At 42.2% G+C, this 72089-nt stretch overlaps 5 long non-coding RNA genes across 5 annotated transcripts; 1 reads left to right on the forward strand and 4 right to left on the reverse strand.

Annotated features, from left to right (window-relative positions):
* Positions 1-6967: 6967 nt before the first annotated feature.
* On the reverse strand, positions 6968-10449 carry LOC115191479 (uncharacterized). The gene is made up of 4 exons (XR_003877685.1): positions 10435-10449; positions 7945-8052; positions 7450-7570; positions 6968-7339 (listed from the first exon to the last, which is right to left on the reverse strand). It is a non-coding gene; the product is annotated as an uncharacterized LOC115191479 (long non-coding RNA).
* Positions 10450-18648: 8199 nt separating this feature from the next.
* On the reverse strand, positions 18649-22048 carry LOC115191481 (uncharacterized). The gene is made up of 4 exons (XR_003877687.1): positions 22034-22048; positions 19548-19655; positions 19053-19173; positions 18649-18942 (listed from the first exon to the last, which is right to left on the reverse strand). It is a non-coding gene; the product is annotated as an uncharacterized LOC115191481 (long non-coding RNA).
* Positions 22049-30167: 8119 nt separating this feature from the next.
* Positions 30168-33649, reverse strand: LOC115191480 (uncharacterized). Its single transcript, XR_003877686.1, has 4 exons — positions 33635-33649; positions 31145-31252; positions 30650-30770; positions 30168-30539 (listed from the first exon to the last, which is right to left on the reverse strand). It is a non-coding gene; the product is annotated as an uncharacterized LOC115191480 (long non-coding RNA).
* Positions 33650-41767: 8118 nt separating this feature from the next.
* LOC115191482 (uncharacterized) lies at positions 41768-45249 on the reverse strand. Its single transcript, XR_003877688.1, has 4 exons — positions 45235-45249; positions 42745-42852; positions 42250-42370; positions 41768-42139 (listed from the first exon to the last, which is right to left on the reverse strand). It is a non-coding gene; the product is annotated as an uncharacterized LOC115191482 (long non-coding RNA).
* Positions 45250-62061: 16812 nt separating this feature from the next.
* Positions 62062-64364, forward strand: LOC115191476 (uncharacterized). The gene is made up of 4 exons (XR_003877681.1): positions 62062-62138; positions 62421-63420; positions 63784-63925; positions 64036-64364. It is a non-coding gene; the product is annotated as an uncharacterized LOC115191476 (long non-coding RNA).
* The last annotated feature ends 7725 nt before the right edge of the window (positions 64365-72089 follow it).

Consider the following 72089-nt stretch of genomic DNA (forward strand, 5'->3'; position numbering starts at 1 on the left):
GTACATCTAGTCTATGAGACCAGGCTGTCTACACACAGTACATCTAGTCTATGAGACCAGGCTGTCTACACACAGTGACACAGTACATCTAGTCTATGAGACCAGGCTGTCTACACACAGTGACACAGTGCATCTAGTCTATGAGACCAGGCTGTCTATACACAGTGACACAGTGCATCTAAATCAAATCAAATGTATTTATAAAGCCCTTCTTACATCAGCTGATGTCACAAAGTGCTGTACAGAAACCCAGCCTAAAACCCCAAACAGCAAGCAATGCAGGGGTAGAAGCACGGTGGCTAGGAAAAACTCCCTAGAAAGGCCAGAACCTAGGAGGAAACCTAGAGAGGAACCAGGCTATGGGGGGTGGCCAGTCCTCTTCTGGCTGTGCCGGTTGGAGATTATAACAGAACATGGCCAAGATGTTCAAATGTTCATAGATGACCAGCAACAGGTCAGTACCTCAGGAGTAAATGTCAGTTGGATTTTCATAGGCGATCATTCAGAGTATCTCTACCGCTCCTGCGGTCTCTAGAGAGTTGAAAACAGCAGGTCAGGGACATCTAGCACATTCGGTGAACAGGTCAGGGTTCCATAGCCGCAGGCAGAACAGTTGAAACTGAAGCAGCAGCACGACCAGGTGGACTGCGGACAGCAAGGAGTCATCAGTCCAGGTAGTCCTGAGGCATGGTCCTAGGGCTCAGGTCCTCTGAGAGAGAGAAAGAAAGAGAGAAAGAGAGAAAGAAAGAGAGAAAAAGAGAGAAAGTGAGAATTAGACAATTAGAGAGAGCATACATAAATTCAAACAGGGCACCGGATAAGACAGGAGAAATACTCCAGATATAACAGACTGACCCAAGCCCCCCGACATATAAACTACTGCATAAATACTGGAGGCTGAGACAGGATGGGTCGGGAGACACTGTGGCCCCGGACAGGGCCCCCGGACAGGGCCAAACAGGCAAGATATAATCACACCCACTTTGTCAAAGCACAGCCCCCACACCCCTAGAGGGATATCTTCAACCACCAACTTACCATCCTGAGACAAGGTCGAGTATAGCCCACAAAGATCTCCGCCACGGTACAACCCAAGAGGGGTTGCCAACCCGGACAGGAAGATCACGTCAGTGACTCAAACCACTCAAGTGACGCAACCCTCCTAGGGACGGCATGGAAGAGCACCAGTAAGCCAGTGACTCAGCCCCTGTAATAGGGTTAGAGGCAGAGAATCCCAGTGGAGAGAGGGAAACCGGCCAGGCAGAGACAGCAAGGGTGGTTCGTTGCTCAAGTGCCTTTCCGTTCACCTTCACACTCCTGGGCCAGACTACAATCAATCATAGGACCTACTGAAGAGATGAGTCTTCAATAAAGACTTAAAGGTCGAGACTGAGTCTGCGTCTCTCACACGGACAGGCAGACCATTCCATAAAAATGGAGCTCTACAGGAGAAAGACCTGCCTCCAGCTGTTTGCTAAGAAATTCTAGGGACAGTAAGGAGGCCTGCGTCTTGTGACCGTAGCGTACATTTAGGTATGTAGGTGTTACGTTCCCCAGGTTCTTTGTATGTGTGTGTTTTGATTTGATTTGATTTGTTTCAGGATGGCTTCCTGAGATTCTAAGGAGCTGATTGGTCGGCCCGATTGGAGCTTTGACCCCGCCCTCTCGTCAGGACATACAGCTGTCTGCAATTACCGACTCCTTAGGCAGCTTTAAAAGCAAGTGTTCCTTTGTTAGGAGAGAGCTTCTTGGTATGTCCTGTGTTTCGTTGTTGGTCTGTATGAATTTTTGTATAGTATTTTGTAGCCGGTCCTGCTGACGTTTGTTACTGTAATCAAAAACAGTGAAATTGTTCACTTTAGGTTTGTATTATTCTGTTTAATTTGTTCCCAGGGGGGAAGGGAAAGGCACCTTGGGATTGCTTAGGCAAGAGGCCTGCGGGCATACATATACCCGTAGTATTTACAATGTGTATGCATACTAGGTAAGACCTGGGCAGACCATCCCCTGTATTTTGGTTAGTGCGCCAGGTGGTGCTAGTTACGTAAGTAGTGGTACGGTAGGAGAAGGGGCTCTTTATTTTTTACTTTCTTTGCTTTGGTTCTGTCCAGCCCCTTTTCCCCAAATTACCGTGTGAAGGAAATAAATCCCCTGTAAACGGTACTAATCTCTGCCTCTGTCATCCCGAACTGCACCTACAATCCGATACCACTTTCCCTCCACGGGGAGTTGAGTTGTAGCAGGGTGTAGCGTTCCTTCTTCCAAGAAGCGTGCGTAACAGTACGGCAGGACCAAATCGGAAAGATAGATAGGAGCAAGTCCATCTAATGCTTTGTAGGTTAGCAATCAAACCTTGAAATCAGCCCTTGCCTTAACAGGAAGCCAGTGTAGAGGCGCTAGCACAAGAGTAATATGATCACAGTTTTTGGTTCTAGTCAAGATTCTAGCAGCCGTGTTTAGCACTAACTGAAGTTAATTTAGTGCTTTATCCGTGTAGCCGGAAAGTAGAGCATTGCAATAGTCTAACCTAGAAGTGACAATAGCATGGATAAATCTTTCTGTTTCATTTTTGGACAGAAAGTTTCTGATTTTTGCAATGTTACGTAGATGGGGGAAAAAAGCTGTCCTTGAAACAGTCTTGATATGTTCGTCAAGAGAGATCAAAGTCCAGAGTAACGCCGAGGTCCTTCAGTTTTTTATTTGAGTCGACTGTACAACCATCAAGATTAATTGTCAGATTCAACAGAAGATCTCTTTGTTTCTTGGGACCTAGAACAAGCATCTGTTTTGTCCGAGTTTGAAAGTAGAACATTTGCCGCCATCCACTTCCTTATGTCGGAAACACAGGCTTCGAGGGAGGGCAATTTCGGGGCTTCACCATGTTTCATCGAAATGTACAGCTGAGTGCCTCCCGGGTAGTGTAGTGGTCTAAGGCACTGCATCGCAGTGCTAGCTGTGCCACCAGAGACTCTGGGTTCGAGCTGGCTGTGACCGGGATGCCCATGGGGCGGCTCACAATTGGCCCAGCGTCGTCCGGGTTAGGGAGGGTTTGGCCGGCAGGGATATCCTTGTCTCATTGCGCATTAGCGACTCCTGTGGCGGGCTGGGCGCAGTGCACGCTGAGCAGGTTGCTTGGTGTACGGTGTTTCCTCTGACACATTGGTGTGGCTGTTTTCTGAGTTGGATGTGCGTTGTGTCAAGAAGCAGTGCAGCTTGGTTGGGTTGTGTTTCGGAGGACGCATGGCTCTTGACCTTCGCCTCTCCTGAGTCCGTACGGGAGTTGCAGCGATGAGACAAGACAGTAACTACTAACAATTGGATCCCGAGAAAAAGGGGGTAATTATTTATTTATTTTTTAAATAAAGAAATGTACAGCTGGGTGTCATCGCATAGCAGTGAAAGTTAACATTGTTTCTGAATGACATCACCAAGAGGTAAAATATATAGTGAAAACAATAGTGGTCCTAAAACGGAGCATTGAGGAACACCGAAATTTACAGTTGATTTGTCAGAGGACAAAACATCCACAGAGACAAACTGATATATTTCCGACAGATAAGATCGAAACCAGGCCAGAACTTGTCCGTGTAGACCAATTTGGGTTTCCAATCTCTCCAAAAGAATGTGGTGATCGATGGTAGCAAAAGCAGCACTAAGGTCTCGGAGCATGAGGACAGATGCAGAGCCTCGGTCTGACGCCATTAAAAGGTCATTTACCACCTTCACAAGTGCAGTCTCAGTGCTATGATGGGGTCTAAACCAGACTGAAGCGTTTCGTATACATTATTTGTCTTCAGTACATCTAGTCTATGAGACCAGGCTGTCTATACACAAGGACACATTGCAGAAGAGATACATTTGTTTTGCCGCCAACCTGTCACTCAAACATTGAAACTTTTCTGCTATTTTTATACAGGGACATAAAACCTATGTTTGAATTGAGCGGGCTAATTGTGTTTTTTTGTTCGCTTACTTGCGTTGTTTGTAACTTATTATTTTACTTATTTCGTACATGATGTTGCCGCTACCGTCTCTCATGACCAAAAATAACTTCTAGACATCAGGACTGCGATTTCTCACCACGGACTAGCAGAATCCTCTTTTTCCTTTCACGACTTTCACGACTGCAATATCTTATGCTTCACAGAATCGTGGCTGAACGACGACAACATCAACATACAGCTGGCTGGTTACACGCTGTACTGGCAGTATACAATAGCGGTGTCTGGTAAGACAAAGGGAGGCGGCCTATGTATTTTTGTAAACAACAGCTGGTGCATGATATCTAAGGAAGCTATTGCTTGCCTGAGGTAGAGTTTCTCATGATAAGCTGTAGACCAAACTATCTACCTAGAGAGTTTTCATCTGTATTCTTTCAAGTTGTTTACATACCACCACAGTCAGAGGCTGGCACTAACACAACATTGAATGAGCTCTATTCCTCCATAAGCAAACAAGAAAATGCTCACCCAGAGGCGGTGCTCCTAGTAGCCGGGGACATGTACAAACTCTCCCTCACCCTCCATTTGGCAAATCTGACCATTATTCTATCCTCCTGATTCCTGCTTACAAGCAAAAATTAAAGCAGGAAACACCAGTGACTAGATCAATAAAATATGCTTTCAGATGAAGCAGATTCTAAGCTACAGGACAGTTTTGCTAGCACTGACTGGAATATGTTCCGGGATTCACACCATGTGCTATCTAACTATCTAGCTTGCTAGTTAGTTAAACCTTGTGCTTTCTAGTGAGCAAGCACATAGTGTCGCCCTGCCTCCCTAATGCTGTTTCCCGTGGAAAAAACGTGCCCAACAGGCGGGGGCAAAGGGCACTGTCTACCAATCGCCCCCACCTCCCGCTAGCACAGCAGAGTGGGAGGCTGGAACGACACTGTATGTTAGCTAACTAGCTAGCTAGCTTGCTAGTTAGGGACACCGTGTGCTAGCTAGCATAGAGTGTCCTTCTCTCCAGCCTGCTAAATACCTGCACTCCCCGTCGTTATTAATAGACCAATAAGAAAGAGGTTCACAAGTGAACACCAGATCCCAAATGAGTGCACTTCACAAATTTTATCTGTTCACATTGACATTTTATCAAGTGTTTTTATTTGTGGTGGAGCATAAAATTGGGGTAAGTTTATTTTCTAACTCATTTTGACAATTTTCTATGAAAGTTAACTGAAAAGGTAAAGTTTCTGTTATAATATATAATCTAATTCTAATAGTCTGTTTATCAAAACATCATGAACATCCTCTGTTGTCTGTCTAGAAACGGTGCTGTTAAAGATACTGCTTGTGTTTGTTATCATATGTGACTCACCACCTGGATTCGGTCTTATGTAGCAAAATTTAAAATTGTGTTTTTTATATTGCATAAAAGCAGAGACTCAGAGCTACAAAATGGTATATCATGCACTGCATTTGAGTAACAATGGGAAAGTAATTCTGCTATGAAAGTAGATCAACTTGTAAACTCGCTTTTGAGAAAATGGTCTTTGAATGTTTTGGTATCTAGTGAAGAGCTCTTCTTTGTCTACACCCATTCAGAATCGTTCACACCCTCTTACGCTTTAGCCCTACCCATCTCGTTTCATTCTCGGAGCGCACAATTGATGCTCTGGCCGATGATTTATTTATCTATGGATAACATCTGCTGGCAACAATTTCGTTATGCTTTTTTGCAGACGTTTACTGGCCCCGACCATATTTAACGGTTGTGGTACACATGTCACGTAACGTTAGCTAATGAGCCAGCCAGCTAACGTTAGCTAGTAACCTCTTACATCTAGACGTTCCGCTAGCGGAACACCTGCTCCAATATCCAATGATAGGCGTGGCGCGAATTACAAATTCCTCAAAATACAAAAACTTCCATTTTTCAAACATATGACTATTTTACAGCATTTTAAAGACAAGACTCTCCTTTATCTAACCACACTGTCCGATTTCAAAAAGGCTTTACAGCGAAAGCAAAACATTAGATTATGTCAGCAGAGTACCCAGCCAGAAATAATCAGACACCCATTTTTCAAGCTAGCATATAATGTCACAAAAAACAAAACCACAGCTAAATGCAGCACTAACCTTTGATGATCTTCATCAGATGACAACCCTAGGACATTATGTTATACAATACATGCATGTTTTGTTCAATCAAGTTCATATTTATATCAAAAACCAGCTTTTTACATTAGCATGTGACGTTCAGAACTAGCATACCCCCGCAAACCTCCGGTGAATTTACTAAATTACTCACGATAAACGTTGTAAATGACATCGCCGAAGTCGAGGATTGGTAGGATGGTCAGTTTTACGAGGGTATGTTTGGCAGTATGAGTGAAGGATGCTTTGTTGCGAAATAGGAAGCCAATTCTAGATTTCACTTTGGATTGGAGATGATTGATGTGAGTCTGGAAGGAGAGTTTACAGTCTAACCAGACACCTCGGTAATTGTAGTTGTCCACAAATTCTAAGTTAGAACCGTCCAGAGAAGTTATGCTGGACGGGCGGGCAGGTGCAGTCAGCGATCGGTTGAAGAGCATGCATTTAGTTTTACTTGTGTTTAGGAGCAGTTGGAGACCACGGAAGGAGAGTTGAATGGCATTAAAGCTCGTCTGGAGGGTTGTTAACACAGTGTCCAAAGAAGGGCCAGAAGTATACAGAATGGTGTCGTCTGCGTAGAGGTGGATAATATAATTTGCAGTATGCCTGTCGGGTCCTTCACTCCAGGTGCCACTGACAAGGGGCCAATGTGTCACTAGAGGAAGGACTGATAAAAAACTAATGACTGTCTCATGTTGAATGTCCAAGTAAGTATCATGCATTTACTGCTCAAGTTATTCCATATACTTTGACTAGTCTAGTCATTCCATAAATGTTTTTGTGTATTGTACCTTGACAAATCAAATTCTTCCATGTATTAAAACAACAGTTTGGTGTGTTATTAATTGATCAATCAAGTCGTTCTGTACATTTCACCTGTTTTATTGACAATATTAACCTGACATCATTCCATAAAAAACGTTCTCTGTCAGATCCATCATCCCTTCTGTTTAGCCAGATAATACTTCCTGCTGACCAGCCAATCACATCAAAGTGCTGTTTGCTGCCTGGTGTGCTCTCTGGGGAGGCCATCCCTATGATCAAAAGACGTTGAAAATACATATGAACAACAACAAAAAATGTCAATTTTGCTCACTGGGATCCTTCCAAATCTCCTTTAGTTAATCTTGAGCGAAGCCTGGGCATCGAAGGATACCGCTGTGGAGCCCTGGTTGGTGGTGATCACGGGTCAATGCTGTTTCACATTGACGTTGCCACAGGATCCTGGATGGTACTTCCTGAATGAGAAGAATCAGAGGGGGTTGATTAGGTTGAAAATGTCATTACATGTTATCAGCTGTAACATTGTCTCAACAGTGATGAATACCAAGTGCTGTACAGGACTTACAACACATTGAGATAGTACTGAAGCTTTGTGATGGGAAGATGTGGCTGTTACTGCAGTGGTGTGGAGGCTGCATTTTGGGGCCTGGTGGACTGACAGAGTTGGTGGGATGAGACGGGGGAGTCTGGAGGTCAAAACATGATGAACAAACAAAACAAGAAAACATCAGAAATACTGATTTAATACCAACTGTTAAATTCTAAAATATATGTCAGGAAACTTTAGACACAGTTTGTAATGATAAAAAAAAAGATTTACAACAGGTAAAACTGGGATCAGCTGGATTAGACTGAAGAACAGTATGGTTGACACCAATGTAATTTGTTAAGCAGTTGTATTCCTTGTTGGCAGTGGAAGTTGGAACACACATCACCTCAATCATAACACCTACAGAACATTCTGCTACTTGTAAATCAAGTTCCTCTAGATCTAGGATATGTGTTCAGCGTAACAGAGGTAGTATCACGTTGGCGTCACTGGAGAAGAATCTGTACTTACCTGCTCTGTGGCCCCGCCTGGTTCCTCCCAGAAGCAGAGGAGGAACAACGTGGGGGATAATGGGAGAAGGGTGATACCAGCCGCTCAACAACAGCCCAACAGGCAGTTCTAGGAAACAGATGAACATTTCTGAGAAGTCACACCCTTTACTTGACATACTGTAATAAATGATTGATTGGTTATGTACAAGCCATGCTGTGCAGATGCAGCATTCAGTGGGCTGAATAAACTTGGTTTGAGCTTTTCTCTGCATCCGTTTGAGTTCATACTCTGTTCACATCCTAACACCTTGCTTCTATGTATTTACTCTAATGCCTAAATGTTCTTATTCATCTTCAGAATTAGAATCACATGAACCTTGTTTTCACATTAAACATAAAGAAAAGGGTGGTGACATGTTCTAATCTTCCCATGCAGTCACATGATGACAAACACAAGCAGTATCTGTAACAGCACCGTTTCTAGACAGACAACAGAGGATGTTCATGATGTTTTGATAAACAGACTATTGGAATTAGAACAGAAACTTTCATAAAAAATTGTCAAAATGAGTTAGAAAGTAACCTTACCCCCATTTTATGCTCCACCTCCACAATTAAAAACACTTGATAAAATGTCAACGTGAACAGATTAAATTTGTGAAATGTACTCATTTGGGATCTGGTGTTACACTAAAATGGCATTATCCTCTACGGGATCGGTATCCCCCCACGAGACGGTTGAGCTAACGTAGGCTAATTTGATTAGCATGAAGTTGTAAGTAAAAATAATATTTCCCAGGACATAGACATATCTGATATGGGCAGAAAGCTTAAATTCTTGTTAACCTAACTGCACTGTCTGATTTACAGTAGCTATTATAGTGAAAGAATACCATGCTATTGTTTGAGGAGAGTGCACAGTTAAACTTGAAAACGTATTAATAATCAAATTAGGCACAATTGGGCAGTCTTGATAGAACATTTTGAACAGAAATGTTCATTGAATCAGTCTAAAACCTTGCACATACACTGCTGCCATCTAGTGGCCAAAATCTAAATTGCGCCTAACCTGGAATATTACATTATGGCTTTCCTCTTGTTTTTCAAAGATGATGAAAGAAAAATGTTGTTTGTATGATCTTTTACCAGATCTAATGTGTTATGTTCTCCTACATTCATTTCACATTTCCACAAACTTCAAAGCGTCCTTTCAAATGGTATCAAGAAAATGCATATCTCTACTTCAGGTCCTGAGCTACAGGCAGATAAATTTGGGTCATTTTAGGAGAACATTTAATAAAAGGGTCCGATCCTTCAGAGGGAATCAACATTTTCACAATTTCACAGTATTATTCCAACCTCATAGTGTGGACATATACACAAGTTATGCTATTTTGGACCACCATGCTGGAAATATAATGCAGTATGTCATTTTTGTGTTTATACTTTTTCATAACGACAACTACAAATTTGATGTCAGACTACAATATCATGTTCACGATGTCACTGTCTACAGACATGTCGATAAACGTAGTCTTGTAATCTTTGGTTGTTTACTACACTACCGTACTCAATCTGTTTGCTACACTACCGTACTCACTCTGTTTGCTACACTACCGTACTCACTCTGTTTGTTACACTACCGTACTCACTCTGTTTGCTACACTACCGCACTCACTCTGTTTGCTACACTACCGTACTCACTCTGTTTGCTACACTACCGTACTCAATCTGTTTGCTACACTACCGTACTCACTCTGTTTGCTACACTACCGTACTCACTCTGTTTGCTACACTACCATACTCACTCTGTTTGCTACACTACCATACTCACTCTGTGTGCTACACTACCGTACTCACTCTGTTTAGCACATGGCCTCACATGTGAATCCTTAAAGAGATGGGTGGGTCTAAGGCTTAAGAGGGTGTGAACAATGCTGAATGAGGGTAGACAAAGAAGAGCTCTCCAGTAGGTGTACCAAAACATTCAAGGACAATTTTTATAAAAGTGGTGTTACAAGTTTATCAACTTTCAAAGCAGAATTACTTTCCCATTGTTCCTCAACTGTAGTGTATGATATACCATTTTCTATCTCTGAGTCTCTAATGTTATTCAATGTAAAAAACACAATTTCTAATTTTGCTACGTCGAATAGAGCCGGTCGGTCCCAGTTGTCATCTCATTGTTACTTAGGGAGCTCGGTCTATTATACAGACAGTGGGTGAGTTCTGTCCCAGGTAGATGCAAAAATCTGGTAACTTTCCCCAACATTCTTTGAAAACCCAGTTGGGAGATTCACGGTATCAGGAAGGAATAAGCAGGAAATCTGGAATCCTCCATCCAGGATTTTTGAAAACTGGGGATTTTGGGAAACTTACTGGACTGTATGCATGTTTATATTACTGCCTAGCACCAATTAGTTGTGTGAAGTGTTAGTAGAGTACTGGAACCTGTATACTCCGGTGTAAACTGAAGCTGTCTTGACTACAATTGTCTAAATACACGTACCATGTTTTCTCTTGCTAATCCATGCAGGTCTGTCATCTGATTTCCAAGGAGTCTGGTGGAGATAGCTACAACCATACTCCAAGGCAGGACATTTCCCCACATCCAGGTTAAGGCCTGCTACCAGCAGGAACACGGAGCACCTCATATCTTTTAGCCTAGAAACATACAATATGTTTTTGCCTTACCGCTGCAATATGTCAAAAAAGAATTGGGCAACCTGACCAAATCCACATAGAAACATTGAGTTATAGATCTTTAATTTCTAATTTAAAGCAAATCTAATCAGCTGTAGATGTGTTCTATATGCACTTTTTCTATGTTTCTGTCACGTCCTGACCAGCAGATGGAGCTGTTGTAGTAGTTTGGGGGTCAGGACATGGCAGTCTTGTGTGTGTGTGTTTGATTGTTCTGTGTGTCTTGTGACTCCTGATCAGGAACAGCTGGGGATCGTTGTTCCTGATTGGGAGTCATATATATATAGGAGTATGTTTGTCACTGGGGTTTGTGGGTGGTTGTTTTGCACTGCGTTTTCAAGCCTGCAAACTGTTGCTGTCGTGTTTTTGTTTCCTGTGGATGCTTTACTCCTCTTCTTTTTGAATTAAAAGAAAATGAGTATCCACAACACCATGACATAATTTGTGACAGTTTCCCGTTCTTAAGTTTCGTTTCTGCATCTTTTACTGTCAGTTTTGTACACCAGCTTCGAACAGATGAAAATACAATATTTTTGGTTATGGAAAATATATTTCACAGCGGGTTCATGTGGTATAATGATTCTCTAAACAATTACTGCTTGTTTTGTAACAACCTGAAATTAGGCCTACCATTAGAATTTTAGCAACCAGCAAATGGCGGAGCAATTTCTGCATATTGCACCTTTAAGTAACCTTCTGTCTTATCTAACCATACAAACATAACATATCATACTAATCTATCTGAGTGTCCTGGATTTACATTTACTATGAGACCAGGCCATCTATACACAGTGCCACAGTACATCTAGTCTATGAGACCAGGCTGTCAACACACAGTACATCTAGTCTATGAGACCAGGCTGTCTACACACAGTGACACAGTACATCTAGTCTATGAGACCAGGCTGTCTACACACAGTGACATAGTACATCTAGTCTATGAGACCAGGCTGTCTATACACAGTGACACAGTACATCTAGTCTATGAGACCAGGCTGTCTACACACAGTACATCTAGTCTATGAGACCAGGCTGTCTACACACAGTGACACAGTACATCTAGTCTATGAGACCAGGCTGTCTACACACAGTGACACAGTGCATCTAGTCTATGAGACCAGGCTGTCTATACACAGTGACACAGTGCATCTAAATCAAATCAAATGTATTTATAAAGCCCTTCTTACATCAGCTGATGTCACAAAGTGCTGTACAGAAACCCAGCCTAAAACCCCAAACAGCAAGCAATGCAGGGGTAGAAGCACGGTGGCTAGGAAAAACTCCCTAGAAAGGCCAGAACCTAGGAGGAAACCTAGAGAGGAACCAGGCTATGGGGGGTGGCCAGTCCTCTTCTGGCTGTGCCGGTTGGAGATTATAACAGAACATGGCCAAGATGTTCAAATGTTCATAGATGACCAGCAACAGGTCAGTACCTCAGGAGTAAATGTCAGTTGGATTTTCATAGGCGATCATTCAGAGTATCTCTACCGCTCCTGCGGTCTCTAGAGAGTTGAAAACAGCAGGTCAGGGACATCTAGCACATTCGGTGAACAGGTCAGGGTTCCATAGCCGCAGGCAGAACAGTTGAAACTGAAGCAGCAGCACGACCAGGTGGACTGCGGACAGCAAGGAGTCATCAGTCCAGGTAGTCCTGAGGCATGGTCCTAGGGCTCAGGTCCTCTGAGAGAGAGAAAGAAAGAGAGAAAGAGAGAAAGAAAGAAGAGAGAAAAGAGAGAAAGTGAGAATTAGACAATTAGAGAGAGCATACATAAATTCAAACAGGGCACCGGATAAGACAGGAGAAATACTCCAGATATAACAGACTGACCCAAGCCCCCCGACATATAAACTACTGCATAAATACTGGAGGCTGAGACAGGATGGGTCGGGAGACACTGTGGCCCCGGACAGGGCCCCCGGACAGGGCCAAACAGGCAAGATATAATCACACCCACTTTGTCAAAGCACAGCCCCCACACCCCTAGAGGGATATCTTCAACCACCAACTTACCATCCTGAGACAAGGTCGAGTATAGCCCACAAAGATCTCCGCCACGGTACAACCCAAGAGGGGTTGCCAACCCGGACAGGAAGATCACGTCAGTGACTCAAACCACTCAAGTGACGCAACCCTCCTAGGGACGGCATGGAAGAGCACCAGTAAGCCAGTGACTCAGCCCCTGTAATAGGGTTAGAGGCAGAGAATCCCAGTGGAGAGAGGGAAACCGGCCAGGCAGAGACAGCAAGGGTGGTTCGTTGCTCAAGTGCCTTTCCGTTCACCTTCACACTCCTGGGCCAGACTACAATCAATCATAGGACCTACTGAAGAGATGAGTCTTCAATAAAGACTTAAAGGTCGAGACTGAGTCTGCGTCTCTCACACGGACAGGCAGACCATTCCATAAAAATGGAGCTCTACAGGAGAAAGACCTGCCTCCAGCTGTTTGCTAAGAAATTCTAGGGACAGTAAGGAGGCCTGCGTCTTGTGACCGTAGCGTACATTTAGGTATGTAGGTGTTACGTTCCCCAGGTTCTTTGTATGTGTGTGTTTTGATTTGATTTGATTTGTTTCAGGATGGCTTCCTGAGATTCTAAGGAGCTGATTGGTCGGCCCGATTGGAGCTTTGACCCCGCCCTCTCGTCAGGACATACAGCTGTCTGCAATTACCGACTCCTTAGGCAGCTTTAAAAGCAAGTGTTCCTTTGTTAGGAGAGAGCTTCTTGGTATGTCCTGTGTTTCGTTGTTGGTCTGTATGAATTTTTGTATAGTATTTTGTAGCCGGTCCTGCTGACGTTTGTTACTGTAATCAAAAACAGTGAAATTGTTCACTTTAGGTTTGTATTATTCTGTTTAATTTGTTCCCAGGGGGGAAGGGAAAGGCACCTTGGGATTGCTTAGGCAAGAGGCCTGCGGGCATACATATACCCGTAGTATTTACAATGTGTATGCATACTAGGTAAGACCTGGGCAGACCATCCCCTGTATTTTGGTTAGTGCGCCAGGTGGTGCTAGTTACGTAAGTAGTGGTACGGTAGGAGAAGGGGCTCTTTATTTTTTACTTTCTTTGCTTTGGTTCTGTCCAGCCCCTTTTCCCCAAATTACCGTGTGAAGGAAATAAATCCCCTGTAAACGGTACTAATCTCTGCCTCTGTCATCCCGAACTGCACCTACAATCCGATACCACTTTCCCTCCACGGGGAGTTGAGTTGTAGCAGGGTGTAGCGTTCCTTCTTCCAAGAAGCGTGCGTAACAGTACGGCAGGACCAAATCGGAAAGATAGATAGGAGCAAGTCCATCTAATGCTTTGTAGGTTAGCAATCAAACCTTGAAATCAGCCCTTGCCTTAACAGGAAGCCAGTGTAGAGGCGCTAGCACAAGAGTAATATGATCACAGTTTTTGGTTCTAGTCAAGATTCTAGCAGCCGTGTTTAGCACTAACTGAAGTTAATTTAGTGCTTTATCCGTGTAGCCGGAAAGTAGAGCATTGCAATAGTCTAACCTAGAAGTGACAATAGCATGGATAAATCTTTCTGTTTCATTTTTGGACAGAAAGTTTCTGATTTTTGCAATGTTACGTAGATGGGGGAAAAAAGCTGTCCTTGAAACAGTCTTGATATGTTCGTCAAGAGAGATCAAAGTCCAGAGTAACGCCGAGGTCCTTCAGTTTTTTATTTGAGTCGACTGTACAACCATCAAGATTAATTGTCAGATTCAACAGAAGATCTCTTTGTTTCTTGGGACCTAGAACAAGCATCTGTTTTGTCCGAGTTTGAAAGTAGAACATTTGCCGCCATCCACTTCCTTATGTCGGAAACACAGGCTTCGAGGGAGGGCAATTTCGGGGCTTCACCATGTTTCATCGAAATGTACAGCTGAGTGCCTCCCGGGTAGTGTAGTGGTCTAAGGCACTGCATCGCAGTGCTAGCTGTGCCACCAGAGACTCTGGGTTCGAGCTGGCTGTGACCGGGATGCCCATGGGGCGGCTCACAATTGGCCCAGCGTCGTCCGGGTTAGGGAGGGTTTGGCCGGCAGGGATATCCTTGTCTCATTGCGCATTAGCGACTCCTGTGGCGGGCTGGGCGCAGTGCACGCTGAGCAGGTTGCTTGGTGTACGGTGTTTCCTCTGACACATTGGTGTGGCTGTTTTCTGAGTTGGATGTGCGTTGTGTCAAGAAGCAGTGCAGCTTGGTTGGGTTGTGTTTCGGAGGACGCATGGCTCTTGACCTTCGCCTCTCCTGAGTCCGTACGGGAGTTGCAGCGATGAGACAAGACAGTAACTACTAACAATTGGATCCCGAGAAAAGGGGGGTAATTATTTATTTATTTTTTAAATAAAGAAATGTACAGCTGGGTGTCATCGCATAGCAGTGAAAGTTAACATTGTTTCTGAATGACATCACCAAGAGGTAAAATATATAGTGAAAACAATAGTGGTCCTAAAACGGAGCATTGAGGAACACCGAAATTTACAGTTGATTTGTCAGAGGACAAAACATCCACAGAGACAAACTGATATATTTCCGACAGATAAGATCGAAACCAGGCCAGAAACTTGTCCGTGTAGACCAATTTGGGTTTCCAATCTCTCCAAAAGAATGTGGTGATCGATGGTAGCAAAAGCAGCACTAAGGTCTCGGAGCATGAGGACAGATGCAGAGCCTCGGTCTGACGCCATTAAAAGGTCATTTACCACCTTCACAAGTGCAGTCTCAGTGCTATGATGGGGTCTAAACCAGACTGAAGCGTTTCGTATACATTATTTGTCTTCAGTACATCTAGTCTATGAGACCAGGCTGTCTATACACAAGGACACATTGCAGAAGAGATACATTTGTTTTGCCGCCAACCTGTCACTCAAACATTGAAACTTTTCTGCTATTTTTATACAGGGACATAAAACCTATGTTTGAATTGAGCGGGCTAATTGTGTTTTTTTGTTCGCTTACTTGCGTTGTTTGTAACTTATTATTTTACTTATTTCGTACATGATGTTGCCGCTACCGTCTCTCATGACCAAAAATAACTTCTAGACATCAGGACTGCGATTTCTCACCACGGACTAGCAGAATCCTCTTTTTCCTTTCACGACTTTTCACGACTGCAATATCTTATGCTTCACAGAATCGTGGCTGAACGACGACAACATCAACATACAGCTGGCTGGTTACACGCTGTACTGGCAGTATACAATAGCGGTGTCTGGTAAGACAAAGGGAGGCGGCCTATGTATTTTTGTAAACAACAGCTGGTGCATGATATCTAAGGAAGCTATTGCTTGCCTGAGGTAGAGTTTCTCATGATAAGCTGTAGACCAAACTATCTACCTAGAGAGTTTTCATCTGTATTCTTTCAAGTTGTTTACATACCACCACAGTCAGAGGCTGGCACTAACACAACATTGAATGAGCTCTATTCCTCCATAAGCAAACAAGAAAATGCTCACCCAGAGGCGGTGCTCCTAGTAGCCGGGGACATGTACAAACTCTCCCTCACCCTCCATTTGGCAAATCTGACCATTATTCTATCCTCCTGATTCCTGCTTACAAGCAAAAATTAAAGCAGGAAACACCAGTGACTAGATCAATAAAATATGCTTTCAGATGAAGCAGATTCTAAGCTACAGGACAGTTTTGCTAGCACTGACTGGAATATGTTCCGGGATTCACACCATGTGCTATCTAACTATCTAGCTTGCTAGTTAGTTAAACCTTGTGCTTTCTAGTGAGCAAGCACATAGTGTCGCCCTGCCTCCCTAATGCTGTTTCCCGTGGAAAAAACGTGCCCAACAGGCGGGGGCAAAGGGCACTGTCTACCAATCGCCCCCACCTCCCGCTAGCACAGCAGAGTGGGAGGCTGGAACGACACTGTATGTTAGCTAACTAGCAAGCTAGCTAGCTAGTTAGCGACACCGTGTGCTAGCTAGCATAGAGTGTCTTCTCTCCAGCCTGCTAAATACCTGCACTCCCCGTCGTTATTAATAGACCAATAAGAAAGAGGTTCACAAGTGAACACCAGATCCCAAATGAGTGCACTTCACAATTTTATCTGTTCACATTGACATTTTATCAAGTGTTTTTATTTGTGGTGGAGCATAAAATTGGGGTAAGTTTATTTTCTAACTCATTTTGACAATTTTCTATGAAAGTTAACTGAAAAGGTAAAGTTTCTGTTATAATATATAATCTAATTCTAATAGTCTGTTTATCAAAACATCATGAACATCCTCTGTTGTCTGTCTAGAAACGGTGCTGTTAAAGATACTGCTTGTGTTTGTTATCATATGTGACTCACCACCTGGATTCGGTCTTATGTAGCAAAATTTAAAATTGTGTTTTTTATATTGCATAAAAGCAGAGACTCAGAGCTACAAAATGGTATATCATGCACTGCATTTGAGTAACAATGGGAAAGTAATTCTGCTATGAAAGTAGATCAACTTGTAAACTCGCTTTTGAGAAAATGGTCTTTGAATGTTTTGGTATCTAGTGAAGAGCTCTTCTTTGTCTACACCCATTCAGAATCGTTCACACCCTCTTACGCTTTAGCCCTACCCATCTCGTTTCATTCTCGGAGCGCACAATTGATGCTCTGGCCGATGATTTATTTATCTATGGATAACATCTGCTGGCAACAATTTCGTTATGCTTTTTTGCAGACGTTTACTGGCCCCGACCATATTTAACGGTTGTGGTACACATGTCACGTAACGTTAGCTAATGAGCCAGCCAGCTAACGTTAGCTAGTAACCTCTTACATCTAGACGTTCCGCTAGCGGAACACCTGCTCCAATATCCAATGATAGGCGTGGCGCGAATTACAAATTCCTCAAAAATACAAAAACTTCCATTTTTCAAACATATGACTATTTTACAGCATTTTAAAGACAAGACTCTCCTTTATCTAACCACACTGTCCGATTTCAAAAAGGCTTTACAGCGAAAGCAAAACATTAGATTATGTCAGCAGAGTACCCAGCCAGAAATAATCAGGACACCCATTTTTCAAGCTAGCATATAATGTCACAAAAAACAAAACCACAGCTAAATGCAGCACTAACCTTTGATGATCTTCATCAGATGACAACCCTAGGACATTATGTTATACAATACATGCATGTTTTGTTCAATCAAGTTCATATTTATATCAAAAACCAGCTTTTTACATTAGCATGTGACGTTCAGAACTAGCATACCCCCGCAAACCTCCGGTGAATTTACTAAATTACTCACGATAAACGTTTGTAAATGACATCGCCGAAGTCGAGGATTGGTAGGATGGTCAGTTTTACGAGGGTATGTTTGGCAGTATGAGTGAAGGATGCTTTGTTGCGAAATAGGAAGCCAATTCTAGATTTCACTTTGGATTGGAGATGATTGATGTGAGTCTGGAAGGAGAGTTTACAGTCTAACCAGACACCTCGGTAATTGTAGTTGTCCACAAATTCTAAGTTAGAACCGTCCAGAGAAGTTATGCTGGACGGGCGGGCAGGTGCAGTCAGCGATCGGTTTGAAGAGCATGCATTTAGTTTTACTTGTGTTTAGGAGCAGTTGGAGACCACGGAAGGAGAGTTGAATGGCATTAAAGCTCGTCTGGAGGGTTGTTAACACAGTGTCCAAAGAAGGGCCAGAAGTATACAGAATGGTGTCGTCTGCGTAGAGGTGGATAATATAATTTGCAGTATGCCTGTCGGGTCCTTCACTCCAGGTGCCACTGACAAGGGGCCAATGTGTCACTAGAGGAAGGACTGATAAAAAACTAATGACTGTCTCATGTTGAATGTCCAAGTAAGTATCATGCATTTACTGCTCAAGTTATTCCATATACTTTGACTAGTCTAGTCATTCCATAAATGTTTTGTGTATTGTACCTTGACAAATCAAATTCTTCCATGTATTAAAACAACAGTTTGGTGTGTTATTAATTGATCAATCAAGTCGTTCTGTACATTTCACCTGTTTTATTGACAATATTAACCTGACATCATTCCATAAAAACGTTCTCTGTCAGATCCATCATCCCTTCTGTTTAGCCAGATAATACTTCCTGCTGACCAGCCAATCACATCAAAGTGCTGTTTGCTGCCTGGTGTGCTCTCTGGGGAGGCCATCCCTATGATCAAAAGACGTTGAAAATACATATGAACAACAACAAAAAATGTCAATTTTGCTCACTGGGATCCTTCCAAATCTCCTTTAGTTAATCTTGAGCGAAGCCTGGGCATCGAAGGATACCGCTGTGGAGCCCTGGTTGGTGGTGATCACGGGTCAATGCTGTTTCACATTGACGTTGCCACAGGATCCTGGATGGTACTTCCTGAATGAGAAGAATCAGAGGGGGTTGATTAGGTTGAAAATGTCATTACATGTTATCAGCTGTAACATTGTCTCAACAGTGATGAATACCAAGTGCTGTACAGGACTTACAACACATTGAGATAGTACTGAAGCTTTGTGATGGGAAGATGTGGCTGTTACTGCAGTGGTGTGGAGGCTGCATTTTGGGGCCTGGTGGACTGACAGAGTTGGTGGGATGAGACGGGGGAGTCTGGAGGTCAAAACATGATGAACAAACAAAACAAGAAAACATCAGAAATACTGATTTAATACCAACTGTTAAATTCTAAAATATATGTCAGGAAACTTTAGACACAGTTTGTAATGATAAAAAAAAAGATTTACAACAGGTAAAACTGGGATCAGCTGGATTAGACTGAAGAACAGTATGGTTGACACCAATGTAATTTGTTAAGCAGTTGTATTCCTTGTTGGCAGTGGAAGTTGGAACACACATCACCTCAATCATAACACCTACAGAACATTCTGCTACTTGTAAATCAAGTTCCTCTAGATCTAGGATATGTGTTCAGCGTAACAGAGGTAGTATCACGTTGGCGTCACTGGAGAAGAATCTGTACTTACCTGCTCTGTGGCCCCGCCTGGTTCCTCCCAGAAGCAGAGGAGGAACAACGTGGGGGATAATGGGAGAAGGGTGATACCAGCCGCTCAACAACAGCCCAACAGGCAGTTCTAGGAAACAGATGAACATTTCTGAGAAGTCACACCCTTTACTTGACATACTGTAATAAATGATTGATTGGTTATGTACAAGCCATGCTGTGCAGATGCAGCATTCAGTGGGCTGAATAAACTTGGTTTGAGCTTTTCTCTGCATCCGTTTGAGTTCATACTCTGTTCACATCCTAACACCTTGCTTCTATGTATTTACTCTAATGCCTAAATGTTCTTATTCATCTTCAGAATTAGAATCACATGAACCTTGTTTTCACATTAAACATAAAGAAAAGGGTGGTGACATGTTCTAATCTTCCCATGCAGTCACATGATGACAAACACAAGCAGTATCTGTAACAGCACCGTTTCTAGACAGACAACAGAGGATGTTCATGATGTTTTGATAAACAGACTATTGGAATTAGAACAGAAACTTTCATAAAAAATTGTCAAATGAGTTAGAAAGTAACCTTACCCCCATTTTATGCTCCACCTCCACAATTAAAAACACTTGATAAAATGTCAACGTGAACAGATTAAATTTGTGAAATGTACTCATTTGGGATCTGGTGTTACACTAAAATGGCATTATCCTCTACGGGATCGGTATCCCCCCACGAGACGGTTGAGCTAACGTAGGCTAATTTGATTAGCATGAAGTTGTAAGTAAAATAATATTTCCCAGGACATAGACATATCTGATATGGGCAGAAAGCTTAAATTCTTGTTAACCTAACTGCACTGTCTGATTTACAGTAGCTATTATAGTGAAAGAATACCATGCTATTGTTTGAGGAGAGTGCACAGTTAAACTTGAAAACGTATTAATAATCAAATTAGGCACAATTGGGCAGTCTTGATAGAACATTTTGAACAGAAATGTTCATTGAATCAGTCTAAAACCTTGCACATACACTGCTGCCATCTAGTGGCCAAAATCTAAATTGCGCCTAACCTGGAATATTACATTATGGCTTTCCTCTTGTTTTTCAAAGATGATGAAAGAAAAATGTTGTTTGTATGATCTTTTACCAGATCTAATTTGTTATGTTCTCCTACATTCATTTCACATTTCCACAAACTTCAAAGCGTCCTTTCAAATGGTATCAAGAAAATGCATATCTCTACTTCAGGTCCTGAGCTACAGGCAGATAAATTTGGGTCATTTTAGGAGAACATTTAATAAAAGGGTCCGATCCTTCAGAGGGAATCAACATTTTCACAATTTCACAGTATTATTCCAACCTCATAGTGTGGACATATACACAAGTTATGCTATTTTGGACCACCATGCTGGAAATATAATGCAGTATGTCATTTTTGTGTTTATACTTTTTCATAACGACAACTACAAATTTGATGTCAGACTACAATATCATGTTCACGATGTCACTGTCTACAGACATGTCGATAAACGTAGTCTTGTAATCTTTGGTTGTTTACTACACTACCGTACTCAATCTGTTTGCTACACTACCGTACTCACTCTGTTTGCTACACTACCGTACTCACTCTGTTTGTTACACTACCGTACTCACTCTGTTTGCTACACTACCGCACTCACTCTGTTTGCTACACTACCGTACTCACTCTGTTTGCTACACTACCGTACTCAATCTGTTTGCTACACTACCGTACTCACTCTGTTTGCTACACTACCGTACTCACTCTGTTTGCTACACTACCATACTCACTCTGTTTGCTACACTACCATACTCACTCTGTGTGCTACACTACCGTACCACTCTGTTTAGCACATGGCCTCACATGTGAATCCTTAAAGAGATGGGTGGGTCTAAGGCTTAAGAGGGTGTGAACAATGCTGAATGAGGGTAGACAAAGAAGAGCTCTCCAGTAGGTGTACCAAAACATTCAAGGACAATTTTTATAAAGTGGTGTTACAAGTTTATCAACTTTCAAAGCAGAATTACTTTCCCATTGTTCCTCAACTGTAGTGTATGATATACCATTTTCTATCTCTGAGTCTCTAATGTTATTCAATGTAAAAAACACAATTTCTAATTTTGCTACGTCGAATAGAGCCGGTCGGTCCCAGTTGTCATCTCATTGTTACTTAGGGAGCTCGGTCTATTATACAGACAGTGGGTGAGTTCTGTCCCAGGTAGATGCAAAAATCTGGTAACTTTCCCCAACATTCTTTGAAAACCCAGTTGGGAGATTCACGGTATCAGGAAGGAATAAGCAGGAAATCTGGAATCCTCCATCCAGGATTTTTGAAAACTGGGGATTTTGGGAAACTTACTGGACTGTATGCATGTTATATTACTGCCTAGCACCAATTAGTTGTGTGAAGTGTTAGTAGAGTACTGGAACCTGTATACTCCGGTGTTAAACTGAAGCTGTCTTGACTACAATTGTCTAAATACACGTACCATGTTTTCTCTTGCTAATCCATGCAGGTCTGTCATCTGATTTCCAAGGAGTCTGGTGGAGATAGCTACAACCATACTCCAAGGCAGGACATTTCCCCACATCCAGGTTAAGGCCTGCTACCAGCAGGAACACGGAGCACCTCATATCTTTTAGCCTAGAAACATACAATATGCTTTTGCCTTACCGCTGCAATATGTCAAAAAAGAATTGGCAACCTGACCAAATCCACATAGAAACATTGAGTTATAGATCTTTAATTTCTAATTTAAAGCAAATCTAATCAGCTGTAGATGTGTTCTATATGCACTTTTTCTATGTTTCTGTCACGTCCTGACCAGCAGATGGAGCTGTTGTAGTAGTTTTTGGGGGTCAGGACATGGCAGTCTTGTGTGTGTGTGTTTGATTGTTCTGTGTGTCTTGTGACTCCTGATCAGGAACAGCTGGGGATCGTTGTTCCTGATTGGGAGTCATATATATATAGGAGTATGTTGTCACTGGGGTTTGTGGGTGGTTGTTTTGCACTGCGTTTTCAAGCCTGCAAAACTGTTGCTGTCGTGTTTTTGTTTCCTGTGGATGCTTTACTCCTCTTCTTTTTGAATTAAAAGAAAATGAGTATCCACAACACCATTGACATAATTTGTGACAGTTTCCCGTTCTTAAGTTTCGTTTCTGCATCTTTTACTGTCAGTTTTGTACACCAGCTTCGAACAGATGAAAATACAATATTTTTGGTTATGGAAAATATATTTCACAGCGGGTTCATGTGGTATAATGATTCTCTAAACAATTACTGCTTGTTTTGTAACAACCTGAAATTAGGCCTACCATTAGAATTTTAGCAACCAGCAAATGGCGGAGCAATTTCTGCATATTGCACCTTTAAGTAACCTTCTGTCTTATCTAACCATACAAACATAACATATCATACTAATCTATCTGAGTGTCCTGGATTTACATTTACTATGAGACCAGGCCATCTATACACAGTGCCACAGTACATCTAGTCTATGAGACCAGGCTGTCAACACACAGTACATCTAGTCTATGAGACCAGGCTGTCTACACACAGTGACACAGTACATCTAGTCTATGAGACCAGGCTGTCTACACACAGTGACATAGTACATCTAGTCTATGAGACCAGGCTGTCTATACACAGTGACACAGTACATCTAGTCTATGAGACCAGGCTGTCTACACACAGTACATCTAGTCTATGAGACCAGGCTGTCTACACACAGTGACACAGTACATCTAGTCTATGAGACCAGGCTGTCTACACACAGTGACACAGTGCATCTAGTCTATGAGACCAGGCTGTCTATACACAGTGACACAGTGCATCTAAATCAAATCAAATGTATTTATAAAGCCCTTCTTACATCAGCTGATGTCACAAAGTGCTGTACAGAAACCCAGCCTTAAAACCCCAAACAGCAAGCAATGCAGGGGTAGAAGCACGGTGGCTAGGAAAAAACTCCCTAGAAAGGCCAGAACCTAGGAGGAAACCTAGAGAGGAACCAGGCTATGGGGGGTGGCCAGTCCTCTTCTGGCTGTGCCGGTTGGAGATTATAACAGAACATGGCCAAGATGTTCAAATGTTCATAGATGACCAGCAACAGGTCAGTACCTCAGGAGTAAATGTCAGTTGGATTTCATAGGCGATCATTCAGAGTATCTCTACCGCTCCTGCGGTCTCTAGAGAGTTGAAAACAGCAGGTCAGGGACATCTAGCACATTCGGTGAACAGGTCAGGGTTCCATAGCCGCAGGCAGAACAGTTGAAACTGAAGCAGCAGCACGACCAGGTGGACTGCGGACAGCAAGGAGTCATCAGTCCAGGTAGTCCTGAGGCATGGTCCTAGGGCTCAGGTCCTCTGAGAGAGAGAAAGAAAGAGAGAAAGAGAGAGAAGAAAGAGAGAAAAGAGAGAAAGTGAGAATTAGACAATTAGAGAGAGCATACATAAATTCAAACAGGGCACGGATAAGACAGGAGAAATACTCCAGATATAACAGACTGACCCAAGCCCCCCGACATATAAACTACTGCATAAATACTGGAGGCTGAGACAGGATGGGTCGGGAGACACTGTGGCCCCGGACAGGGCCCCCGGACAGGGCCAAACAGGCAAGATATAATCACACCCACTTTGTCAAAGCACAGCCCCCACACCCCTAGAGGGATATCTTCAACCACCAACTTACCATCCTGAGACAAGGTCGAGTATAGCCCACAAAGATCTCCGCCACGGTACAACCCAAGAGGGGTTGCCAACCCGGACAGGAAGATCACGTCAGTGACTCAAACCACTCAAGTGACGCAACCCTCCTAGGGACGGCATGGAAGAGCACCAGTAAGCCAGTGACTCAGCCCCTGTTAATAGGGTTAGAGGCAGAGAATCCCAGTGGAGAGAGGGAAACCGGCCAGGCAGAGACAGCAAGGGTGGTTCGTTGCTCAAGTGCCTTTCCGTTCACCTTCACACTCCTGGGCCAGACTACAATCAATCATAGGACCTACTGAAGAGATGAGTCTTCAATAAAGACTTAAAGGTCGAGACTGAGTCTGCGTCTCTCACACGGACAGGCAGACCATTCCATAAAAATGGAGCTCTACAGGAGAAAGACCTGCCTCCAGCTGTTTGCTAAGAAATTCTAGGGACAGTAAGGAGGCCTGCGTCTTGTGACCGTAGCGTACATTTAGGTATGTAGGTGTTACGTTCCCCAGGTTCTTTGTATGTGTGTGTTTTGATTTGATTTGATTTGTTTCAGGATGGCTTCCTGAGATTCTAAGGAGCTGATTGGTCGGCCCGATTGGAGCTTTGACCCGCCCTCTCGTCAGGACATACAGCTGTCTGCAATTACCGACTCCTTAGGCAGCTTTAAAAGCAAGTGTTCCTTTGTTAGGAGAGAGCTTCTTGGTATGTCCTGTGTTTCGTTGTTGGTCTGTATGAATTTTTGTATAGTATTTGTAGCCGGTCCTGCTGACGTTTGTTACTGTAATCAAAAACAGTGAAATTGTTCACTTTAGGTTTGTATTATTCTGTTTAATTTGTTCCCAGGGGGGAAGGGAAAGGCACCTTGGGATTGCTTAGGCAAGAGGCCTGCGGGCATACATATACCCGTAGTATTTACAATGTGTATGCATACTAGGTAAGACCTGGGCAGACCATCCCCTGTATTTTGGTTAGTGCGCCAGGTGGTGCTAGTTACGTAAGTAGTGGTACGGTAGGAGAAGGGGCTCTTTATTTTTTACTTTCTTTGCTTTGGTTCTGTCCAGCCCCTTTTCCCCAAATTACCGTGTGAAGGAAATAAATCCCCTGTAAACGGTACTAATCTCTGCCTCTGTCATCCCGAACTGCACCTACAATCCGATACCACTTTCCCTCCACGGGGAGTTGAGTTGTAGCAGGGTGTAGCGTTCCTTCTTCCAAGAAGCGTGCGTAACAGTACGGCAGGACCAAATCGGAAAGATAGATAGGAGCAAGTCCATCTAATGCTTTGTAGGTTAGCAATCAAACCTTGAAATCAGCCCTTGCCTTAACAGGAAGCCAGTGTAGAGGCGCTAGCACAAGAGTAATATGATCACAGTTTTTGGTTCTAGTCAAGATTCTAGCAGCCGTGTTTAGCACTAACTGAAGTTAATTTAGTGCTTTATCCGTGTAGCCGGAAAGTAGAGCATTGCAATAGTCTAACCTAGAAGTGACAATAGCATGGATAAATCTTTCTGTTTCATTTTTGGACAGAAAGTTTCTGATTTTTTGCAATGTTACGTAGATGGGGGAAAAAAGCTGTCCTTGAAACAGTCTTGATATGTTCGTCAAGAGAGATCAAAGTCCAGAGTAACGCCGAGGTCCTTCAGTTTTTATTTGAGTCGACTGTACACCATCAAGATTAATTGTCAGATTCAACAGAAGATCTCTTTGTTTCTTGGGACCTAGAACAAGCATCTGTTTTGTCCGAGTTTGAAAGTAGAACATTTGCCGCCATCCACTTCCTTATGTCGGAAACACAGGCTTCGAGGGAGGGCAATTTCGGGGCTTCACCATGTTTCATCGAAATGTACAGCTGAGTGCCTCCCGGGTAGTGTAGTGGTCTAAGGCACTGCATCGCAGTGCTAGCTGTGCCACCAGAGACTCTGGGTTCGAGCTGGCTGTGACCGGGATGCCCATGGGGCGGCTCACAATTGGCCCAGCGTCGTCCGGGTTAGGGAGGGTTTGGCCGGCAGGGATATCCTTGTCTCATTGCGCATTAGCGACTCCTGTGGCGGGCTGGGCGCAGTGCACGCTGAGCAGGTTGCTTGGTGTACGGTGTTTCCTCTGACACATTGGTGTGGCTGTTTTCTGAGTTGGATGTGCGTTGTGTCAAGAAGCAGTGCAGCTTGGTTGGGTTGTGTTTCGGAGGACGCATGGCTCTTGACCTTCGCCTCTCCTGAGTCCGTACGGGAGTTGCAGCGATGAGACAAGACAGTAACTACTAACAATTGGATCCCGAGAAAAAGGGGGGTAATTATTTATTTATTTTTTAAATAAAGAAATGTACAGCTGGGTGTCATCGCATAGCAGTGAAAGTTAACATTGTTTCTGAATGACATCACCAAGAGGTAAAATATATAGTGAAAACAATAGTGGTCCTAAAACGGAGCATTGAGGAACACCGAAATTTACAGTTGATTTGTCAGAGGACAAAACATCCACAGAGACAAACTGATATATTTCCGACAGATAAGATCGAAACCAGGCCAGAACTTGTCCGTGTAGACCAATTTGGGTTTCCAATCTCTCCAAAAGAATGTGGTGATCGATGGTAGCAAAAGCAGCACTAAGGTCTCGGAGCATGAGGACAGATGCAGAGCCTCGGTCTGACGCCATTAAAAGGTCATTTACCACCTTCACAAGTGCAGTCTCAGTGCTATGATGGGGTCTAAACCAGACTGAAGCGTTTCGTATACATTATTTGTCTTCAGTACATCTAGTCTATGAGACCAGGCTGTCTATACACAAGGACACATTGCAGAAGAGATACATTTGTTTTGCCGCCAACCTGTCACTCAAACATTGAAACTTTTCTGCTATTTTTATACAGGGACATAAAACCTATGTTTGAATTGAGCGGGCTAATTGTGTTTTTTTGTTCGCTTACTTGCGTTGTTTGTAACTTATTATTTTACTTATTTCGTACATGATGTTGCCGCTACCGTCTCTCATGACCAAAAATAACTTCTAGACATCAGGACTGCGATTTCTCACCACGGACTAGCAGAATCCTCTTTTTCCTTTCACGACTTTCACGACTGCAATATCTTATGCTTCACAGAATCGTGGCTGAACGACGACAACATCAACATACAGCTGGCTGGTTACACGCTGTACTGGCAGTATACAATAGCGGTGTCTGGTAAGACAAAGGGAGGCGGCCTATGTATTTTTGTAAACAACAGCTGGTGCATGATATCTAAGGAAGCTATTGCTTGCCTGAGGTAGAGTTTCTCATGATAAGCTGTAGACCAAACTATCTACCTAGAGAGTTTTCATCTGTATTCTTTCAAGTTGTTTACATACCACCACAGTCAGAGGCTGGCACTAACACAACATTGAATGAGCTCTATTCCTCCATAAGCAAACAAGAAAATGCTCACCCAGAGGCGGTGCTCCTAGTAGCCGGGGACATGTACAAACTCTCCCTCACCCTCCATTTGGCAAATCTGACCATTATTCTATCCTCCTGATTCCTGCTTACAAGCAAAAATTAAAGCAGGAAACACCAGTGACTAGATCAATAAAATATGCTTTCAGATGAAGCAGATTCTAAGCTACAGGACAGTTTTGCTAGCACTGACTGGAATATGTTCCGGGATTCACACCATGTGCTATCTAACTATCTAGCTTGCTAGTTAGTTAAACCTTGTGCTTTCTAGTGAGCAAGCACATAGTGTCGCCCTGCCTCCCTAATGCTGTTTCCCGTGGAAAAAACGTGCCCAACAGGCGGGGGCAAAGGGCACTGTCTACCAATCGCCCCCACCTCCCGCTAGCACAGCAGAGTGGGAGGCTGGAACGACACTGTATGTTAGCTAACTAGCTAGCTAGCTTGCTAGTTAGGGACACCGTGTGCTAGCTAGCATAGAGTGTCCTTCTCTCCAGCCTGCTAAATACCTGCACTCCCCGTCGTTATTAATAGACCAATAAGAAAGAGGTTCACAAGTGAACACCAGATCCCAAATGAGTGCACTTCACAAATTTTATCTGTTCACATTGACATTTTATCAAGTGTTTTTATTTGTGGTGGAGCATAAAATTGGGGTAAGTTTATTTTCTAACTCATTTTGACAATTTTCTATGAAAGTTAACTGAAAAGGTAAAGTTTCTGTTATAATATATAATCTAATTCTAATAGTCTGTTTATCAAAACATCATGAACATCCTCTGTTGTCTGTCTAGAAACGGTGCTGTTAAAGATACTGCTTGTGTTTGTTATCATATGTGACTCACCACCTGGATTCGGTCTTATGTAGCAAAATTTAAAATTGTGTTTTTTATATTGCATAAAAGCAGAGACTCAGAGCTACAAAATGGTATATCATGCACTGCATTTGAGTAACAATGGGAAAGTAATTCTGCTATGAAAGTAGATCAACTTGTAAACTCGCTTTTGAGAAAATGGTCTTTGAATGTTTTGGTATCTAGTGAAGAGCTCTTCTTTGTCTACACCCATTCAGAATCGTTCACACCCTCTTACGCTTTAGCCCTACCCATCTCGTTTCATTCTCGGAGCGCACAATTGATGCTCTGGCCGATGATTTATTTATCTATGGATAACATCTGCTGGCAACAATTTCGTTATGCTTTTTTGCAGACGTTTACTGGCCCCGACCATATTTAACGGTTGTGGTACACATGTCACGTAACGTTAGCTAATGAGCCAGCCAGCTAACGTTAGCTAGTAACCTCTTACATCTAGACGTTCCGCTAGCGGAACACCTGCTCCAATATCCAATGATAGGCGTGGCGCGAATTACAAATTCCTCAAAAATACAAAAACTTCCATTTTTCAAACATATGACTATTTTACAGCATTTTAAAGACAAGACTCTCCTTTATCTAACCACACTGTCCGATTTCAAAAAGGCTTTACAGCGAAAGCAAAACATTAGATTATGTCAGCAGAGTACCCAGCCAGAAATAATCAGACACCCATTTTTCAAGCTAGCATATAATGTCACAAAAAACAAAACCACAGCTAAATGCAGCACTAACCTTTGATGATCTTCATCAGATGACAACCCTAGGACATTATGTTATACAATACATGCATGTTTTGTTCAATCAAGTTCATATTTATATCAAAAACCAGCTTTTTACATTAGCATGTGACGTTCAGAACTAGCATACCCCCGCAAACCTCCGGTGAATTTACTAAATTACTCACGATAAACGTTGTAAATGACATCGCCGAAGTCGAGGATTGGTAGGATGGTCAGTTTTACGAGGGTATGTTTGGCAGTATGAGTGAAGGATGCTTTGTTGCGAAATAGGAAGCCAATTCTAGATTTCACTTTGGATTGGAGATGATTGATGTGAGTCTGGAAGGAGAGTTTACAGTCTAACCAGACACCTCGGTAATTGTAGTTGTCCACAAATTCTAAGTTAGAACCGTCCAGAGAAGTTATGCTGGACGGGCGGGCAGGTGCAGTCAGCGATCGGTTGAAGAGCATGCATTTAGTTTTACTTGTGTTTAGGAGCAGTTGGAGACCACGGAAGGAGAGTTGAATGGCATTAAAGCTCGTCTGGAGGGTTGTTAACACAGTGTCCAAAGAAGGGCCAGAAGTATACAGAATGGTGTCGTCTGCGTAGAGGTGGATAATATAATTTGCAGTATGCCTGTCGGGTCCTTCACTCCAGGTGCCACTGACAAGGGGCCAATGTGTCACTAGAGGAAGGACTGATAAAAAACTAATGACTGTCTCATGTTGAATGTCCAAGTAAGTATCATGCATTTACTGCTCAAGTTATTCCATATACTTTGACTAGTCTAGTCATTCCATAAATGTTTTTGTGTATTGTACCTTGACAAATCAAATTCTTCCATGTATTAAAACAACAGTTTGGTGTGTTATTAATTGATCAATCAAGTCGTTCTGTACATTTCACCTGTTTTATTGACAATATTAACCTGACATCATTCCATAAAAAACGTTCTCTGTCAGATCCATCATCCCTTCTGTTTAGCCAGATAATACTTCCTGCTGACCAGCCAATCACATCAAAGTGCTGTTTGCTGCCTGGTGTGCTCTCTGGGGAGGCCATCCCTATGATCAAAAGACGTTGAAAATACATATGAACAACAACAAAAAATGTCAATTTTGCTCACTGGGATCCTTCCAAATCTCCTTTAGTTAATCTTGAGCGAAGCCTGGGCATCGAAGGATACCGCTGTGGAGCCCTGGTTGGTGGTGATCACGGGTCAATGCTGTTTCACATTGACGTTGCCACAGGATCCTGGATGGTACTTCCTGAATGAGAAGAATCAGAGGGGGTTGATTAGGTTGAAAATGTCATTACATGTTATCAGCTGTAACATTGTCTCAACAGTGATGAATACCAAGTGCTGTACAGGACTTACAACACATTGAGATAGTACTGAAGCTTTGTGATGGGAAGATGTGGCTGTTACTGCAGTGGTGTGGAGGCTGCATTTTGGGGCCTGGTGGACTGACAGAGTTGGTGGGATGAGACGGGGGAGTCTGGAGGTCAAAACATGATGAACAAACAAAACAAGAAAACATCAGAAATACTGATTTAATACCAACTGTTAAATTCTAAAATATATGTCAGGAAACTTTAGACACAGTTTGTAATGATAAAAAAAAAGATTTACAACAGGTAAAACTGGGATCAGCTGGATTAGACTGAAGAACAGTATGGTTGACACCAATGTAATTTGTTAAGCAGTTGTATTCCTTGTTGGCAGTGGAAGTTGGAACACACATCACCTCAATCATAACACCTACAGAACATTCTGCTACTTGTAAATCAAGTTCCTCTAGATCTAGGATATGTGTTCAGCGTAACAGAGGTAGTATCACGTTGGCGTCACTGGAGAAGAATCTGTACTTACCTGCTCTGTGGCCCCGCCTGGTTCCTCCCAGAAGCAGAGGAGGAACAACGTGGGGGATAATGGGAGAAGGGTGATACCAGCCGCTCAACAACAGCCCAACAGGCAGTTCTAGGAAACAGATGAACATTTCTGAGAAGTCACACCCTTTACTTGACATACTGTAATAAATGATTGATTGGTTATGTACAAGCCATGCTGTGCAGATGCAGCATTCAGTGGGCTGAATAAACTTGGTTTGAGCTTTTCTCTGCATCCGTTTGAGTTCATACTCTGTTCACATCCTAACACCTTGCTTCTATGTATTTACTCTAATGCCTAAATGTTCTTATTCATCTTCAGAATTAGAATCACATGAACCTTGTTTTCACATTAAACATAAAGAAAAGGGTGGTGACATGTTCTAATCTTCCCATGCAGTCACATGATGACAAACACAAGCAGTATCTGTAACAGCACCGTTTCTAGACAGACAACAGAGGATGTTCATGATGTTTTGATAAACAGACTATTGGAATTAGAACAGAAACTTTCATAAAAAATTGTCAAAATGAGTTAGAAAGTAACCTTACCCCCATTTTATGCTCCACCTCCACAATTAAAAACACTTGATAAAATGTCAACGTGAACAGATTAAATTTGTGAAATGTACTCATTTGGGATCTGGTGTTACACTAAAATGGCATTATCCTCTACGGGATCGGTATCCCCCCACGAGACGGTTGAGCTAACGTAGGCTAATTTGATTAGCATGAAGTTGTAAGTAAAAATAATATTTCCCAGGACATAGACATATCTGATATGGGCAGAAAGCTTAAATTCTTGTTAACCTAACTGCACTGTCTGATTTACAGTAGCTATTATAGTGAAAGAATACCATGCTATTGTTTGAGGAGAGTGCACAGTTAAACTTGAAAACGTATTAATAATCAAATTAGGCACAATTGGGCAGTCTTGATAGAACATTTTGAACAGAAATGTTCATTGAATCAGTCTAAAACCTTGCACATACACTGCTGCCATCTAGTGGCCAAAATCTAAATTGCGCCTAACCTGGAATATTACATTATGGCTTTCCTCTTGTTTTTCAAAGATGATGAAAGAAAAATGTTGTTTGTATGATCTTTTACCAGATCTAATGTGTTATGTTCTCCTACATTCATTTCACATTTCCACAAACTTCAAAGCGTCCTTTCAAATGGTATCAAGAAAATGCATATCTCTACTTCAGGTCCTGAGCTACAGGCAGATAAATTTGGGTCATTTTAGGAGAACATTTAATAAAAGGGTCCGATCCTTCAGAGGGAATCAACATTTTCACAATTTCACAGTATTATTCCAACCTCATAGTGTGGACATATACACAAGTTATGCTATTTTGGACCACCATGCTGGAAATATAATGCAGTATGTCATTTTTGTGTTTATACTTTTTCATAACGACAACTACAAATTTGATGTCAGACTACAATATCATGTTCACGATGTCACTGTCTACAGACATGTCGATAAACGTAGTCTTGTAATCTTTGGTTGTTTACTACACTACCGTACTCAATCTGTTTGCTACACTACCGTACTCACTCTGTTTGCTACACTACCGTACTCACTCTGTTTGTTACACTACCGTACTCACTCTGTTTGCTACACTACCGCACTCACTCTGTTTGCTACACTACCGTACTCACTCTGTTTGCTACACTACCGTACTCAATCTGTTTGCTACACTACCGTACTCACTCTGTTTGCTACACTACCGTACTCACTCTGTTTGCTACACTACCATACTCACTCTGTTTGCTACACTACCATACTCACTCTGTGTGCTACACTACCGTACTCACTCTGTTTAGCACATGGCCTCACATGTGAATCCTTAAAGAGATGGGTGGGTCTAAGGCTTAAGAGGGTGTGAACAATGCTGAATGAGGGTAGACAAAGAAGAGCTCTCCAGTAGGTGTACCAAAACATTCAAGGACAATTTTTATAAAAGTGGTGTTACAAGTTTATCAACTTTCAAAGCAGAATTACTTTCCCATTGTTCCTCAACTGTAGTGTATGATATACCATTTTCTATCTCTGAGTCTCTAATGTTATTCAATGTAAAAAACACAATTTCTAATTTTGCTACGTCGAATAGAGCCGGTCGGTCCCAGTTGTCATCTCATTGTTACTTAGGGAGCTCGGTCTATTATACAGACAGTGGGTGAGTTCTGTCCCAGGTAGATGCAAAAATCTGGTAACTTTCCCCAACATTCTTTGAAAACCCAGTTGGGAGATTCACGGTATCAGGAAGGAATAAGCAGGAAATCTGGAATCCTCCATCCAGGATTTTTGAAAACTGGGGATTTTGGGAAACTTACTGGACTGTATGCATGTTTATATTACTGCCTAGCACCAATTAGTTGTGTGAAGTGTTAGTAGAGTACTGGAACCTGTATACTCCGGTGTAAACTGAAGCTGTCTTGACTACAATTGTCTAAATACACGTACCATGTTTTCTCTTGCTAATCCATGCAGGTCTGTCATCTGATTTCCAAGGAGTCTGGTGGAGATAGCTACAACCATACTCCAAGGCAGGACATTTCCCCACATCCAGGTTAAGGCCTGCTACCAGCAGGAACACGGAGCACCTCATATCTTTTAGCCTAGAAACATACAATATGTTTTTGCCTTACCGCTGCAATATGTCAAAAAAGAATTGGGCAACCTGACCAAATCCACATAGAAACATTGAGTTATAGATCTTTAATTTCTAATTTAAAGCAAATCTAATCAGCTGTAGATGTGTTCTATATGCACTTTTTCTATGTTTCTGTCACGTCCTGACCAGCAGATGGAGCTGTTGTAGTAGTTTGGGGGTCAGGACATGGCAGTCTTGTGTGTGTGTGTTTGATTGTTCTGTGTGTCTTGTGACTCCTGATCAGGAACAGCTGGGGATCGTTGTTCCTGATTGGGAGTCATATATATATAGGAGTATGTTTGTCACTGGGGTTTGTGGGTGGTTGTTTTGCACTGCGTTTTCAAGCCTGCAAACTGTTGCTGTCGTGTTTTTGTTTCCTGTGGATGCTTTACTCCTCTTCTTTTTGAATTAAAAGAAAATGAGTATCCACAACACCATGACATAATTTGTGACAGTTTCCCGTTCTTAAGTTTCGTTTCTGCATCTTTTACTGTCAGTTTTGTACACCAGCTTCGAACAGATGAAAATACAATATTTTTGGTTATGGAAAATATATTTCACAGCGGGTTCATGTGGTATAATGATTCTCTAAACAATTACTGCTTGTTTTGTAACAACCTGAAATTAGGCCTACCATTAGAATTTTAGCAACCAGCAAATGGCGGAGCAATTTCTGCATATTGCACCTTTAAGTAACCTTCTGTCTTATCTAACCATACAAACATAACATATCATACTAATCTATCTGAGTGTCCTGGATTTACATTTACTATGAGACCAGGCCATCTATACACAGTGCCACAGTACATCTAGTCTATGAGACCAGGCTGTCAACACACAGTACATCTAGTCTATGAGACCAGGCTGTCTACACACAGTGACACAGTACATCTAGTCTATGAGACCAGGCTGTCTACACACAGTGACATAGTACATCTAGTCTATGAGACCAGGCTGTCTATACACAGTGACACAGTACATCTAGTCTATGAGACCAGGCTGTCTACACACAGTACATCTAGTCTATGAGACCAGGCTGTCTACACACAGTGACACAGTACATCTAGTCTATGAGACCAGGCTGTCTACACACAGTGACACAGTGCATCTAGTCTATGAGACCAGGCTGTCTATACACAGTGACACAGTGCATCTAAATCAAATCAAATGTATTTATAAAGCCCTTCTTACATCAGCTGATGTCACAAAGTGCTGTACAGAAACCCAGCCTAAAACCCCAAACAGCAAGCAATGCAGGGGTAGAAGCACGGTGGCTAGGAAAAACTCCCTAGAAAGGCCAGAACCTAGGAGGAAACCTAGAGAGGAACCAGGCTATGGGGGGTGGCCAGTCCTCTTCTGGCTGTGCCGGTTGGAGATTATAACAGAACATGGCCAAGATGTTCAAATGTTCATAGATGACCAGCAACAGGTCAGTACCTCAGGAGTAAATGTCAGTTGGATTTTCATAGGCGATCATTCAGAGTATCTCTACCGCTCCTGCGGTCTCTAGAGAGTTGAAAACAGCAGGTCAGGGACATCTAGCACATTCGGTGAACAGGTCAGGGTTCCATAGCCGCAGGCAGAACAGTTGAAACTGAAGCAGCAGCACGACCAGGTGGACTGCGGACAGCAAGGAGTCATCAGTCCAGGTAGTCCTGAGGCATGGTCCTAGGGCTCAGGTCCTCTGAGAGAGAGAAAGAAAGAGAGAAAGAGAGAAAGAAAGAGAGAAAAAGAGAGAAAGTGAGAATTAGACAATTAGAGAGAGCATACATAAATTCAAACAGGGCACCGGATAAGACAGGAGAAATACTCCAGATATAACAGACTGACCCAAGCCCCCCGACATATAAACTACTGCATAAATACTGGAGGCTGAGACAGGATGGGTCGGGAGACACTGTGGCCCCGGACAGGGCCCCCGGACAGGGCCAAACAGGCAAGATATAATCACACCCACTTTGTCAAAGCACAGCCCCCACACCCCTAGAGGGATATCTTCAACCACCAACTTACCATCCTGAGACAAGGTCGAGTATAGCCCACAAAGATCTCCGCCACGGTACAACCCAAGAGGGGTTGCCAACCCGGACAGGAAGATCACGTCAGTGACTCAAACCACTCAAGTGACGCAACCCTCCTAGGGACGGCATGGAAGAGCACCAGTAAGCCAGTGACTCAGCCCCTGTAATAGGGTTAGAGGCAGAGAATCCCAGTGGAGAGAGGGAAACCGGCCAGGCAGAGACAGCAAGGGTGGTTCGTTGCTCAAGTGCCTTTCCGTTCACCTTCACACTCCTGGGCCAGACTACAATCAATCATAGGACCTACTGAAGAGATGAGTCTTCAATAAAGACTTAAAGGTCGAGACTGAGTCTGCGTCTCTCACACGGACAGGCAGACCATTCCATAAAAATGGAGCTCTACAGGAGAAAGACCTGCCTCCAGCTGTTTGCTAAGAAATTCTAGGGACAGTAAGGAGGCCTGCGTCTTGTGACCGTAGCGTACATTTAGGTATGTAGGTGTTACGTTCCCCAGGTTCTTTGTATGTGTGTGTTTTGATTTGATTTGATTTGTTTCAGGATGGCTTCCTGAGATTCTAAGGAGCTGATTGGTCGGCCCGATTGGAGCTTTGACCCCGCCCTCTCGTCAGGACATACAGCTGTCTGCAATTACCGACTCCTTAGGCAGCTTTAAAAGCAAGTGTTCCTTTGTTAGGAGAGAGCTTCTTGGTATGTCCTGTGTTTCGTTGTTGGTCTGTATGAATTTTTGTATAGTATTTTGTAGCCGGTCCTGCTGACGTTTGTTACTGTAATCAAAAACAGTGAAATTGTTCACTTTAGGTTTGTATTATTCTGTTTAATTTGTTCCCAGGGGGGAAGGGAAAGGCACCTTGGGATTGCTTAGGCAAGAGGCCTGCGGGCATACATATACCCGTAGTATTTACAATGTGTATGCATACTAGGTAAGACCTGGGCAGACCATCCCCTGTATTTTGGTTAGTGCGCCAGGTGGTGCTAGTTACGTAAGTAGTGGTACGGTAGGAGAAGGGGCTCTTTATTTTTTACTTTCTTTGCTTTGGTTCTGTCCAGCCCCTTTTCCCCAAATTACCGTGTGAAGGAAATAAATCCCCTGTAAACGGTACTAATCTCTGCCTCTGTCATCCCGAACTGCACCTACAATCCGATACCACTTTCCCTCCACGGGGAGTTGAGTTGTAGCAGGGTGTAGCGTTCCTTCTTCCAAGAAGCGTGCGTAACAGTACGGCAGGACCAAATCGGAAAGATAGATAGGAGCAAGTCCATCTAATGCTTTGTAGGTTAGCAATCAAACCTTGAAATCAGCCCTTGCCTTAACAGGAAGCCAGTGTAGAGGCGCTAGCACAAGAGTAATATGATCACAGTTTTTGGTTCTAGTCAAGATTCTAGCAGCCGTGTTTAGCACTAACTGAAGTTAATTTAGTGCTTTATCCGTGTAGCCGGAAAGTAGAGCATTGCAATAGTCTAACCTAGAAGTGACAATAGCATGGATAAATCTTTCTGTTTCATTTTTGGACAGAAAGTTTCTGATTTTTGCAATGTTACGTAGATGGGGGAAAAAAGCTGTCCTTGAAACAGTCTTGATATGTTCGTCAAGAGAGATCAAAGTCCAGAGTAACGCCGAGGTCCTTCAGTTTTTTATTTGAGTCGACTGTACAACCATCAAGATTAATTGTCAGATTCAACAGAAGATCTCTTTGTTTCTTGGGACCTAGAACAAGCATCTGTTTTGTCCGAGTTTGAAAGTAGAACATTTGCCGCCATCCACTTCCTTATGTCGGAAACACAGGCTTCGAGGGAGGGCAATTTCGGGGCTTCACCATGTTTCATCGAAATGTACAGCTGAGTGCCTCCCGGGTAGTGTAGTGGTCTAAGGCACTGCATCGCAGTGCTAGCTGTGCCACCAGAGACTCTGGGTTCGAGCTGGCTGTGACCGGGATGCCCATGGGGCGGCTCACAATTGGCCCAGCGTCGTCCGGGTTAGGGAGGGTTTGGCCGGCAGGGATATCCTTGTCTCATTGCGCATTAGCGACTCCTGTGGCGGGCTGGGCGCAGTGCACGCTGAGCAGGTTGCTTGGTGTACGGTGTTTCCTCTGACACATTGGTGTGGCTGTTTTCTGAGTTGGATGTGCGTTGTGTCAAGAAGCAGTGCAGCTTGGTTGGGTTGTGTTTCGGAGGACGCATGGCTCTTGACCTTCGCCTCTCCTGAGTCCGTACGGGAGTTGCAGCGATGAGACAAGACAGTAACTACTAACAATTGGATCCCGAGAAAAAGGGGGTAATTATTTATTTATTTTTTAAATAAAGAAATGTACAGCTGGGTGTCATCGCATAGCAGTGAAAGTTAACATTGTTTCTGAATGACATCACCAAGAGGTAAAATATATAGTGAAAACAATAGTGGTCCTAAAACGGAGCATTGAGGAACACCGAAATTTACAGTTGATTTGTCAGAGGACAAAACATCCACAGAGACAAACTGATATATTTCCGACAGATAAGATCGAAACCAGGCCAGAACTTGTCCGTGTAGACCAATTTGGGTTTCCAATCTCTCCAAAAGAATGTGGTGATCGATGGTAGCAAAAGCAGCACTAAGGTCTCGGAGCATGAGGACAGATGCAGAGCCTCGGTCTGACGCCATTAAAAGGTCATTTACCACCTTCACAAGTGCAGTCTCAGTGCTATGATGGGGTCTAAACCAGACTGAAGCGTTTCGTATACATTATTTGTCTTCAGTACATCTAGTCTATGAGACCAGGCTGTCTATACACAAGGACACATTGCAGAAGAGATACATTTGTTTTGCCGCCAACCTGTCACTCAAACATTGAAACTTTTCTGCTATTTTTATACAGGGACATAAAACCTATGTTTGAATTGAGCGGGCTAATTGTGTTTTTTTGTTCGCTTACTTGCGTTGTTTGTAACTTATTATTTTACTTATTTCGTACATGATGTTGCCGCTACCGTCTCTCATGACCAAAAATAACTTCTAGACATCAGGACTGCGATTTCTCACCACGGACTAGCAGAATCCTCTTTTTCCTTTCACGACTTTCACGACTGCAATATCTTATGCTTCACAGAATCGTGGCTGAACGACGACAACATCAACATACAGCTGGCTGGTTACACGCTGTACTGGCAGTATACAATAGCGGTGTCTGGTAAGACAAAGGGAGGCGGCCTATGTATTTTTGTAAACAACAGCTGGTGCATGATATCTAAGGAAGCTATTGCTTGCCTGAGGTAGAGTTTCTCATGATAAGCTGTAGACCAAACTATCTACCTAGAGAGTTTTCATCTGTATTCTTTCAAGTTGTTTACATACCACCACAGTCAGAGGCTGGCACTAACACAACATTGAATGAGCTCTATTCCTCCATAAGCAAACAAGAAAATGCTCACCCAGAGGCGGTGCTCCTAGTAGCCGGGGACATGTACAAACTCTCCCTCACCCTCCATTTGGCAAATCTGACCATTATTCTATCCTCCTGATTCCTGCTTACAAGCAAAAATTAAAGCAGGAAACACCAGTGACTAGATCAATAAAATATGCTTTCAGATGAAGCAGATTCTAAGCTACAGGACAGTTTTGCTAGCACTGACTGGAATATGTTCCGGGATTCACACCATGTGCTATCTAACTATCTAGCTTGCTAGTTAGTTAAACCTTGTGCTTTCTAGTGAGCAAGCACATAGTGTCGCCCTGCCTCCCTAATGCTGTTTCCCGTGGAAAAAACGTGCCCAACAGGCGGGGGCAAAGGGCACTGTCTACCAATCGCCCCCACCTCCCGCTAGCACAGCAGAGTGGGAGGCTGGAACGACACTGTATGTTAGCTAACTAGCTAGCTAGCTTGCTAGTTAGGGACACCGTGTGCTAGCTAGCATAGAGTGTCCTTCTCTCCAGCCTGCTAAATACCTGCACTCCCCGTCGTTATTAATAGACCAATAAGAAAGAGGTTCACAAGTGAACACCAGATCCCAAATGAGTGCACTTCACAAATTTTATCTGTTCACATTGACATTTTATCAAGTGTTTTTATTTGTGGTGGAGCATAAAATTGGGGTAAGTTTATTTTCTAACTCATTTTGACAATTTTCTATGAAAGTTAACTGAAAAGGTAAAGTTTCTGTTATAATATATAATCTAATTCTAATAGTCTGTTTATCAAAACATCATGAACATCCTCTGTTGTCTGTCTAGAAACGGTGCTGTTAAAGATACTGCTTGTGTTTGTTATCATATGTGACTCACCACCTGGATTCGGTCTTATGTAGCAAAATTTAAAATTGTGTTTTTTATATTGCATAAAAGCAGAGACTCAGAGCTACAAAATGGTATATCATGCACTGCATTTGAGTAACAATGGGAAAGTAATTCTGCTATGAAAGTAGATCAACTTGTAAACTCGCTTTTGAGAAAATGGTCTTTGAATGTTTTGGTATCTAGTGAAGAGCTCTTCTTTGTCTACACCCATTCAGAATCGTTCACACCCTCTTACGCTTTAGCCCTACCCATCTCGTTTCATTCTCGGAGCGCACAATTGATGCTCTGGCCGATGATTTATTTATCTATGGATAACATCTGCTGGCAACAATTTCGTTATGCTTTTTTGCAGACGTTTACTGGCCCCGACCATATTTAACGGTTGTGGTACACATGTCACGTAACGTTAGCTAATGAGCCAGCCAGCTAACGTTAGCTAGTAACCTCTTACATCTAGACGTTCCGCTAGCGGAACACCTGCTCCAATATCCAATGATAGGCGTGGCGCGAATTACAAATTCCTCAAAAATACAAAAACTTCCATTTTTCAAACATATGACTATTTTACAGCATTTTAAAGACAAGACTCTCCTTTATCTAACCACACTGTCCGATTTCAAAAAGGCTTTACAGCGAAAGCAAAACATTAGATTATGTCAGCAGAGTACCCAGCCAGAAATAATCAGACACCCATTTTTCAAGCTAGCATATAATGTCACAAAAAACAAAACCACAGCTAAATGCAGCACTAACCTTTGATGATCTTCATCAGATGACAACCCTAGGACATTATGTTATACAATACATGCATGTTTTGTTCAATCAAGTTCATATTTATATCAAAAACCAGCTTTTTACATTAGCATGTGACGTTCAGAACTAGCATACCCCCGCAAACCTCCGGTGAATTTACTAAATTACTCACGATAAACGTTGTAAATGACATCGCCGAAGTCGAGGATTGGTAGGATGGTCAGTTTTACGAGGGTATGTTTGGCAGTATGAGTGAAGGATGCTTTGTTGCGAAATAGGAAGCCAATTCTAGATTTCACTTTGGATTGGAGATGATTGATGTGAGTCTGGAAGGAGAGTTTACAGTCTAACCAGACACCTCGGTAATTGTAGTTGTCCACAAATTCTAAGTTAGAACCGTCCAGAGAAGTTATGCTGGACGGGCGGGCAGGTGCAGTCAGCGATCGGTTGAAGAGCATGCATTTAGTTTTACTTGTGTTTAGGAGCAGTTGGAGACCACGGAAGGAGAGTTGAATGGCATTAAAGCTCGTCTGGAGGGTTGTTAACACAGTGTCCAAAGAAGGGCCAGAAGTATACAGAATGGTGTCGTCTGCGTAGAGGTGGATAATATAATTTGCAGTATGCCTGTCGGGTCCTTCACTCCAGGTGCCACTGACAAGGGGCCAATGTGTCACTAGAGGAAGGACTGATAAAAAACTAATGACTGTCTCATGTTGAATGTCCAAGTAAGTATCATGCATTTACTGCTCAAGTTATTCCATATACTTTGACTAGTCTAGTCATTCCATAAATGTTTTTGTGTATTGTACCTTGACAAATCAAATTCTTCCATGTATTAAAACAACAGTTTGGTGTGTTATTAATTGATCAATCAAGTCGTTCTGTACATTTCACCTGTTTTATTGACAATATTAACCTGACATCATTCCATAAAAAACGTTCTCTGTCAGATCCATCATCCCTTCTGTTTAGCCAGATAATACTTCCTGCTGACCAGCCAATCACATCAAAGTGCTGTTTGCTGCCTGGTGTGCTCTCTGGGGAGGCCATCCCTATGATCAAAAGACGTTGAAAATACATATGAACAACAACAAAAAATGTCAATTTTGCTCACTGGGATCCTTCCAAATCTCCTTTAGTTAATCTTGAGCGAAGCCTGGGCATCGAAGGATACCGCTGTGGAGCCCTGGTTGGTGGTGATCACGGGTCAATGCTGTTTCACATTGACGTTGCCACAGGATCCTGGATGGTACTTCCTGAATGAGAAGAATCAGAGGGGGTTGATTAGGTTGAAAATGTCATTACATGTTATCAGCTGTAACATTGTCTCAACAGTGATGAATACCAAGTGCTGTACAGGACTTACAACACATTGAGATAGTACTGAAGCTTTGTGATGGGAAGATGTGGCTGTTACTGCAGTGGTGTGGAGGCTGCATTTTGGGGCCTGGTGGACTGACAGAGTTGGTGGGATGAGACGGGGGAGTCTGGAGGTCAAAACATGATGAACAAACAAAACAAGAAAACATCAGAAATACTGATTTAATACCAACTGTTAAATTCTAAAATATATGTCAGGAAACTTTAGACACAGTTTGTAATGATAAAAAAAAAGATTTACAACAGGTAAAACTGGGATCAGCTGGATTAGACTGAAGAACAGTATGGTTGACACCAATGTAATTTGTTAAGCAGTTGTATTCCTTGTTGGCAGTGGAAGTTGGAACACACATCACCTCAATCATAACACCTACAGAACATTCTGCTACTTGTAAATCAAGTTCCTCTAGATCTAGGATATGTGTTCAGCGTAACAGAGGTAGTATCACGTTGGCGTCACTGGAGAAGAATCTGTACTTACCTGCTCTGTGGCCCCGCCTGGTTCCTCCCAGAAGCAGAGGAGGAACAACGTGGGGGATAATGGGAGAAGGGTGATACCAGCCGCTCAACAACAGCCCAACAGGCAGTTCTAGGAAACAGATGAACATTTCTGAGAAGTCACACCCTTTACTTGACATACTGTAATAAATGATTGATTGGTTATGTACAAGCCATGCTGTGCAGATGCAGCATTCAGTGGGCTGAATAAACTTGGTTTGAGCTTTTCTCTGCATCCGTTTGAGTTCATACTCTGTTCACATCCTAACACCTTGCTTCTATGTATTTACTCTAATGCCTAAATGTTCTTATTCATCTTCAGAATTAGAATCACATGAACCTTGTTTTCACATTAAACATAAAGAAAAGGGTGGTGACATGTTCTAATCTTCCCATGCAGTCACATGATGACAAACACAAGCAGTATCTGTAACAGCACCGTTTCTAGACAGACAACAGAGGATGTTCATGATGTTTTGATAAACAGACTATTGGAATTAGAACAGAAACTTTCATAAAAAATTGTCAAAATGAGTTAGAAAGTAACCTTACCCCCATTTTATGCTCCACCTCCACAATTAAAAACACTTGATAAAATGTCAACGTGAACAGATTAAATTTGTGAAATGTACTCATTTGGGATCTGGTGTTACACTAAAATGGCATTATCCTCTACGGGATCGGTATCCCCCCACGAGACGGTTGAGCTAACGTAGGCTAATTTGATTAGCATGAAGTTGTAAGTAAAAATAATATTTCCCAGGACATAGACATATCTGATATGGGCAGAAAGCTTAAATTCTTGTTAACCTAACTGCACTGTCTGATTTACAGTAGCTATTATAGTGAAAGAATACCATGCTATTGTTTGAGGAGAGTGCACAGTTAAACTTGAAAACGTATTAATAATCAAATTAGGCACAATTGGGCAGTCTTGATAGAACATTTTGAACAGAAATGTTCATTGAATCAGTCTAAAACCTTGCACATACACTGCTGCCATCTAGTGGCCAAAATCTAAATTGCGCCTAACCTGGAATATTACATTATGGCTTTCCTCTTGTTTTTCAAAGATGATGAAAGAAAAATGTTGTTTGTATGATCTTTTACCAGATCTAATTTGTTATGTTCTCCTACATTCATTTCACATTTCCACAAACTTCAAAGCGTCCTTTCAAATGGTATCAAGAAAATGCATATCTCTACTTCAGGTCCTGAGCTACAGGCAGATAAATTTGGGTCATTTTAGGAGAACATTTAATAAAAGGGTCCGATCCTTCAGAGGGAATCAACATTTTCACAATTTCACAGTATTATTCCAACCTCATAGTGTGGACATATACACAAGTTATGCTATTTTGGACCACCATGCTGGAAATATAATGCAGTATGTCATTTTTGTGTTTATACTTTTTCATAACGACAACTACAAATTTGATGTCAGACTACAATATCATGTTCACGATGTCACTGTCTACAGACATGTCGATAAACGTAGTCTTGTAATCTTTGGTTGTTTACTACACTACCGTACTCAATCTGTTTGCTACACTACCGTACTCACTCTGTTTGCTACACTACCGTACTCACTCTGTTTGTTACACTACCGTACTCACTCTGTTTGCTACACTACCGCACTCACTCTGTTTGCTACACTACCGTACTCACTCTGTTTGCTACACTACCGTACTCAATCTGTTTGCTACACTACCGTACTCACTCTGTTTGCTACACTACCGTACTCACTCTGTTTGCTACACTACCATACTCACTCTGTTTGCTACACTACCATACTCACTCTGTGTGCTACACTACCGTACTCACTCTGTTTAGCACATGGCCTCACATGTGAATCCTTAAAGAGATGGGTGGGTCTAAGGCTTAAGAGGGTGTGAACAATGCTGAATGAGGGTAGACAAAGAAGAGCTCTCCAGTAGGTGTACCAAAACATTCAAGGACAATTTTTATAAAAGTGGTGTTACAAGTTTATCAACTTTCAAAGCAGAATTACTTTCCCATTGTTCCTCAACTGTAGTGTATGATATACCATTTTCTATCTCTGAGTCTCTAATGTTATTCAATGTAAAAAACACAATTTCTAATTTTGCTACGTCGAATAGAGCCGGTCGGTCCCAGTTGTCATCTCATTGTTACTTAGGGAGCTCGGTCTATTATACAGACAGTGGGTGAGTTCTGTCCCAGGTAGATGCAAAAATCTGGTAACTTTCCCCAACATTCTTTGAAAACCCAGTTGGGAGATTCACGGTATCAGGAAGGAATAAGCAGGAAATCTGGAATCCTCCATCCAGGATTTTTGAAAACTGGGGATTTTGGGAAACTTACTGGACTGTATGCATGTTTATATTACTGCCTAGCACCAATTAGTTGTGTGAAGTGTTAGTAGAGTACTGGAACCTGTATACTCCGGTGTAAACTGAAGCTGTCTTGACTACAATTGTCTAAATACACGTACCATGTTTTCTCTTGCTAATCCATGCAGGTCTGTCATCTGATTTCCAAGGAGTCTGGTGGAGATAGCTACAACCATACTCCAAGGCAGGACATTTCCCCACATCCAGGTTAAGGCCTGCTACCAGCAGGAACACGGAGCACCTCATATCTTTTAGCCTAGAAACATACAATATGCTTTTGCCTTACCGCTGCAATATGTCAAAAAAGAATTGGGCAACCTGACCAAATCCACATAGAAACATTGAGTTATAGATCTTTAATTTCTAATTTAAAGCAAATCTAATCAGCTGTAGATGTGTTCTATATGCACTTTTTCTATGTTTCTGTCACGTCCTGACCAGCAGATGGAGCTGTTGTAGTAGTTTGGGGGTCAGGACGTGGCAGTCTTGTGTGTGTGTGTTTGATTGTTCTGTGTGTCTTGTGACTCCTGATCAGGAACAGCTGGGGATCGTTGTTCCTGATTGGGAGTCATATATATATAGGAGTATGTTTGTCACTGGGGTTTGTGGGTGGTTGTTTTGCACTGCGTTTTCAAGCCTGCAAACTGTTGCTGTCGTGTTTTTGTTTCCTGTGGATGCTTTACTCCTCTTCTTTTTGAATTAAAAGAAAATGAGTATCCACAACACCATGACATAATTTGTGACAGTTTCCCGTTCTTAAGTTTCGTTTCTGCATCTTTTACTGTCAGTTTTGTACACCAGCTTCGAACAGATGAAAATACAATATTTTTGGTTATGGAAAATATATTTCACAGCGGGTTCATGTGGTATAATGATTCTCTAAACAATTACTGCTTGTTTTGTAACAACCTGAAATTAGGCCTACCATTAGAATTTTAGCAACCAGCAAATGGCGGAGCAATTTCTGCATATTGCACCTTTAAGTAACCTTCTGTCTTATCTAACCATACAAACATAACATATCATACTAATCTATCTGAGTGTCCTGGATTTACATTTACTATGAGACCAGGCCATCTATACACAGTGCCACAGTACATCTAGTCTATGAGACCAGGCTGTCAACACACAGTACATCTAGTCTATGAGACCAGGCTGTCTACACACAGTGACACAGTACATCTAGTCTATGAGACCAGGCTGTCTACACACAATGACATAGTACATCTAGTCTATGAGACCAGGCTGTCTATACACAGTGACACAGTACATCTAGTCTATGAGACCAGGCTGTCTACACACAGTACATCTAGTCTATGAGACCAGGCTGTCTACACACAGTGACACAGTACATCTAGTCTATGAGACCAGGCTGTCTACACACAGTGACACAGTGCATCTAGTCTATGAGACCAGGCTGTCTATACACAGTGACACAGTGCATCTAAATCAAATCAAATGTATTTATAAAGCCCTTCTTACATCAGCTGATGTCACAAAGTGCTGTACAGAAACCCAGCCTAAAACCCCAAACAGCAAGCAATGCAGGGGTAGAAGCACGGTGGCTAGGAAAAACTCCCTAGAAAGGCCAGAACCTAGGAGGAAACCTAGAGAGGAACCAGGCTATGGGGGGTGGCCAGTCCTCTTCTGGCTGTGCCGGTTGGAGATTATAACAGAACATGGCCAAGATGTTCAAATGTTCATAGATGACCAGCAACAGGTCAGTACCTCAGGAGTAAATGTCAGTTGGATTTTCATAGGCGATCATTCAGAGTATCTCTACCGCTCCTGCGGTCTCTAGAGAGTTGAAAACAGCAGGTCAGGGACATCTAGCACATTCGGTGAACAGGTCAGGGTTCCATAGCCGCAGGCAGAACAGTTGAAACTGAAGCAGCAGCACGACCAGGTGGACTGCGGACAGCAAGGAGTCATCAGTCCAGGTAGTCCTGAGGCATGGTCCTAGGGCTCAGGTCCTCTGAGAGAGAGAAAGAAAGAGAGAAAGAGAGAAAGAAAGAGAGAAAAAGAGAGAAAGTGAGAATTAGACAATTAGAGAGAGCATACATAAATTCAAACAGGGCACCGGATAAGACAGGAGAAATACTCCAGATATAACAGACTGACCCAAGCCCCCCGACATATAAACTACTGCATAAATACTGGAGGCTGAGACAGGATGGGTCGGGAGACACTGTGGCCCCGGACAGGGCCCCCGGACAGGGCCAAACAGGCAAGATATAATCCCACCCACTTTGTCAAAGCACAGCCCCCACACCCCTAGAGGGATATCTTCAACCACCAACTTACCATCCTGAGACAAGGTCGAGTATAGCCCACAAAGATCTCCGCCACGGTACAACCCAAGAGGGGTTGCCAACCCGGACAGGAAGATCACGTCAGTGACTCAAACCACTCAAGTGACGCAACCCTCCTAGGGACGGCATGGAAGAGCACCAGTAAGCCAGTGACTCAGCCCCTGTAATAGGGTTAGAGGCAGAGAATCCCAGTGGAGAGAGGGAAACCGGCCAGGCAGAGACAGCAAGGGTGGTTCGTTGCTCAAGTGCCTTTCCGTTCACCTTCACACTCCTGGGCCAGACTACAATCAATCATAGGACCTACTGAAGAGATGAGTCTTCAATAAAGACTTAAAGGTCGAGACTGAGTCTGCGTCTCTCACACGGACAGGCAGACCATTCCATAAAAATGGAGCTCTACAGGAGAAAGACCTGCCTCCAGCTGTTTGCTAAGAAATTCTAGGGACAGTAAGGAGGCCTGCGTCTTGTGACCGTAGCGTACATTTAGGTATGTAGGTGTTACGTTCCCCAGGTTCTTTGTATGTGTGTGTTTTGATTTGATTTGATTTGTTTCAGGATGGCTTCCTGAGATTCTAAGGAGCTGATTGGTCGGCCCGATTGGAGCTTTGACCCCGCCCTCTCGTCAGGACATACAGCTGTCTGCAATTACCGACTCCTTAGGCAGCTTTAAAAGCAAGTGTTCCTTTGTTAGGAGAGAGCTTCTTGGTATGTCCTGTGTTTCGTTGTTGGTCTGTATGAATTTTTGTATAGTATTTTGTAGCCGGTCCTGCTGACGTTTGTTACTGTAATCAAAAACAGTGAAATTGTTCACTTTAGGTTTGTATTATTCTGTTTAATTTGTTCCCAGGGGGGAAGGGAAAGGCACCTTGGGATTGCTTAGGCAAGAGGCCTGCGGGCATACATATACCCGTAGTATTTACAATGTGTATGCATACTAGGTAAGACCTGGGCAGACCATCCCCTGTATTTTGGTTAGTGCGCCAGGTGGTGCTAGTTACGTAAGTAGTGGTACGGTAGGAGAAGGGGCTCTTTATTTTTTACTTTCTTTGCTTTGGTTCTGTCCAGCCCCTTTTCCCCAAATTACCGTGTGAAGGAAATAAATCCCCTGTAAACGGTACTAATCTCTGCCTCTGTCATCCCGAACTGCACCTACAATCCGATACCACTTTCCCTCCACGGGGAGTTGAGTTGTAGCAGGGTGTAGCGTTCCTTCTTCCAAGAAGCGTGCGTAACAGTACGGCAGGACCAAATCGGAAAGATAGATAGGAGCAAGTCCATCTAATGCTTTGTAGGTTAGCAATCAAACCTTGAAATCAGCCCTTGCCTTAACAGGAAGCCAGTGTAGAGGCGCTAGCACAAGAGTAATATGATCACAGTTTTTGGTTCTAGTCAAGATTCTAGCAGCCGTGTTTAGCACTAACTGAAGTTAATTTAGTGCTTTATCCGTGTAGCCGGAAAGTAGAGCATTGCAATAGTCTAACCTAGAAGTGACAATAGCATGGATAAATCTTTCTGTTTCATTTTTGGACAGAAAGTTTCTGATTTTTGCAATGTTACGTAGATGGGGGAAAAAAGCTGTCCTTGAAACAGTCTTGATATGTTCGTCAAGAGAGATCAAAGTCCAGAGTAACGCCGAGGTCCTTCAGTTTTTTATTTGAGTCGACTGTACAACCATCAAGATTAATTGTCAGATTCAACAGAAGATCTCTTTGTTTCTTGGGACCTAGAACAAGCATCTGTTTTGTCCGAGTTTGAAAGTAGAACATTTGCCGCCATCCACTTCCTTATGTCGGAAACACAGGCTTCGAGGGAGGGCAATTTCGGGGCTTCACCATGTTTCATCGAAATGTACAGCTGAGTGCCTCCCGGGTAGTGTAGTGGTCTAAGGCACTGCATCGCAGTGCTAGCTGTGCCACCAGAGACTCTGGGTTCGAGCTGGCTGTGACCGGGATGCCCATGGGGCGGCTCACAATTGGCCCAGCGTCGTCCGGGTTAGGGAGGGTTTGGCCGGCAGGGATATCCTTGTCTCATTGCGCATTAGCGACTCCTGTGGCGGGCTGGGCGCAGTGCACGCTGAGCAGGTTGCTTGGTGTACGGTGTTTCCTCTGACACATTGGTGTGGCTGTTTTCTGAGTTGGATGTGCGTTGTGTCAAGAAGCAGTGCAGCTTGGTTGGGTTGTGTTTCGGAGGACGCATGGCTCTTGACCTTCGCCTCTCCTGAGTCCGTACGGGAGTTGCAGCGATGAGACAAGACAGTAACTACTAACAATTGGATCCCGAGAAAAAGGGGGTAATTATTTATTTATTTTTTAAATAAAGAAATGTACAGCTGGGTGTCATCGCATAGCAGTGAAAGTTAACATTGTTTCTGAATGACATCACCAAGAGGTAAAATATATAGTGAAAACAATAGTGGTCCTAAAACGGAGCATTGAGGAACACCGAAATTTACAGTTGATTTGTCAGAGGACAAAACATCCACAGAGACAAACTGATATATTTCCGACAGATAAGATCGAAACCAGGCCAGAACTTGTCCGTGTAGACCAATTTGGGTTTCCAATCTCTCCAAAAGAATGTGGTGATCGATGGTAGCAAAAGCAGCACTAAGGTCTCGGAGCATGAGGACAGATGCAGAGCCTCGGTCTGACGCCATTAAAAGGTCATTTACCACCTTCACAAGTGCAGTCTCAGTGCTATGATGGGGTCTAAACCAGACTGAAGCGTTTCGTATACATTATTTGTCTTCAGTACATCTAGTCTATGAGACCAGGCTGTCTATACACAAGGACACATTGCAGAAGAGATACATTTGTTTTGCCGCCAACCTGTCACTCAAACATTGAAACTTTTCTGCTATTTTTATACAGGGACATAAAACCTATGTTTGAATTGAGCGGGCTAATTGTGTTTTTTTGTTCGCTTACTTGCGTTGTTTGTAACTTATTATTTTACTTATTTCGTACATGATGTTGCCGCTACCGTCTCTCATGACCAAAAATAACTTCTAGACATCAGGACTGCGATTTCTCACCACGGACTAGCAGAATCCTCTTTTTCCTTTCACGACTTTCACGACTGCAATATCTTATGCTTCACAGAATCGTGGCTGAACGACGACAACATCAACATACAGCTGGCTGGTTACACGCTGTACTGGCAGTATACAATAGCGGTGTCTGGTAAGACAAAGGGAGGCGGCCTATGTATTTTTGTAAACAACAGCTGGTGCATGATATCTAAGGAAGCTATTGCTTGCCTGAGGTAGAGTTTCTCATGATAAGCTGTAGACCAAACTATCTACCTAGAGAGTTTTCATCTGTATTCTTTCAAGTTGTTTACATACCACCACAGTCAGAGGCTGGCACTAACACAACATTGAATGAGCTCTATTCCTCCATAAGCAAACAAGAAAATGCTCACCCAGAGGCGGTGCTCCTAGTAGCCGGGGACATGTACAAACTCTCCCTCACCCTCCATTTGGCAAATCTGACCATTATTCTATCCTCCTGATTCCTGCTTACAAGCAAAAATTAAAGCAGGAAACACCAGTGACTAGATCAATAAAATATGCTTTCAGATGAAGCAGATTCTAAGCTACAGGACAGTTTTGCTAGCACTGACTGGAATATGTTCCGGGATTCACACCATGTGCTATCTAACTATCTAGCTTGCTAGTTAGTTAAACCTTGTGCTTTCTAGTGAGCAAGCACATAGTGTCGCCCTGCCTCCCTAATGCTGTTTCCCGTGGAAAAAAACGTGCCCAACAGGCGGGGGCAAAGGGCACTGTCTACCAATCGCCCCCACCTCCCGCTAGCACAGCAGAGTGGGAGGCTGGAACGACACTGTATGTTAGCTAACTAGCTAGCTAGCTTGCTAGTTAGGGACACCGTGTGCTAGCTAGCATAGAGTGTCCTTCTCTCCAGCCTGCTAAATACCTGCACTCCCCGTCGTTATTAATAGACCAATAAGAAAGAGGTTCACAAGTGAACACCAGATCCCAAATGAGTGCACTTCACAAATTTTATCTGTTCACATTGACATTTTATCAAGTGTTTTTATTTGTGGTGGAGCATAAAATTGGGGTAAGTTTATTTTCTAACTCATTTTGACAATTTTCTATGAAAGTTAACTGAAAAGGTAAAGTTTCTGTTATAATATATAATCTAATTCTAATAGTCTGTTTATCAAAACATCATGAACATCCTCTGTTGTCTGTCTAGAAACGGTGCTGTTAAAGATACTGCTTGTGTTTGTTATCATATGTGACTCACCACCTGGATTCGGTCTTATGTAGCAAAATTTAAAATTGTGTTTTTTATATTGCATAAAAGCAGAGACTCAGAGCTACAAAATGGTATATCATGCACTGCATTTGAGTAACAATGGGAAAGTAATTCTGCTATGAAAGTAGATCAACTTGTAAACTCGCTTTTGAGAAAATGGTCTTTGAATGTTTTGGTATCTAGTGAAGAGCTCTTCTTTGTCTACACCCATTCAGAATCGTTCACACCCTCTTACGCTTTAGCCCTACCCATCTCGTTTCATTCTCGGAGCGCACAATTGATGCTCTGGCCGATGATTTATTTATCTATGGATAACATCTGCTGGCAACAATTTCGTTATGCTTTTTTGCAGACGTTTACTGGCCCCGACCATATTTAACGGTTGTGGTACACATGTCACGTAACGTTAGCTAATGAGCCAGCCAGCTAACGTTAGCTAGTAACCTCTTACATCTAGACGTTCCGCTAGCGGAACACCTGCTCCAATATCCAATGATAGGCGTGGCGCGAATTACAAATTCCTCAAAAATACAAAAACTTCCATTTTTCAAACATATGACTATTTTACAGCATTTTAAAGACAAGACTCTCCTTTATCTAACCACACTGTCCGATTTCAAAAAGGCTTTACAGCGAAAGCAAAACATTAGATTATGTCAGCAGAGTACCCAGCCAGAAATAATCAGACACCCATTTTTCAAGCTAGCATATAATGTCACAAAAAACAAAACCACAGCTAAATGCAGCACTAACCTTTGATGATCTTCATCAGATGACAACCCTAGGACATTATGTTATACAATACATGCATGTTTTGTTCAATCAAGTTCATATTTATATCAAAAACCAGCTTTTTACATTAGCATGTGACGTTCAGAACTAGCATACCCCCGCAAACCTCCGGTGAATTTACTAAATTACTCACGATAAACGTTCACAAAAAACATAAGAATTATTTTAAGAATTATAGATACAGAACTCCTTTGTGCAATCGAGGTGTCCGATTTTTAAAATAGCTTTTCGGTGAAAGCACATTTTGCAATATTCTGAGTAGATAGCCCAGCCATCACGGCTAGCTATTTAGACACCCACCAAGTTTAGCCCTGACCAAACTCCGATTTACTATTAGAAAAGTTTGATTACCTTTGGTGTTCTTCGTCAGAATGCACTCCCAGGACTGCTACTTCAATAACAAATGTTGGTTTGATCCCAAATAATCCATTGTTATATCCAAACAGCAGAGATCCCCTGTAATGGATAGAGATGATCAAGAAGGGCATGAAATGGTCAGACAGCGTACTTTCTGTATAGAATCTTCTCAGGTTTTGGCCTGCCAAATGAGTTCTGTTATACTCACAGACACCATTCAAACAGTTTTAAAAACTTTGGAGTGTTTTCTATCCAAAGCTAATAATTATATGCATATTCTAGTTTCTGGGCAGGAGTAATAATCAGATTAAATCGGGTACGTTTTTTATCCGGCCGTGAAAATACTGCCCCCTAGCCATAACAGGTTAAAAAACAATGAACAGTGCCAACAATGCCACAGTGCTGGGAGCTAACCAACCAGGTTCAATGTTAGGCTCTAACTAGAAAAGCAAATGACTCTGGAATACAAATAATGACATCAGCTAAGGATCCAGCCAGCTAACATTAGCTAGCTAGCTAACAGTAGACTTTAGCTTGAGACATATAGCTTGCTAGCTAGGTAAACAATGAACCTAGCTCGGTAAACAAAGTGTAAGTTCACACATGTCACGTAATTTTGGCTTACTAGCTAGCGAAGGTAACGTTAGCTAGTTAAACAACAATGGACAGTGCCAACAATGCCACAGAGCCGGGAGCTAACCAACCAGGTTCAATGTTAGCTTGCTAACATTAGGCTCTAACTAGAAAAGCAAATGTCACTGGAATACGAATAATGACGTCAGCTAGGGAGCCAGCCAGCAAACATTAGCTAGCTAGCTAACAGTAGACTTTAGCTTAAGACATATAGCTAGCTAGGTAAACAATGAACCTAGCTAGGTAAACAAAGAGTAAGTTCACACACGTCGTGTAACGTTAGCTAATGAGCCAGCCAGCTAAAACAATTATTTGTATCAATCGGCTCTCCTGTGAAGTCGTGACTTGCAACATATGAATAGTTTCCTGAATCGGGTCACATATGACTGCATGGGAAGTTTAAAAACATTTAAGTCATTATAGCAGGCGCTTTTATCCAGAGCGACTTACAGTAGTGAATGCATACATTTCATAGAATTTCATACATTTCATAAATTTTTTTTCTGTGCTGGCCCCCCGTGGGAATTGAACCCACAACCCTGGCATTGCAAACATCATGCTCTACCAACTGAGCTACAGGGAAGGCTAATGTCGCTGATAAACCCCACAGAAGAAGAGACGGGGCAACAACGGTAGCTTGCTAGTTGTACACCGGTAGACAGTGTCCTTGTCCCCGCCTATCGGGCACTGTTTTCCCTCAGTTCTGTTAATGACGGGGAGTGCAGGTATTTGGCAGGCTGGAGAGAAGGGCACTCTATGCTAGCTAGCACACGGTGTCCCTAACTAGCAAGCTAGCTAGCAATTTAGCTAACACACAGTGTCGTTCCAGCCTCCCACTCTGCTGTGCTAGCGGAAGGTGGGGGCGATTGGTAGACAGTGTCCTTTGCCCCCGCCTGTTGTGGTTAGATAGCACATGGTGTGAATCCCGGAACATATTCCAGTCAGTGCTAGCAAAATTGTCCTGTAGCTTAGAATCTGCTTCATCTGAAAGCATATTTTATTGATCTAGTCACTGGTGTTTCCTGCTTTAATTTTTGCTTGTAAGCAGGAATCAGGAGGATAGAATAATGGTCAGATTTGCCAAATGGAGGGTGAGGGAGAGTTTGTACATGTCCCCGGCTACTAGGAGCGCCGCCTCTGGGTGAGCGTTTTCTTGTTTGCTTATGGAGGAATACAGCTCATTCAATGTTGTGTTAGTGCCAGCCTCTGACTGTGGTGGTATGTAGACAACTTCAAAGAATACAGATGAAAACTCTCCAGGTAGATAGTTTGGTCTACAGCTTATCATGAGAAACTCTACCTCAGGTGAGCAATAGCTCAAGACTTCCTTAGATATCAGGCACCAGCTGTTGTTTACAAAAAAGCATAGACCGCCGCCCCTTGTCTTACCAAACACCGCTATTGTATCCTGCCGGTACAGCGTGTAACCAGCCAGTTGTATGTTGATGTTGTCGTTGTTCAGCCACGATTCCGTGAAGCATAAGATATTGCAGTCGTGAAAGTGTGAAAGGAAAAAGAGGAATCTGCTAGTCCGTGGTTAGAAATCGCAGTCCTGATGTCTAGAAGTTATTTTGGTCATGAGAGACGGTAGCGGCAACATCATGTACAAAATAAGTTAAGTAATAAGTTACAAAAAGCGCAAGTAAGCGAACAAAAAAACACAATTAGCCCGCTCATTTCAAACTTCAGTTTTATTTCCCTGTATAAAAATAGCAGAAAAGTTTCAATGATTGAGTGACAGGTTGGCGCCAAAAAATGTGTGTCTCTTCTGCACTGTGTCATTGCGTATAGACAGCCTGGTCTCATAGACTAGATGTACTGTGTCATGTAGACAGCATGGTCTCATGGACTAGGGGAGACAGTGAAGTTTTTTAGTACTATATCTCTTGACACAATGATGAAAATATTCATGGTCTCTAAACCTTCAAGCTGCATACTAGACCCTATTACAACTAAACTACTGAAAGAGCTGCTTCCTGTGCTTGGCCCTCCTACGTTGAACATAATCAAATGAAATGTATTTATAATGCCCTTCTTACATCTGCTGATATCTCAAAGTGCTGTACAGAAACCCAGCCTAAAACCCCAAACAGCAAGCAATGCAGGTGTAGAAGCAGGGCACGGCTCTCTATCCACCAGATGTGTACCAGATTCACTAAAAGTGTCCGTAATAAAGCCTCTCTTGAAAAAGCCAACCCTTGACCCAGAAAATATAGAAAACTATCGGCCTATATCGAATCTCAAATTCCTCTCAAAAATGTTAGAAAAAGCTGTTGCGCAGCAACTCACTGCCTTCCTGAAGACAATGTATACGAAACGCTTCAGTCTGGTTTAGACCCCATCATAGCACTGAGACTGCACTTGTGAAGGTGGTAAATGACCTTTTAATGGCGTCAGACTGAGGCTCTGCATCTGTCCTCATGCTCCTAGACCTTAGTGCTGCTTTTGCTACCATCGATCACCACATTCTTTTGGAGAGATTGGAAACCCAAATTGGTCTACACGGACAAGTTCTGGCCTGGTTTCGATCTTATCTGTTGGAAAGATATGTTTGTCTCTGTGGATGGTTTGTCCTCTGACAAATCAACTGTAAATATCGGTGTTCCTCAAGGCTCCGTTTTAGGACCACTATTGTTTTCACTATATATTTTACCTTTTGGTGATGTCATTCAGAAACATAATGTTAACTTTCACTGCTATGCGATGACACCCAGCTGTACATTTCTACATTTAAAAATAAATAATAATTTTACCCCTTTTTTCTCCCCAATTTCATGGTATCCAATTGTTAGTAGTTACTGTCTTGTCTCATCGCTGCAACTCCCGTACGGACTCGGGACAGGCAAAGGTCGAGAGCCATGCGTCCTCCAAAACACAACCCAACCAAGCCGCACTGCTTCTTGACACAGCGCGCATCCAACCCGGAAGCCAGCCATACCAACGTGCTAGCGCCTCTACACTGGCTTCCTGTTAAGGCTAGGGCTGATTTCAAGGTTTTACTGCTAACCTACAAAGCATTAGATGGACTTGCTCCTACCTATATTTCCAATTTGGTCCTGCCGTACTATTGCGCACGCTTCTTGGAAGAGGGAACGCAACACCCTGCTACAACTCAACTTCCCGTGGAGGGAAAGAGGTATGGGATTGTAGGTGCAGGTAAGGATGAGAGACAGAGATTAGTGCTATTTACAGGGAATTTATTTCCTTCACACGGTAATTTGGGGAAAAGGGGCTGGACGGAACCAAAGCAAAGAAAGTTAAAGTTAATGAGCCCCTTCTCCTACCTTACCTGCCTACCCACTACTTACGTAACTAGCACCACCTGGCACACTAACCAAAATACAGGGGATGGCCCACCCAGGTCTTACCTAGTGTGCATAGACATAGTAAATACTACGGGTATATGTATGCCCGCAGGCCTCTTGCCTAAGCAATCCCAAGGTGCCTTTCCCTTCCCCCCTGGGAACAAATAAAACAGAATAATAAAAACATAAAGTGAACAATTTCACTGTTGTGGATTACAGTAACAATCGTCAGCAGGACTGGCTACAAAATACTTGACCAAAATTCATACAGACCAACAACGAAACACAGGACATACCAAGAAGCTCTCTCATAACAAATGAACACTTGCTTTTAAAGCTGCCTAAGGAGTCAGTAATTGCAGACAGCTGTATCTCCTGATGAGAGGGCGGGGTCAGAGCTCCAATCTGCAATAGGGCCAACCAATCAGCTGCTTAGAATTTCAGGAAGCCATCCTGAAACACATACATACAAACCCACAAACAAATAACCTGGGGAACGTAACACGTACATACCTACACGTACGCTACGGTCACAAGACGCAGGCCTCCTTACTGTCCCTAGAATTTCTAAGCAAACAGCTGGAGGCAGGGCTTTCTCTTGTAGAGCTCCATTTTTATGGAATGGTCTGCCTATCCATGTGAGAGACGCAGACTCGGTCTCGACCTTTAAGTCTTTATTGAAGACTCATCTCTTCAGTAGGTACTATGATTGATTGTAGTCTGGCCCAGGAGTGTGAAGGTGAACGGAAAGGCACTGGAGCAACGAACCGGCCTTGCTGTCTCTGCCTGGCCGGCTCCCCTCTCTCCACTGGGATTCTCTGCCTCTAACCCTATTACAGCGGCTGAGTCACTGGCTTACTGGTGCTCTTCCATGCCGTCCCTAGGAGGGGTGCGTCACTTGAGTGGGTTGAGTCACTGAAGTGATCTTCCTGTCCGGGTTGGCGCCCCCCTTTGGGTTGTGCCGTGGCGGAGATCTTTGTCGGCTATACTCGGCCTTGTAAGTTGGATGGTAAGTTGGTGGTTGAAGTTATCCCTCTAGCGGTGTGGGGCCTGTGCTTTCACAAAGTGGGTGGAGTTATAGCCTGCCTGTTTAGCCCTGTCCAGGGGTATCGTCAGACGGGGCCACAGTGTCTCCCGAACCCTGCTGTCTCAACCTCCAGTATTTATGCAGTAGTTTATGTGTCGGGGGGCTTGGGTCAGTCTGTTATATCTGGAGTATTTCTCCTGTCTTATCTGGTGCCCTGTGTGAATTTATGTATGCTCTCTCTAATTCTCGCTCTCTTTCTCTCTTTTTTTCCTCTTTCTCTCTTTCTCTCTTTCTCTCTTTCTCTCTTTCTCTTTCTCAGATGACCTGAGCCCTAGGAGCATGCCTCAGGACTGCCTGGCCTGATGACTCCTTGCTGTCCCCAGTCCACCTGGCCGTGCTGCTGCTTCAGTTTCAACTGTTCTGCCTGCGGCTATGGAACCCTGACCTGTTCACCGGACGTGCTACCTGTCCCAGACCTGCTGTTTTCAACTCTATAGAGACAGCAGGAGCAGTAAAGATACTCTGAATGATTGCCTATGAAAAGCCAACTGACAGGTACTGACCTGTTGCACCCTCGACATCCACTGTGATTATTATTATTTGACGCTGCTGCTCATCTATGAACATTTGAACATCTTGGTCATGTTCTGTTATAATCTCCAACCGGCACATCCAGAAGAGGACTGGCCACCCCTCATAGCCTGGTTCCTCTCTAGGTTTCTTCCTAGGTTCTGGCCTTTCTAGGGAGTTTTTCCTAGCAACCGTGCTTCTACACCTGCATTGCCTGCTGTTTGGGGTTTTAGGCTGGGTTTCTGTACAGCACTTTGTGACATCAGCTGATGTAAGAAGGGCTTTATAAATACATTTGATTTAGATGTACTGTGTCACTGTGTATAGACAGCCTGGTCTCATAGACTAGATGCACTGTGTTACTGTGTATAGACAGCCTGGTCTCATAGACTAGATGCACTGTGTCACTGTGTGTAGACAGCCTGGTCTCATCGACTAGATGTACTGTGTCACTGTGTGTAGACAGCCTGGTCTCATAGACTAGATGCACTGTGTCACTGTGTATAGACAGCCTGGTCTCATAGACTAGATACACTGTGCCACTGTGTGTTGACAGCCTGGTCTCATAGACTAGATACACTGTGTCACTGTGTGTTGACAGCCTGGTCTCATAGACTAGATACACTGTGTCACTGTGTATAGACAGCCTGATCTCATAGACTAGATGGACTGTGTCACTGTGTGTAGACAGCCTGGTCTCATAGTAAATGTAAATCCAGGACACTCAGATAGATTAGTATGATATGTTTTGTTTGTATAGTTACATAAGACAGAAGGTTACTTAAAGGTGCAATATGCAGAAATTGCTCCACCATTTGCTGGTTGCTAAAATTCTAATGGTAGGCCTAATTTCAGTTTGTGGCAAAACAAGCAGTAATTTTGTAGAGAATCATTATACCATATGAAGCGCTGTGAAATATATTTTCCATAACCAAAAATATTGTATTTTCATCTGTTCGAAGCTGGTGTACAAAACCAAAAGTAAAAGATGCAGAAACGAAACTTAAGAACGGGAAACATAGAAATAGTGCATATAGAACACATCTACAGCTGATTAGACTTGCTTTAAATTAGAAATGAAAGATCTATAACTTAATGTTTCTATGTGGATTTGTTCTGGTCGCCCAAAAAGTTACATATTGCTGGTTGGTAAGGCAATAACATATTGTATGTTTCTAGGCTAAAAGATATGAGGTGCTCCGTGTTCCTGCTGGTAGCAGGCCTTACCTAGATGTGGGGAAATGTCCTGCCTTAGAGTATGGTTGTATCTATCTTGGAAGTCAGATGACAAACCTGCATGGATTAGCAAGAGAAAACATGGTTTGTGTATTTAGACAATTGTATTCAAGACAGCTTCAGTTTACACCGGAGTATACAGGTTCCAGTACTCTACTAACACTTCATACAACTAATTATATTCTAAATTAAAGACCACGATCAGTTAAAATAGATTTTGGTGCTAGGCAGTAATATAAACATGCACACAGTCCAGTAAGTTTCCCAAAATCCCCAGTGTTCAAAAATCCTGGTTGGAGGATTCCAGATTTCCTGCTTATTCCTTCCTGTTACCGTGAATCTCCCAACTGGGTTTTCAAAGAATGTTGGGGAAAGTTACCAGATTTTTACATCTACCTGGGACAGAACTCACCCACTGTCTGTATAATAGAACGAGCTCCCTAAGTAACAATGAGACGACAACTGGGACCGACCGGCTCTATTCGACGTAGAAAAATTAGAAATTGTGTTTTTTTACATTGAATAAAAGTGGAGACTCAGAGCTAGAAAGTGGTATATCATACACTACAGTTCAGAAACAATGGGAAGATAATTCTGCTTTGAAAGTTGATAAACTTGTAACACCACTTTTGAGAAAATGGCCCTTGGAATGTTTTGGTACTCCTGCTGGAGAGTTCTTCTTTGTCTTCGCCCATTCAACATTGTTCACACACTCTTAAGCCTTAGACCCACCCATCTCTTTAAGGATTCACATGTGAGGCCATGTGCTAAACAGAGTGAGTACGGTAGTGTAGTAAACAGAGTGATTCAATGAACCATCTTGTTCAAAACGTTGTATCAAAACAGCTCAATTGTGCCTAATTGGTTTATTAATACATTTTCAAGTTCATAATTGTGCACTCTCCTCAAACAATAGCATGTTATTCTTTCATTGTAACAGCTACTGTAAATTGGACAGTGCAGTTAGGTTAACAAGAATTTAAGCTTTCTGCCCATATCAGATATGTCTATGTCCTGGGAAATCTTCTTGTTACTTACAACCTCATGCTAATCACATTAGCCTACGTTAGCTCAACCGTCTCGTGGGGGGATACCGATCCCGTAGAGATAATGCTCTTTTAGTGTAACACCAGATCGCAAATGAGTGCATTTCACAAATTTAATCTGTTCACAATGACCGCTTCTCAAGTGTTTTTAATACTTCATTTGTGGAGGTGAAGATTCTTTCAAAACTCATTTAGAGCATTTTTTATGAAAGTTAACTGAAGAGGTAATGTTTATGTTAACCTATATTCTAATAGTCTGTTTATCAAAACATCATGAACATCCTCTGTTGTCTGTCTAGAAACGGTGCTGTTACAGATACTGCTTCTGTTTGTCATCATGTGACTGCATGGGAAGATTAGAACATGTCGCCACCCTTTTCTTTATGTTTTAGTTTAATGTGAAAACAAGGTTCATGTGATTCTAATTCTGAAGATGAATAAGAACATTTAGGCATTAGAGAAAATACATAGAAGCAAGGTGTTAGGTTGTGAACAGAGTATGAACTCAAACGGATGCAGAGAAAAGCTCAAACCAAGTTTATTCAGCCCACTGAATGCTGCATCTGCATAGCATAGCTTGTACATAACTAATCAATCATTTATTACAGTATGTCAAGTTAAGGGTTTGACTTCTCAGAAATGTTCATCTGTTTCCCAGAACTACCTGTTGCGCGGTCGTCAAGCGGCTGGTAACACAATGACAATGGATTCCTGACATAGTTGGAGCGACTTCAACCAGCATCTGCCACCTCTAGCTGGGGGAACTTGGAAAAATAAACAGGAGTACTTTCCCAAATGTACAAAACAACTCATGCTTTTTTTCAATAACATTTTCCGCAACATTGTTCTGAAATAAATTATCTTTGAAATGTGAACATTTGATTGATTAATTGAATTTAAAAAAAATAAAAATTCAAATTCAGTCTGTAAGACAACAAAATGTGGAAAAATTCAGGGGGTGTGAATACTTTCTGAAGGCAGTGTATATGAAATGGGTAGGCCATTGTGCAAACACATGTAATCTCGGAAACAGCAGGCAGATGTAATGCTCATTTCCTCTCACTGTTACTTTAAATCGGTCTGTCTGTCTGTCTGTCTGTCTGTCTGTCTGTCTGTCTGTCTGTCGTGGGTTATCAAACAGTATGTTGTTATTCCTGTTTGAAGAGAGGAAAGTGATCCTGAAGATTGAAATAGTGTTCTTCAATTATTTTAATGCCTAATCTTTTACGTGAAGTGTGTAGTGATTTTACAAATACATTTAGCTCTGTCAGGAAACTGAACAGACAGGCAAGATGGAACACGCATCCACACCCGACACACCCACATCCTGTTTGATCACCTGATTAAGCTGATAAATACCCAAGTGAAAAAATTTACAACTTATTTGAATTTTCAACTCGTTTTAATACTTACATGTGCGGAAGTAGAGCCTAATATGGGGGTAAGACTATTTTAAAACAAATTTGGAGCATTTCTTATGAAAGTTAACTGAAGAGGTAAAGTTTATGTTAACCTATATTCTAATAGTCTGTTTATCAAAACATCATGAACATCCTCTGTTGTCTGTCTAGAAACAGTGCTGTTACAGACACTGCTTGTGTTTATCGTCGTATGACTGCTTGGGAAGATTGAAAAATCATGTCACTCACTTCCTCTTCATTGTTAGTTTAATGTGATAACAAGGTTAAGCTAATTCTGTTTGTTTGTTTGTTTGTTTTTCCAGGATAATGAAGAAAACCCAAATTTTGACATTCAAGTAAAGTTTGAGAAAAAGGATAATGAAAACTTTATCTATCTGAAAATGAATTTATGTAAACAAATACTAATTCACTTTGATAAAGAACATTTTTACTACTTCAATTTTAATACACTTTTCAACTATGTAAGTTCTTCTGATAAACCTACTGCATTCAAAGAAATTATTTTACAAAAACAAAATAGCTTATTTAAAAAAAATATATCTGTGATATACATCCAATGTTTTAAGGATTATTTTGACGTAATAAATTTTTTCTGGAAAAAAAGTGGACAATTGGAAGAAGAATATTATATAATAGTTGGGAGGATAATTTCTTCATTTAATATGAATAACATCTATATAAAGACTGAGTTCGAAATTAATGATGACAATATTGAGTCTGCTATTAATGAAGGCATCCTTAACGTATCTGATATTGACATTTTTAAAACTATTGTTGATTATGCAACATTAGATAAAAAGGTATCTAAGAGCCGACAATTCCGTTATGCTCTCATTGACATAATCTTTGGAAATCAAGAAAAACTTCTTGTTATACGTAACCCTTATGACATGATTGCTTTACTTGCAGTGTCATTTTCAGAGGTGATCAGAAGTCAAGTGATGATACTAATCATCCTTATTTCTTTGACAATGGATTCCTTAAATACTTGGAGCGACTTCCGCAAGTATCTGCCACTATGTGGGGGAACCTGGAAAAAGAAACAAGAGAACTGTCAAAAATTGAAAGATAAAATACAATTTTTTTTTTTTAAAACAAAATCTGAAACATTTTCTAAAGTAACTTCTAAAGGTTTTGATTATTATTTTTAAATCCCCCCCAAAAATCTACAAGCATTTCGCTACACTCGCATTAACATCTGCCAACCATGTGACCAATAAAATTTGATTTGAATTCATCTTCATTATCCCCCACGTTGCTCCACCTCTGCCTCTGGGAGGAGCCAGGCGGGGCTCAAAGCGGGTAAGTACAGATTCTTCTCCACTGACGTCAATGCCAACGTGATACTACCTCTGTTACACTGAACACATATCCTAGATCTAGAGGAACTTGATTTGCATTTATAAATAGCAGAATGTTCTGTAGGTGGTATGATGTGTGTTCCAACTTCCACTGCCAACAAGGAACACGAACCACTTTACACATTACATTGGAGTCAACCATACTTTCCTTCAGTCTAATCCAACTGAACCCAGTTTTACCTGTTGTAAATCTTTTTTTATCATTACAAACTGTGTCTAAAGTTTCCTGACATATATTTTACACTTTAACAGTTGGTGTTAAATCAGTTTTTCTAATATATATATATATATATATTTTGTTTAGTCATCATATTTCGACCTCCAGACTCCCCCATCTCATCCCACCAACTCTGTCAGCCTGCCAGGCCCCACAATGCAGCCTCCGCACCACTGCAGTAACAGCCACATCTTCCCATCACAAAGCTTCAGTACTATCTCAATGTATTGTAAGTCCTGTACAGCACTTGGTATTCATCACTGTTGAGACAATGTTACAGCTGATAACATGTAATGACATTTCCAACCTAATCAACCCCCTCTTATTCTTCTCATTCAGGAAGTACCATCCAGGATCCTGTGGCAACGTCAATGTGAAACCGCATTGACCAGTGATCACCACCAATCAGGGCTCCACAGCGGTATCCTTGGACACCCAGTGAAACAGCATTGACCCGTGATCACCACCAACCAGGGCTCCACAGCGGTATCCTTGGACACCCAGTGAATCCAGAGAGAGCACACCAGGCAGCATTGAGCACTTTGATGAGATTGGCTGTTCAGCAGGAAGATTCATCTGGCTACACAGAAGGGATGATGGCTCTGACCAATAAAATTCTATTTTTGAAACTATATAACTGAATAAACTATGATTTAACTAAAAACATATTTCTGTTTTGGTTAGTAATTATTGCCTTATTTCACTGTAGAGCCTCTAGCCCTGCTCAATACGCCTTATTTATCCATCCTACAAGTGTTTAGCGGGTGTAGCGAAATGCTTGTGTTTCTAGTTCCGACAGTGCAGTAATATCTAACAATACACACAAATCTATGGAATTCTCAATGGAATTAAGAATATATAAATAAAATGGGCAAACAATGTCAGAACGGCATAGACTAAGACACAGTACTATAATATAGAATACAGTATATACATATGAGATGAGTAATACATAGACTAAGATACAGTAGTATAGTATAGAATACAGTATATACATATGAGATGAGTAATACATAGACTAAGATACAGTAGTATAGTATACAGTATATACATATGAGATGAGTAATACATAGACTAAGATACAGTAGTATAGTATAGAATACAGTATATACATATGAGATGAGTAATGCATAGACTAAGATACAGTAGTATAGTATAGAATACAGTATATACATATGAGATGAGTAATACCAGATGTGTAAAGATTACAGTGACTAGTGTTCCAAATGAAAGTGGCCAGTGATTTCAAATCTATGTACAGTTGAAGTCGGAAGTTTACATACACATAGGTTGGAGTCATTAAAACTCTTTTTTCAACCACTCCACAAATGTCTTGTTAACAAACTATAGTTTTGGCAAGTCGGTTAGGACGTCTACTTTGTGCATAACACAAGTAATTTTTCCAACAATTGTTTACAGACAGATTATTTCACTTATAATTCACGGTATCACAATTCCAATGGGTCAGAAGATTACACACACTAAGTTGACTGTGCCTTTCAACAGCATGGACAATTCCAGAAAATGATGTCATGGCTTTAGAAGCTTCTGATAGGCTAATTGACATAATTTGAGTCAATTGGAAGTATACCTGTGGATGTATTTCAAGGCCTACCTTCAAACTCAGTGCCTCTTTGCTTGACATCATGAGAAATCAAAAGAAATCAGCCAAGACTTCATAAAAAAAAAAAATTGTAGACCTCCACAAGTCTGGTTCATCCTTGGGAGCAATTTCCAAACGCCTGAAGGTACCACATTCATCTGTACAAACAATAGTAAGCAAGTATAAACACCGTGGGACCACGCAGCCGTCATACCTCTCAGGAAGGAGATGCGTTCTGTCTTCTACAGATGAACATACTTTGGTGCGAAAAGTGCAAATCAATCCCAGAACAACAGCAAAGGACCTTGTGAAGATGATGGAGGAAACAGGTACAAAAGTATCTATATCCACAGTAAAACGAGTCCTATTTCGACATAACCTGAAAGGCCGCTCAGCCAGGAAAAAGCCACTGCTCCAAAACCGCCATAAAAAAGCCAGACTACGGTTTGCAACTGCACATGGGGACAAAGATTGTACTTTTTGGAGAAATGTCCTCTGGACTGATGAAACAAAAATAGAACCGTTTGGCCATCATGACCATCATTATGTTTGGAGGAAAAAGGGGGAGGATTGCAAGCCGAAGAACACCATCCCAACCGTGAAGCATGGGGGTGGCAGCATCATGTTGTGGGGTGCTTTGCTGTAGGAGGGACTGGTGCACTTCACAAAATAGATGGCATCATGAGAAAGGAAAATTAGGTGGATATATTGAAGCAACATCTCAAGACATCAGTCAGGAAGTTAAAGCTTGGTTGCAAATGGACAATGACTCCAAGCATACTTCCAAAGTTGTGGCAAAATAGCTTAATAAGGACAACAAAAGGTATTGGAGTGGCCATCACAAAGCCCTGACCTCAATCCCATAGAAAATTTGTGGGCAGAACCGAAAAAGCGTGTGTGAGCAAGGAGGCCTACAAACCTGACTCAGTTACACCAGCTCTGTCAGGAGGAATGGGCCAAAATTCACACAACTTATTATGGGAAGCTTGTGGAAGGCTACCCGAAACATTTGACCCAAGTTAAACAATTTAAAGGCAATGCTACCAAATACTGATTGAGCGTATGTCAACTTCTGACCCACTGGGAATGTGATGAAAGAAATACAAGCTGAAATAAATCATTCTCTCTAATATTATTCGGACATTTCAAATTAATTAAAATAAAGTGATGATCCTAACTGACCTAAAACAGGACATTTTTACTTGGATTAAATGTCAGGAATTGTGAAAAACTGAGTTTAAATGTATTTGGCTAAGGTGTATGTAAACTTCCGACTTCAACTGTATATAGGCAGCAGCCTCTATGTGCTAGTGATGGCTATTTAACAGTCTGATGGCCTTGAGATAGAAGCTGTTTTTCAGTCTCTCGGTCCCGGCTTTGATGCACCTATACTGACCTCACCTTCTGGATGGTAGCGGGGTGAACAGGCAGTGGCTCGGGTGGTTGTTGTCCTTGATGATATTTTTGGCCTTCCTGTGACATCAGGTGCTGTAGGTGTCCAGGAGGGCAGGTAGTTTACCCCCGGTGAAGATTTGGCAGGCCGCACCACCCTCTGGAATCTCCTGCGGTTGCGGGCGGTGCAGTTGCCATACCAGGCGGTGATACAGCCAGACAGGATGCTCTAAATTGTGCATCTGATAAAGTTTGTGAGGGTTTTAGGTGCCACGCAAATTTCTTCAGCCTCCTGAGGTTGAAGAGGCACTGTTGCACCTTCTTCACCACACTGTCTGTGTGAGAGTACCATTTCAGTTTGTCAGTGATGTGTACGCCGAGTAACTTGAAGCTTTCCACCTTCTCCACTGTGGTCCCGTCAATGTGGATAGGAGCTGCTCCCTCTGTTGTTTTCTGAAGTCCACGATCATCTCCTTTGTTTTGTTGACATTGAGTGAGAGGTTGTTTTCCTGGCAACACACTCTGAGAGTCATCACCTCCTCCCTGTAGCCTGTCTCGTCATTGTTGGTAATCAAGCCTACTACTGTTGTGTCGTCTGCAGACCTGATGATTGAGTTGGAGGCGTGCATGGCCACGCAGTCATGGGTGAACAGGGAATACAGGAGGGAGCTGAGTACGCACCCTTGTGGGTCCCCAGTGTTGAGGATCAGCGTGGCGGAGGTGTTGTTTAGGATCCAGTTGCACAGGGCGGGGTTCAGACCCAGGGCCTCCAGCTTAATGATGAGCTTGGAGGGTACTATGGTGTTGAATGCTGATCTAGTGCGTGTGAGCCCTCGTCAACGTCAGCCATCTTCAAAGACAAGCTTTTGTATACTCTGTTCTGCCCCTGTTTCTACACATCTGCCAACTGTCATATTGATAAAAGGAGAGGTAGAACTCTGACCGTTGGTCCTTAACAACTCAGCAGGTTAATTGCTCCATCTTATAATTCAATTGTTGTTTGAAAGAATCTGCAGTCTCCCTTTCTGGTTAGAATTTCTATGACACCGCCCCCTGGTGGTAAGAGTAGGTAACAACACATCTGCCACACTGATCCTCAATACGGGGACCCCTCAGGGGTGAGTGCTTAGTCCCCTCCTGTACTCCCTGTTCACCCATGACTGCGTGGCCGGGCACGACTCCAACACCATCATTAAGTTTGCTGACGACACAACTGTGGTAGGTCCCGTGTGGCTCAGTTGGTAGAGCATGGTGTTTGCAACGCCAGGGTTGTGGGTTTGATTCCCACGGGGGACCAGTACAGAGAAAAAAATGTATGAAATGTATGCTTTCACTACTATAAGAGTGTCTGCTAAATGACTTAATTGTAAATGTCAATGGTAGGCCTAATCACTGACAATGATGAGACAGCCTATAAGGAGGAGGTCAGAGAACTGGCAGTGTGGTGCCAGGACCACAACCTCTCCCTCAATGTGAGAAAGACAAAGGAGATGATCGTGGACTATAGGAAAAGGAGGGCCGAACACGCCCGCATTCACATCGACGGGGATGTAGTGGAGCGGGTCGAGAGTTTCAATTTTCTTAGTGTCCACATCAACAACAAACTATCCTGGTCCAAACACAGTTGTGAAAAGGGCACACCAAAACCTATTCCCCCTCAGGAGACTGAAAAGATATGGCATGGGTCCCCAGATCCTCAAAAAGTTCTACAGCTGCACCATCGAGAGCATCCTGACTGGTTGCATCCCCGCCTGTTATGGCAACTGCTCGGTATCCGACCGTGAGAAACTACAGAGGGTAGCGCGTACGGCCTAGTACAAGCGGTACCGGAGCACCAAGTATAGGTCCAAAAGGCTCAGATTCTACCCCCAAGCCATAAGACTGCTGAACAATTAATCAAATGGCTACCCGGTCTATTTACATTGACACATCCCCCCCTTTGTTTTTACGCTTCTGCTACTCAATGTTTATTATCTATGCATATTCACTTCACCCCTACCTACATGTACACATTACCTTGACTAACTTGTACCCGCACCGGTACCCCCTGTATATAGCCTCGTTATTGTTATTTTATTGTGTTACTTTTATTAATTTTTTTACATTAGTTTATTTTGTAACTTTATTTTCTTAAAACTGCATTGTTGGTTAAGGGCTTGTAAAGTAAGCATTTCACGGTAAGGTCTACACCCGTTGTATTCGGCGCATGTGACAAATACAATTTTATTTGATTAGATTTGATGCAGGCAAGAGTGTGCAAGGTCGGTTTTTAATGTGTCCCTGGCGTAATCAAGGTGATAGACAATTTGTCTCTCGACCTATGTGCACCTACATTGTAATCTTTGATTCATCGCCTAGGTTGTAGCAACCTCATGATGGGTACAGGGAAAATTTGAGTGTCATGTAGTAGCCTAAACCTATCGATGTTAACGTTGAACTGGGTCAATGGAATATGAACGATAATATGCTGTATAGAAACAAGCCCATGCTCATAAAAAACAAAACTATTATCCCTTCCAATCGTAAACAGGAGAAATGCGGAGAGGTGCTGACACGTTTAGCTAATGTTACAGTCAACGAGCTGCGTAGACCGGACGCAATCACGACATTAACTTAGATTAGAAAACGGACCGTTCATTAACCTGGTCACAAATCTGTTAGTGATGTATTGAAAAATTCCAGTTGGTAAGACATGAGTTGACAAGGCAGCACAAACTGACCTGGGACCAGGTTAACTATTCATCAGTTTAAGGGACCAGGTTAATTAACTATTCATCAGTTTAAGGGACCAGGTTAACTATTCATCAGTTTAAGGGACCAGGTTAATTAACTATTCATCAGTTTAAGGGACCAGGTTAATTAACTATTCATCAGTTTAATGGGACCAGGTTAACTATTCATCAGTTTAATGGACCAGGTTAACTATTCATCAGTTTAAGGGACCAGGTTAATTAACTATTCATCAGTTTAAGGGACCAGGTTAACTATTCATCAGTTTAAGGGACCAGGTTAATTAACTATTCATCAGTTTAATGGACCAGGTTAACTATTCATCAGTTTAAGGGACCAGGTTAATTAACTATTCATCAGTTTAAGGGACCAGGTTAATTAACTATTCATCAGTTTAATGGACCAGGTTAACTATTCATCAGTTTAAGGGACCAGGTTAATTAACTATTCATCAGTTTAAGGGACCAGGTTAATTAACTATTCATCAGTTTAAGGGACCAGGTTAATTAACTATTCATCAGTTTAAGGGACCAGGTTAATTAACTATTCATCAGTTTAAGGGACCAGGTTAACTATTCATCAGTTTAAGGGACCAGGTTAATTAACTATTCATCAGTTTAATGGACCAGGTTAATTAACTATTCATCAGTTTAAGGGACCAGGTTAACTATTCATCAGTTTAAGGGACCAGGTTAATTAACTATTCATCAGTTTAAGGGACCAGGTTAACTATTCATCAGTTTAAGGGACCAGGTTAACTATTCATCAGTTTAAGGGACCAGGTTAACTATTCATCAGTTTAAGAGACCAGGTTAACTAACTATTCATCAGTTTAATGGACCAGGTTAATTAACTATTCATCAGTTTAAGGGACCAGGTTAACTATTCATCAGTTTAAGAGACCAGGTTAACTAACTATTCATCAGTTTAATGGACCAGGTTAATTAACTATTCATCAGTTTAAGGGACCAGGTTAACTATTCATCAGTTTAAGGGACCAGGTTAATTAACTATTCATCAGTTTAATGGACCAGGTTAACTATTCATCAGTTTAAGGGACCAGGTTAATTAACTATTCATCAGTTTAAGGGACCAGGTTAATTAACTATTCATCAGTTTAAGGGACCAGGTTAATTAACTATTCATCAGTTTAAGGGACCAGGTTAATTAACTATTCATCAGTTTAAGGGACCAGGTTAATTAACTATTCATCAGTTTAAGGGACCAGGTTAACTATTCATCAGTTTAAGGGACCAGGTTAATTAACTATTCATCAGTTTAATGGACCAGGTTAATTAACTATTCATCAGTTTAAGGGACCAGGTTAACTATTCATCAGTTTAAGGGACCAGGTTAATTAACTATTCATCAGTTTAAGGGACCAGGTTAACTATTCATCAGTTTAAGGGACCAGGTTAACTATTCATCAGTTTAAGGGACCAGGTTAACTATTCATCAGTTTAAGAGACCAGGTTAACTAACTATTCATCAGTTTAATGGACCAGGTTAATTAACTATTCATCAGTTTAAGGGACCAGGTTAACTATTCATCAGTTTAAGAGACCAGGTTAACTAACTATTCATCAGTTTAATGGACCAGGTTAATTAACTATTCATCAGTTTAAGGGACCAGGTTAACTATTCATCAGTTTAAGGGACCAGGTTAATTAACTATTCATCAGTTTAAGGGACCAGGTTAATTAACTATTCATCAGTTTAAGGGACCAGGTTAATTAACTATTCATCAGTTTAAGGGACCAGGTTAATTAACTATTCATCAGTTTAAGGGACCAGGTTAATTAACTATTCATCAGTTTAAGGGACCAGGTTAACTATTCATCAGTTTAAGGGACCAGGTTAATTAACTATTCATCAGTTTAATGGACCAGGTTAATTAACTATTCATCAGTTTAAGGGACCAGGTTAACTATTCATCAGTTTAAGGGACCAGGTTAATTAACTATTCATCAGTTTAAGGGACCAGGTTAACTATTCATCAGTTTAAGGGACCAGGTTAACTATTCATCAGTTTAAGGGACCAGGTTAACTATTCATCAGTTTAAGAGACCAGGTTAACTAACTATTCATCAGTTTAATGGACCAGGTTAATTAACTATTCATCAGTTTAAGGGACCAGGTTAACTATTCATCAGTTTAAGAGACCAGGTTAACTAACTATTCATCAGTTTAATGGACCAGGTTAATTAACTATTCATCAGTTTAAGGGACCAGGTTAACTATTCATCAGTTTAAGGGACCAGGTTAATTAACTATTCATCAGTTTAATGGACCAGGTTAACTATTCATCAGTTTAAGGGACCAGGTTAATTAACTATTCATCAGTTTAAGGGACCAGGTTAATTAACTATTCATCAGTTTAAGGGACCAGGTTAATTAACTATTCATCAGTTTAAGGGACCAGGTTAATTAACTATTCATCAGTTTAAGGGACCAGGTTAATTAACTATTCATCAGTTTAAGGGACCAGGTTAACTATTCATCAGTTTAAGGGACCAGGTTAATTAACTATTCATCAGTTTAATTGACCAGGTTAATTAACTATTCATCAGTTTAAGGGACCAGGTTAACTATTCATCAGTTTAAGGGACCAGGTTAATTAACTATTCATCAGTTTAAGGGACCAGGTTAACTATTCATCAGTTTAAGG

The sequence above is a fragment of the Salmo trutta genome, chromosome 4 (genome assembly GCF_901001165.1).
Source record: "Salmo trutta chromosome 4, fSalTru1.1, whole genome shotgun sequence".
In the NCBI taxonomy this organism is placed as follows: Eukaryota; Metazoa; Chordata; class Actinopteri; order Salmoniformes; family Salmonidae; genus Salmo; species Salmo trutta.